This window comes from Leguminivora glycinivorella, chromosome 1, assembly GCF_023078275.1.
Source record: "Leguminivora glycinivorella isolate SPB_JAAS2020 chromosome 1, LegGlyc_1.1, whole genome shotgun sequence".
In the NCBI taxonomy this organism is placed as follows: Eukaryota; Metazoa; Arthropoda; class Insecta; order Lepidoptera; family Tortricidae; genus Leguminivora; species Leguminivora glycinivorella.
Window position 1 is genome coordinate 27469672 of NC_062971.1, and position 72089 is coordinate 27541760.

The 72089-nt window shown below is 35.3% G+C and overlaps 1 protein-coding gene across 1 annotated transcript; it reads left to right on the top strand.

The window, feature by feature from the left end:
- Positions 1-31289: 31289 nt before the first annotated feature.
- On the top strand, positions 31290-53135 carry LOC125225070. The gene is made up of 4 exons (XM_048128593.1): positions 31290-31294; positions 47165-47303; positions 51760-51887; positions 52970-53135. The coding sequence occupies exons 1-4, from the start codon at positions 31290-31292 to the stop codon at positions 53133-53135; spliced, it is 438 nt and encodes a 145-aa protein (XP_047984550.1).
- Positions 53136-72089: the final 18954 nt, after the last annotated feature.

Genomic DNA, 72089 nt, shown 5'->3' on the forward strand with positions numbered 1-72089 from the left:
CATACTTTACTTTGACAGTAACTCTCTATAATACTTGATCCTCTTTGGTATGAAGAAGCAACATAATAGCGCATAGTCATATATTTATGGCTACATTCTAAAACGTCTTATAGGTACTTAATAATAATTACTTATTTTTTAAAGCAACAAATACATACATATTTATTTAATTTCTTATTTCGTTGCTGCATAAACAAAGTTTAATAGAAAATTAAATATACAAACTCACATATTAAACAGAAATAAAGTTGAAAGTTATTCGATGGTCAGAACATGTCTTACTAAAAGTACCCATTTTACGACATGTCTCCTAAATTCAACCTAACATTTGATCGCTTTAGTATCTTACTTTAAATGTAAAATGAAGTTACCTAGGTGGCTAGCCGAATGGCACAATCGCTCACGAAACGCTCACGAAACGAAGCGCTATACTGGGGACGCTATTGCTATGTCTTGTATGGGAACCCTGCATTTTATGATTAAGCACTGAGACTTGGCACAGTTGTTCATTGGGTGGCCCTGAGTAGATAAAGATCGGGAGGCATCGAGAGCCCCCCTTAATTTAGGAGGGAGGAGGGGGGGAAGGCTGGCGCCTCCGCGCTTCCTTTGAAACCTTATTTCTCTAAAACTATACAAAATAGGGCATGCGATATATCATTTTCGGATAAATGAAGGACGAGAAATTAATTTTTGGAACAAAAAAAATGTATTTTAGAACAAAAATACAAAATAAAATGGGAAAATATGAAAACTAGATTTTTTTTTATACATATTATTGCACATTTTATGAAAACTGTAATGGTTTTTTTCTAAATAAAAAATATTATTTAATAGCTACATTTATCTAGTTTTAGAAAATGTATAATTTGTTATAGAAATATATTATACGACGAGTGATAAAAAATAATTTACATCGCCCGATAGGGTGATTTGAATGCTCATTTCAATAAGTTTTGTCAATGATTTCAGGTATAATCACTATTTTTAACACACGAAAGCCGTAATAATTGTAGTTTATGGCTACTTTAGTGATTAATGTACTTAGAATAAAAAAAATACAAAAATTAAAAAAAAATTAAATGTGATAACTTTTTTTCTAACATTATCCTGTTTTGTTGTTTCTATACAATATATATCTAAAAGAAATAAATATAATTGAAAAGCCACATTTATCTAGTTTATAAAAATATATAGTTTGTTGTATAAATATATTACGAAACGCGAGATAAAAAATAATGAAAGTGACGTGGCAGGGCGATCTTGATGTACGGTACGGGTCAGCTTCTATGAGTCGATGAGGTGAGGTAAAGGTAGGTACTCAAAGCTCTCAAAAAGTGTAGTTATTTAGAGTTCTTCAAATTAAACAACATACTCCTATATAGTCTGAATTTAACTATTTATATTACATGAAATGATCGATTGATATGATAGGTCACATATATACATCTGATCCTAATACATCTTGTGAAATAGTAGTTATCTATATGATTTGCATAATTTATGGATAATTCTTACTTGACATATTTATATTCCAGATCTGCGTCCTGTACTTTGGTTAACGAGTGCCGAAAATAGTTATTAACCAAAAAAGACCGCCAAATTAACAGCATTTCACCGACAAAAGCTGCCTTGCACCATTTTTGTAAGGGTTATAGGTATATCAAGGTGTCCATGTATGGGGTCAACTAAACCCAATTCAAAATTTGCCATTATTTGCTACTTGTGGCTGGACGAAAGTCTGTAGGTAACAATTGGGATTTGGGAGCCTACTTGCCCGCAACGTTGCCTGTTGCTGCAGAAACATGCCTCGAAATTGTCGGATGCAGGTGTAAAAAACAGTGCCGCGTAAGGAGCAACCGTAAAAAAGACTTTTTAAATTAAATGTTCGGAGCTGATGTGCTTATGCAGTGGATGTTGTGATGTATAAATAATTAAATTCAGACTATTCATGTTGTTTTATTTGAATAACTCAAAATAGCAACACTTTTTGGGAGCCTTGAGTACTAGCCCCGATACACATGTTTTCGTCTAGTCAGACCATTTTTTGAGGTTCTCCTTTGTACAAAAGCAATGCCTTAGTTCAAAAATCATTAATGTTTAATGCTAATACGAATCTAGTTAATTTTTTATGGCACTATTGCGCAATAACTAACTATCATTGATGGGCATTTCTCAGGAGGCGCGTTTTTACGTGTCCGAGGCAAAAAACGTCAGAACGGACTGTTCTAAAAATCTGAATTAAATCAGGCATAATCTTTAACCTCTGTTCTAGTTGGTACACCTTAACATTATTTATTTATTATTTGTATGATATGAGTAATAAAATATTAAATGCGAAAAATGACCGTCGGTGGGCGTGTCCCGCACTCAGAATTTGCAAAACAAAAAATCATAACTCAAAATGGAGTTGTTGATTGCAGTTGTTATAGATATTCACGTATAAGATATTAGTTAACCTATCATATTTTCTGTATAAAAATAATATGTTAGCTAAACTCACCCAGTAAAGACAAATTTACCATGTGTCCCGGGCTAGTGACTGATTTCGGTGTAATTTTATAAACATGACATTACTCTTACAAATTAGTAGATGGGACGTAGTAGCACAAATATAGTTAGTTTTAGCTATATTTTAACCATTCAGTGTAGAGGAGATGCAGTACCGTTTTATAAAGGGGACTTTTTGAAGGTTTCTCAGTCGTTCGCAGGGTTTGGTCCCATGTTTTTTAAGATTCGGTGGATCAATTTACTCCCACAGTTTAGGTCCATTTGTCGTTATGTAAGGTACTAACAAATCCTTGAAAGTATGTTATTACGTCATTATAACATCTCCTCTGTATCATGCATGCTATTGCAGTTATCTCCAAAAAAGCTATAAAATTTGATATCAGTGGAGTTGATTTCCGTGGTTTCGGTGGATTTTTTGACCACTGATATCAAAAAAAGTGACCACCGACTTCGATTGCCACGTTGTAAACTGATTAAATGTACATTATTTTCTAATATTTCATACTTAAATAGTAGGATATACCTTGTAAAAACATAGAACTATGTTTCTAAGCAAATTAAGCCCCTCTATGGGTACAAAATTCTCTACTCGATAATGACTAGCATATTACCATGTTAAATTTAGTAAAATTGCGCGATAATGAGCCTTTTTACATGACCTGTCATCGAATTAAAATGAAAAATATCATTAAATTGAATAATAAGTTATATATTAAGTTGAAATGTGGAATAATGTGTAAAAAATTGAATTCGGTGGGGCAAATTGATTACAGTGCCCATACATAATTTCGGTGATTTTAAAATGTCAGATTTCTTAGAAACTATAAGGTTCTAATGGAGGCCTCCACCACCAATATTTTTTATATTTAGGCTAGATTTTAATAACTTGACTGACATATCAATAAAGTAGTAAATAAAAATCAGCACCGAAATCAGGCACCGAACGTCATCCCTGAGAACCGCCCTGATACTATTTGATACTGAAAGGAAGAATATGACGATTTTTATTTTATCTTTTATGGATTGGGTAAAACCGATTTAAGGGGGCCCAAAGGAAGTAACTAAATTCTGCTAGTAAACTAAAAAATCTTCAAGCCTATGCATGCAGAACTGCTTTAGGAGAGGAGAACGTGATTAAGACATTTTTTTTTGCAATATAAGTCACATTCAATTTTATTTTACAATCAAAATAAACTATATTATAGGACTTTTACATTTTTCTGTACTGGGTCGTGATATACCTACATGTATAAACGTTATTAGAATAAGTATATTTCTGTATTACAAGACGAACTCCACTGCATAGCGGTAGTACCTTTACCTCACCTCATCGAATAATGCAAGCCGACCCGTACATTAAAATTTTCATTTTCATTATTTTTTATTTCGCGTTTCGTAATATATTTATATCACAAACTATATATTTTTCTAAACTGCATGAATGTGGCTTTTTATTGATATTTATTGCTTTTAAATATATATTGTGTAGAAAGAACAAAATAGGATAATGTTAAAAAAAATTATCACATTTTAAATATTTTTTATAATTTTTGTATTTTTTTTTTATTTTAAGTACATTAATCACTAAAATAGCCATAAACTACAATGATTACGGCTTTCGTGTGTTAAAAATAGTGATTATACCTGAAATCATTGACAAAACTTATTGAAATGAGCATTCGAATCACCCTATCGGGCGATGTAAATTATTTTTTATCACTCGTCGTATAATATATTTCTATAACAAATTATACATTTTCTAAAACAAGATAAATGTAGCTATTAAATAATATTTTTTATTTTAAAATAACTATTACGGTTTTTATAAAATGTGCAATAATATGTATAAAAAAAAATCTCGTTTTAAGATTTTCCCATTTTTTTTGTATTTTTGTTCTAAAGTACATTTTTTTTGTTCCAAAAATAAATTCCTCGTCCTTCATTTATCCGGAAAAGATATATCGCATGCCCTATTTTGTATAGTTTTAGAGAAATATGGTTTCAAAGGAAGCGCGGCGGCGCCAGCCTTCCCCCCCTCTTCCCTCCTAAATTAAGGGGGGCTCTCAATGCCTCCCGATCTTTATCTACTCAGGGCCACCCAAGGAACAACCTGTGCCAAGTCTCAGTGCTTAATCATAAAATGCAGGGTGTTGTGCAATAGCGTCCCCAGTACTAGTAGATATCTATCTCTATCGCGCTTGCGTATTGGCGCGACAGAGCCAGCGGCGTATCGCTTTCGTTTGGCGTCGGAGAAATGCAATTCGGCTACGGGGCCTGATATCTGAACAACATACATGAACTCCAGCCCATGATATATAAAGTTATTCTTTGCCTTAGTAAAGAACATTTTCATGTCTTTACATGAAGTTGTTTTTTGTGTATTCCGAAAATATTACACTTTAGATTAAAGTGCAATTTCATGGACTTTCCTAAATATACCATGCACTTTATTGTTTTTTCATTCACACTCCCACTCAGCACATTCACTTTATTGTCGGATTATTGGATACTTTCTGCGAACCACACCCACCTTTCATTCCTCCTTTTTTCTTTTGAAGTAATAAAATTACCTATGTATTTTTATCAGAGATGCAAACTGTAAAATAACAATGGTAATAATATTTAAGTCGTTACATGATAATTAAGGTACTAGGTGATTTAGTATTGTATTAAATAAGAACAGAAAACAATATTTTCCAACTATTCTCGACTATCGAGTTTCCCTTTGAAATTAAAATCTAGATATTCAATCCGAATTTCAAAGGAATCAATAAGTTTCACAAATTAAAATGTAGAGTATGTAAATTACGTGATCTGGATGATTAGAACACCTACATTGCTTTGTCATCATTTTCCGTGACGTACTCGCTGTCGAGTAACGTATTCTGAATTCATGGTAGCTACACAGGCTACGCTGTATGAAAAAAAAATCTTGATACAAACTGACTTGATTTTCCAATGTATACCTTTTGCGACAATTCTAACAAACCCAAAAACAATTAATTGCTTCATAGGCACCTGTTTCCTGCATCAAATCAGCTTCCAAAATGTTGTTATTATTGTCAGAAAATCGGTTACCTCGATTATCTATTTTGCCAGTTAAATAAAAGATTGTACCTACTAATAAGATTCATAATCTTGTGGGGACGAGTCACCCTCGTCTGCCGGAAATAAAATTGTATAGGTACCATTTTATTAGGCAGGCGTCCGGTTTTTTATCCCATAGCCCAGTATTTAGTCCATCACTTTCATCAAATAGCCCAGTTCATTTTAGATTCAATTAACTGTCAAATAGTCCTTACACCCTGGCGGGTGCTGCCTCTGTGTGTGTTCCACGACGGGTAAGGGCAACATCCGCTCGGTGTACCCCTTACATTTCATTAAAGTGTCAAAAGGCCTCTACGCGTTGGCTTCGGCCCCGCGCACGCCTCCCACAGATCCGGAACACCATTGTTCCGTGATGGGAAAGATTCATGACTAAAATATACCTACAAGAACCTTCATAAAAACGGCAGACTCTTTTAAATAGGTCCCGGTTTTTTTCTGATCATCAGAAGGAATTACCCAGCTGTGTCAAATTTCTCTGTTTTCACAAAACCGCTGCCTCAGTGCCCAAAATAATCCCCGAGTTAAAGATTCATGATCCTAACTGCCATCAAGATTCGAAGTCTTGTAACTGTTGTACAATTGAACGATCGTCGTCAATAAAGTACTTAGGCGTCACTCTAGACGAAAAGCTTAATTTTTCTTACCATATTGAATCCGTGTCGACTAGAGTAAGAAAACTCATTTATGTGATGAAGAGGCTAAGGGATGTCACTGACAAGAAACTACTGAAAATCATATACATTGCACTTTGTCAGCCAATCTTAACTTACTGTATCACCGTTTGGGGAGGTGCAACTAGCTCAGCAATGATCACCTTGGAAAGGGCACAGAGATTTTTACTTAAGACAGCCCTTAAAAAACCCAGGCTGTATCGTACAGTTGACGTATATAAGGACATGGATGTGCTCAGTATCCGTAAACTTGCGATCCTTAGGTTAACAATGGTAATGCACCGTGAATTAATAAAGTCAGATTATCGCACCTCTAATAATAAGCGTGTTTTTAAATTACCCATCCCTAGGACAAGAACTGCTTTCGCAAAAAGGTTTCAAAACTTTCTCTTGCCACACTTATATAATAAAGTAAACATAAAATGTGACATCAAAAACTGTACTGCTAACAAAGCTAAACACATAGTCACTTCTTGGATTAAAGATCTTAGTTATAATGACACAGAACAACTTATGAAAACTAATGGTTGGTAAAGGGTACATTGTATCAATAGGCTTTGATATTATATTTTTATAATTAACTTGTGTTTTCCTATTTGGCCCACAGACACTTACACACACACACACACACACACACACACACACACACACACACACACACACACACACACACTGCTGACTACAAATATACAATAAATGTTATTTAATTAAATGTGTTAACACTAGTAAAATCGAAAATTCGTTACTGAACTATACTGTGATTAACCGTGTTACCCTTGTTAAGTCTGGTTAGCTTTAGTCTTAAATAATTTTTAGTCATTAGAATTGTTTCTTCAGCGTAGGAAAAGTAAATGTAATATGTAAATGGTAATGTTTGGACTGACTCCACGAGACAGGCCTAGCCTAGTGTGGTGGTCAAAGGTAAAATCTTTTGTAACACTTTTTGGCAAATAAACTATTTTTATTTATTTATTTTTATTTATTTATGTCATCGAATGTCGAACCTCGTGGGACAAGTCTTTATGCTAAACAGAGACTTCGACATCGCAACGACTTCATGCGATATCAGCCAATCTAGACGAAGTGACCATCGTTGACACTACTTGGCGATCAAAACACAGTTCTGGCTCTGTCGTGCCACTAGAAGAGTGATAGGGAGAGTTACTACGATACGTTAACGCAGAGTAAGCGATTGTAACGTTAGCTAGGCACCCAGGATCCCGACTGAGTACAATTACTTAGTTAGACCCTAGTTACGTAATATCAGAGACAAATACAGAATACAATTAGTACTAGATACCTAAGTACTTACTAAAGCTGTCCATCATTAATTGTATGTCATCAGAATCATATTAGTTACGATTAAACTCTATTAAATGTGAGCCTAGGGAAGAAAGATACAAGTCTCGTGCATCTCACTCATCATGTGTGCCCTTTTACACCAGTGACACCACCATGAGACGTTTTAAAATCTAAAGTTTGCGCCACGAACATAAGTCCTTCGCAGCGTCCGCTCTAGTACATTATACCTCAATGCAGATTCTAGCCATTTTACGTAAATAAGCGCTTTAAAATATACCAATTATGCCAACATTATTAAATAATATATTCTAAATCCCTTACATGATGGCCGCTGATGGATTTTGTAAGGTACAGCGGCGGGGCAATTTCGACTGGGGCGCCAATGCAACTGATCCATTTTTTTCCTGTTATACAATATTTGCATCATTAATTAGAGTGTAATACTGGTTATACGTGGCACGCGTGTCCAGTGGATACATATGGAACTCAACTTAATAGTGTAATAATGGAAAAAACCGGCCAAGAGCGTGTCGGGCCACGCTCTGTGTAGGGTTCCGTAGTTTTCCATATTTTTCTCAGAAACTACTGAACCTATCAAGTTCAAAACAATTTTCCTAGAAAGTCTTTATAATGTTCTACTTTTGTGATTTTTTTCATATTTTTTAAACTTATGGTTCAAAAGTTAGAGGGGGGACGCACTTTTTTTTTCTTTACGAGCGATTATTTCCGAAAATATTAATAATTTCAAAAAACGATCTTAGTAAACACTTATTAATTTTTAAATACCTATCCAACAATATATCACACGTTGGGGTTGGAATGAAAAAAAATATCAGCCCCCACTTTACATGTAGGGGGGGTACCCTAATAAAACATTTTTTTCCATTTTTTTATTTTTGCACTTTGTTGGCGTGATTGATATACATATTGTTACCAAATTTCAGCTTTCTAGTGCTAACGGTTACTTATAGATTATCCGCGGACGGACGGACGGACGGACGGACGGACGGACGGACGGACGGACGGACGGACGGACGGACAGACAGACAGACATGGCGAAACTATAAGGGTTCCTAGTTGACTACGGAACCCTAAAAATGGATAAGTTATAATTATCCCCCAGTTGAGATTTGCCCCTGTGTACCTTATATATAACTCGTTCGTGTTTTCATTCTATGGCATCATATTCAACAATCTCGAGGGAGAGAGGAAATACGTAGATTATCTAACTTTAACCTTATCTTATCGCTGTACTCAGTATATACTTAGTTACATACTTGCCTTAGGCGAGGTGAAGGAATTTTGATATCAAAGGTACAAACTACATTAATGGTATTACCGTAATCAATTCAAATTCATGCTAAGGATCTCACCCTCTCCTCTCACACAAAGGGTAACAATGTACCAAATAATTTTCGGTACAGATTTATCTTGTGTGTGAGTAGTGATGTGAGTTATTGTTTCGCCATGCAGGTAAGGTTAGATTTATGGTAATTTTGCATTAGCCTGAGTGCTCTGTAAATAATGGTACTTATATTTACCTACCAACATACATGTACCTATAGTCCTTATTATATTGTTCCCATACATAATAATTATCTTAATAGGCTACTTGATCCTTTTTTAAAGTCTGCCTTATATGATTAAGTACTGTCCAATTAACCGTGAGCGTCAGAATGGCGGGTGTACATCAAGCAATCCTGGTGTGGTATACGTCAGGAGTTAGTGCTAGCAATGTGCCAAATGTGCGCTAAAATTCGAGCAATGTGCTCTTTGAACTCCAGAGATATTTAAGAAATTAATGACACCCGCCATTCTGACGTCAGGTTGGCGGGTGTACTTCCAGTTCTAGCTAATGGCTCCTTACTCGAGGGTGAAAGTACTGCCTAAGGTTAGTGCTCGCAATGTGCTTCCACATGTATGAAACACACACTAATTCATAGAGCCGTTGAAGAGTAATATGGGATTGAATAAATATATCTATAACGCCTGCTGAAATAAAATAGCAATGTTCATTGCCTGCAATGCAGCATTAACATGCAGGCGCTTTTCACAAAAAAGTGATACTCATAGATATATTTATTCAATCCCATATTACTCTTCAACGGTTCTCTGAATTAGTTTGTGTTTCATACATGTGGAAGCACATTGCGAGCACTAACCTCAGGCAGTACTTTCACTCTTGAGTAGGCAGCTATTAGCTAGAACTGAAAGTACACCCGCCAACCTGACGTCAGAATGGCGGGTGTCATTAGTTTCTTAAATATCTCTGGAGTTCAAAGAGCACATTGCTCGAATTTTGGCGCACATTTGGCACATTGCTAGCACTAACTCCTGACGTATACCACACCAGGATTGCTTGATGTACACCCGCCATTCTGACGCTCACAATTAACCGAAATAAAATATTACCATATTTTATTATGACCTAAAAACAGCAAAACATATTTTTAAAGAATACTTTTACGTAATCAGGCGAACACAACACAGTCATATTAATCTATAGACTATCTGTGCATTAGGTCATTCTACTCGAAAACAACATTTTTTTTTAAGTACGAGGCATAAGGTTCATTATGTCAGTGATTGTTTTGACATTAAGTAAGTTCGAATTCGATGACGTCACTACATCGCTGACAGCGTTTTCGGTACCCAAAATAAAATAAAAATTATCCAAAATCTATAAATATTGGTTTTTTATGTCAAATATTACAGAAGACAATCATTTATTGTGCATAATTCGATATAAAGCTAGTAGGCTATTGGTTTCATCCTATTTCGCATGTCTTTCACTATCCAATCGGTTTTCGACGAATATGAATAAAATGTAAAATAATACAAATTACTTTATCCGAAAATAAGTATGCATATACTTATATTGTTACCACCGATTGGTTTTATGAATAATTGTGACTTATGAATAATTTATTCGGCGTATTATTGAAAATCGTTTTATTGCATCCGTCATCCGTCCGTTGTTTATATTGTATAGAATAATCCTTACTGACATCTGACATTGACAGACACGTGAACGCAGAGCCGAAATTACGGAAGCTAGAAAATTTGAAAATCAGCTTCGAAAAGGGATCCACCGAGCGGATGATGCAATTAAATAGCCTATCAGTAGGTATCATTTTTAAATTAATTAATTTATACGCAACTATGGGAACAAATCAAATTATTTTTAACAAATATTCTGATTTGTGTTTTTTATGTAGTCACACTACTATATATAAATTAAAAATCGAATCGATGGTGGTGCTCGTCATTTTTTTTCTTTAATATATGACATCTTATTTCGATTTTTAATTAATTTATCTTTCGAAAACACGCATAATGCTGAAAGTATTTTCAAATATACCACAAAATTGTAAATACTTATTTATTTATTATATGCATTTATTTTACTCATTTACGGAGAGGAAATACGTCATTAGGTCAGTCTACATGAGTATTTTGTTTCACCTACCCGTTGTAATCGATCTAAAAGAAGAACCTTTCCTTAACATACATACATACTCGTACATATAATAACGCCTGTATCCGTAAAGTCTATATCTGTATGTATAAAGGGGTAGACAGAGCACATGAACTACTAAGTTTCAGTGCCACTCTTGGCACAAAGGGGTTTAAAGAAATCCAAATTTTGACATTGCAGTGCCAGGTTGCCAGCCTCTCGCCTACGCCACAATTTAACCCATATCCCACAGTCGACTTCTACGACGCCCGCGGGAAAAAGGGGGTGGTGAAATTCTTAACCCGTCACCTTTCCTTAAAGTTTACTGAAATCAATTAAAACTGGTTGTATATATGAATGAATATACATCATGAATTCACGGTAACAACTTTGCAACAAAAATAAATTAATCCAAAAAAAGCAAACGCGTTTCATGGATTCTACAATCTATCTCCTACATCGTTTTCGTCGCTGGATTGCTCATCGACATAACTATTCATATATGAGCGTTTCGCCGACATAACTTTTCTACTGCGAATGATAGACCTACACATTGGTTCGCCGACACGTCTGTTTGACGACTGACTTTTTCATCGGAGTAACTACTCTCCGAAAAAACCTTTGACCGGCGCACGATTCTCCGACAGAACCTTTCAACGGCAGTCGTTTGTCCGACAATAGTACAGTCAGCTGCAGAGACAAGGAGACGCCCTGCCATACAAATTTGTATGCAGCTGACTGTACATTACGATACAAGTGTTTTAAATCGACACGAGTTACAAATTTCCTTTTCTCAAACATGCAATGAAATATTGTCTTTACGTTCCTTAAAATGGGCTGGGAAGTATCGCTTTTTGGGCGCAACAACTCGAGAGGACTGTAAAGGGATTTCATATTATTTTTTAGGCCTAGGCCTGCAAAGTAACTTTTTTTTATAAAATATTGTCCTTTAGAGCATTTTTTTTATTTCATTGTATGTTTGAGAAAAGCACTATACATGCCATGGCGTGAAAACGGATGTATGCCTTTCAGATTTGAGGAGTTCCCTCGATTTCTCCAGGATCCCACCACCAGAACTGGGTTCTGAGAAAAATGGGACCAATCTGTATGCATATACATTCAATAAAAAAAAAATTAAAATCGGTCCAGTAACGACGGAGATATCGAGGAACAAACATTAAAAAAAAACATACAGACGAATTGAGAACCCCTTCCCTTGAGATTTGGAAGGCGGTTAAAAAAATAAAGGTTCCTTTGATTTGAATCATTTAGGAACTTAATTGAAGGCATTGAAGCTCAGGAATGCACCCTTGAAATTAAAACAATCCTTAAACATACACTTTGTACATTTGAAAATCACTTTCCTTTACAGTGTAATTACTGATTGAAGACTGTTAATTCTTAATGTGATCTTAGTGAGAAAGTTTTTGAATGTTTTTTTCATTAGTTACTGTTTACTTGTGCGTAAAGCGTATACTGACTATCGAAAAGTGCGTTTCCTTTAATTTACATACATAAAAACATATTATATGAATAAAATTTCGATCCGTCGACAGTCAACAGTAAACAAATAGGTAGGTAACAAAACAAAGTAATATCTTATTTACGCGTTTCACTTGCTCGTTTTTCAATTCCACACTCGGCGTTAAAATACAACTTTGCCCCCTTGTATAACAAATAACTATTTCTCAAACATGCAATGAAATATTGTCTTTACGTTCCTTAAAATGGGCTGGGAAGTATCGCTTTTTGGGCGCAACAACTCGAGAGGACTGTAAATGGATTTCATATTATTTTTTAGGCCTAGGCCTGCAAAGTAACTTTTTTTTATAAAATATTATTGTCCTTTAGAGCATTTTTTTTTATTTCATTGTATGTTTGAGAAAAGCACTATACATGCCTCGGCGTGAAAACGGATTCCCGGCCTATATACCCACTGGGCCGGAAATCCTCATTTTCCCGGCCTCTGATGTAATGTACTATTTCGCACGAATATCGTATGACGTTTTTAAGTACAGATAGCCCTCTGCAGTTTCCACCTGACCAAAAAATGAACCATTTTGCGCACTAGCGCGGCCAAAACGCACCATCTGTACCGCGGGAATCCGTTTTCACGCCGAGGCATGTATAGTGCTTTTCTCAAACATACAATGAAATAAAAAAAAAATGCTCTAAAGGACAATCACTACATAGTATAAAACAAAGTCACTTTTTCTGTCCCTATGTCCCTATGTCCCTTTGTATGCTTAAATCTTTGAAACTACGCAACGGATTTTGATGCGGTTTTTTTTAATAGATAGAGTGATTCAAGAGGAAGGTTTATATGTATAATAACATCCATTAAATAGTGGAGAAGTACTGTTATTTTTGAGGTTTCTAATGTGATGTCGTAAATAATTACATGCGGGTAGATTATATTTATTTGTCTACCCCGAACATTTATATAAATTAATATCGGGTAGTTTTGTGTTGTTTACATCTCCGGTGACATTTTGCTGGGACGTCAGTCTTCCGCGACCACGGCCAGTGCAACCTGGCCGAAACGTTGGGAAAAAAGGTAAAAATAATGTTAATTAATCGCATTCGACCTGTATGTGACTTTAAATATGTGTACAAAGCGCGAGAACTTAGTGTTATCTTGATAAGGGATAGGGATAGCGATAGGGATAGCGATAATCGTAAATTCGTAAATAAACTTAAAAATAAACTTATGCTTGAAGCGTATTACACTGTTGACGAATTTTTCAACGACGTGCACTCTTGAACTGGTTCACTATACCAACCATTTTGAATTATAAAATTGAAATGTATCTTCGACAGCATGTTTGCATTAACTATGTAACTTATAAGTGCCGACTGTAGACACTTAATAACAAAAAATAACAAAGAAGAATAATTGTATTTATATGTAATTTTGTTGACATGTAAAACTATGTTTGATAAAGGAATAAATGAATGAATGAATGAATGAATGATAGGGATAGCGATAGGGATAGCGATGTCACTACATAGTATAAAACAAAGTCGCTTTCTCTGTCCCTATGTCCCTTTGTATGCTTAAATCTTTGAAACTACGCAACGGATTTTGATGCGGTTTTTTTTAATAGATAGAGTGATTCAAGAGGAAGGTTTATATGTATAATAACATCCATTAAATAGTGGAGAAGTACTGTTATTTTTGAGGTTTCTAATGTGATGTCGTAAATAATTACATGCGGGTAGATTATATTTATTTGTCTACCCCGAACATTTATATAAATTAATATCGGGTAGTTTTGTGTTGTTTACATCTCCGGTGACATTTTGCTGGGACGTCAGTCTTCCGCGACCACGGCCAGTGCAACCTGGCCGAAACGTTGGGAAAAAAGGTAAAAATAATGTTAATTAATCGCATTCGACCTGTATGTGACTTTAAATATGTGTACAAAGCGCGAGAACTTAGTGTTATCTTGATAAGGGATAGGGATAGCGATAGGGATAGCGATAATCGTAAATTCGTAAATAAACTTAAAAATAAACTTATGCTTGAAGCGTATTACACTGTTGACGAATTTTTCAACGACGTGCACTCTTGAACTGGTTCACTATACCAACCATTTTGAATTATAAAATTGAAATGTATCTTCGACAGCATGTTTGCATTAACTATGTAACTTATAAGTGCCGACTGTAGACACTTAATAACAAAAAATAACAAAGAAGAATAATTGTATTTATATGTAATTTTGTTGACATGTAAAACTATGTTTGATAAAGGAATAAATGAATGAATGAATGAATGAATGATAGGGATAGCGATAGGGATAGCGATGTCACTACATAGTATAAAACAAAGTCGCTTTCTCTGTCCCTATGTCCCTTTGTATGCTTAAATCTTTGAAACTACGCAACGGATTTTGATGCGGTTTTTCTTAATAGATAGAGTGATTCAAGAGGAAGGTTTATATGTATAATAACATCCATTAAATAGTGGAGAAGTACTGTTATTTTTGAGGTTTCTAATGTGATGTCGTAAATAATTACATGCGGGTAGATTATATTTATTTGTCTACCCCGAACATTTATATAAATTAATATCGGGTAGTTTTGTGTTGTTTACATCTCCGGTGACATTTTGCTGGGACGTCAGTCTTCCGCGACCACGGCCAGTGCAACCTGGCCGAAACGTTGGGAAAAAAGGTAAAAATAATGTTAATTAATCGCTTTCGACCTGTATGTGACTTTAAATATGTGTACAAAGCGCGAGAACTTAGTGTTATCTTGATAAGGGATAGGGATAGCGATAGGGATAGCGATAGGGATAGCGATAGGGATAGCGATAGCCATAGCGTTAGCGATAGCGATAGCGATAGGGATAGAGATAGGGATACGGATACGGATACGGATAATATGGGTATCGTTAGAGGGATACGGATAATCGGTCGGCGGTCTCTTACAATCAAAGTGCTCTAAGACGATCGTTGTTTGCTTGCTTGAAGATTACGTTTGCGATAAGTATAAGCAAAATGTAAAAAATTGTAAGGGATAATAGAAAAAAGTACTTTTTACCCACCGATCATATAGTGTCGAAATACGGGCTATGTGGTATGTTTATAAAGGTTTCCCCAGCGTATATAGAATTACCTACGCTGTGGTCGATGTGTAATATTTCTACAATCATTGCAAGCAAAAGTATTATGTGCAATCGAAATAATCGCAGATAAATATACCAGAGAAACCTAAGGATCCAAATGAAAATCTTAATGAATACTTTTATTACGCGGGCGAAGCCGCGGGTAAAAGCTAGTATTTTATAAAAAAAAGTTACTTTGCAGGCCTAGGCCTAAAAAATTATATGAAATCCCTTTACAGTCCTCTCGAGTTGTTGCGCCCAAAAAGCGATACTTCCCAGCCCATTTTAAGGAACGTAAAGACAATATTTCATTGCATGTTTGAGAAAAGGAAATTTGTAACTCGTGTCGATTTAAAACACTTGTATCGTAATGTACAGTCAGCTGCATACAAATTTGTATGGCAGGGCGTCTCCTTGTCTCTGCAGCTGACTGTACTATTGTCGGACAAACGACTGCCGTTGAAAGGTTCTGTCGGAGAATCGTGCGCCGGTCAAAAGTTTTTTCGGAGAGTAGTTACTCCGATGAAAAAGTCAGTCGTCAAACAGACGTGTCGGCGGACCAATGTGTAGGTCTATCATTCGCAGTAGAAAAGTTATGTCGGCGAAACGCTCATATATGAATAGTTATGTTGATGAGTAATCCAGCGACGAAATCGCTGTAGGAGATAGATTGTAGAATCTTATTCAGTGCGGCGCATCCCTATATGAGGGTAGGTATAATTTGTTTGTCCCGGACGTACTGCTTATCTAGCTTAGTGTTCTCTGCGGACACTCACGTTTGTTGAGGTCACTTCTACAGATGCGGATGGTGAACGGCTTTATTTATTTTCACTGTGGGACAAGAAAGGTTGACTACGACACAAACACAGAGGCTTCTACGTCATGAGACAAATAACTACAGTGTGCGTAGCCGAATGCCCAAACGCTTCACGAAACGCTCACGATTCGCACACTGTAGGCATAGTACAGTCGTTCATAAATATCTGTAAATTTCTTCACCTTAACTCGTAGTAATGGAAACTGGGGACACTTGATCTCCCACTTTGATTTTATGATCTCACGTGTACATTTTCTAACAAATATAGCACGTGTATAGACCAAACGGTGCACAATTTAACCAAGTACCTGTTTATCGGTAATTAGGATTATACCATGTTATTTATAAAAGTTAGTGAAGTAAAACTGGTATAACAGGTTTGCATCAAGTATCCCGTATGTAAGGGAGGAATGATCCGCCTGGTTGGATGACTTGATCCGAGGCGGATCATGTCTCCCATAGTAAGGGAGACATGGTTTAGTTACATAAATAGGTGAGGATCATGTATCCCATAGTCAGCGACACGTGGGTTATTAGATAGAAGTAAATGGCTGTTTATCAAGTGTGAGTTTTATTTTCCCTCCCAATAATAATCTGATAATTTAGTAGTGAACTTAAGGTAATTAATTACGGCTCATAATCAGTAATAAGACGATAATTTTTTTGAACTTTTACCTCAGTAGGATCGTGTCTCCCGTAGAAAGAAATGCAATAGTGATAAGGTGGAATTAAGTTAAAATTTATTTGAAGCTGGTCCATTCACGTAAATATAGCCTAAATATTTACGTAAATAAATCAATCAGTCTTGATTACAAGTTACTAACTAATATTGTATTCAGCTGTACCATCTGTCCCACATTGTAAGGGATACACGATCCACCTAATTGGACGGTGGATCAAGTCTTAGACTAAACGATGCATAATTTAACCAAGTACCGGTTTATAGGTAAAAGGATTATACAATATTATTTGTAACAGTTGTTGAAGAAAAACTAGTAAAACAGGTTTGCACCAAGTGTCCCGTATGCAAGGGAGGGATGTTGGACGTCCTAATCCGAGGCGGATCATGCCTCCCATAGTAAGGGAGACATGGTTTAGTTATATAAAATATGGGAGGATCTTGTGCACCATAGTCAGGGACACATGGGGTGATCTAATGAAACTAAATTGTTGATATAAAGATATCTAACCAAAATCGAAAATAGCATAAAATAACGTTTACAAAATTATGTTTTAGTATTAAAAGAAAAGGAATATCTTAAATAAATCAAATATAGTATACATAATTTTGTTTGATATTCTATGGTATTCTATGACGGGAGACTTGATCCTTGGTGATCATGTCTCCCGCAAAAAAATGTACCAAGTCTCCTTTATAGTATTAGGTTAGAAATTATTTCGTAAGCAAAGTTATACTTTAGATAAACGCTATTTTTCAATCAAAACGCATGGCTAATCAAATATCTTACAAAATGAAACAGTTTCTTCTGCAAATCTATACTTTTTTGTAATAAATAAAAAAAAGCCTGCAAATACTCATCAAAATGCTCTTGCGCCGCCATAGAACATGTGAAGACCTGTCACTTTGAAACGTCATATAGTTGACACACCCGACTGTGAAAAAAAGTTTGCCCGTACCATAGACGAAAAGTGTTGCTAGCAGTAATAAACGTAGCTTTGGTAGAATTTCCGTAAATTGAATGTACCATATGTCCCACAGGGATCTAGTGTCCCCAGTTTCCCCTAAGGTGAAAAAATGTACACATATTTATTAACTCTACTGTACATAACAAGTGTCGATTTCTTATACATGTAGTCTGTACCTTTGGGTATTTAAATACATGTAAAAAAATAGCTCATTATAAATTGAAATAGATATCATACACGAAAGAAAAAACGTCAAGGCCCACTGGTGGCCGAGCCGGGAATCGAACCCGGGTCTTCAGCTTACGCGTATGATGCGTTCTTTCGTGTATGATATCTATTTCAATTTTAATTTATATATAGTAGTGTGACTACTTGAAAAAAAGAACAAATCAAAAATATTCAATAAAATAATTTGATTTGTTCCCTAGTTGTAAAATGATAATGATATCATTACCTACATACTTAGGGTAAATATAATTTATTTGAAATACGAGTTTGTACCTACAACAGTTTATTTAATTAAGGTAATAAAACTTAAATAACTAGTAAATAATAAGCTAATTGAAAAATAATATAATAAAATTAAAAACTAATCCAAATTAAAATATGTACATCCAAACGGGCCCCCGTGGCATTGTGCCAAAGATGCTGGCAACATTCCCTCGTTTAATAGCAATGCTTATGTGTTGCGAGAGAAAGGTAAGGGCAAATTAAAACATTACAGAGCAAATAAGTAGGTTAAAGACAGGCCGCACAGTAACAGATCCGCTTGGTTTTGTATTTGTTTGGTTAACCGAAAAATGTAGCTACCCGAAAATGTACAAATTATTTGTTTATGAATTTTCAAGCACCTCAAATTACAGAGTATACATAAATACAAATCATGTAGATACGTAAGTAGTTATTTTCCATTACGTTTCGTGCTTCGTGAAAATGTTTATCATTAGTAAATGGGATTTTGATTTTCTTGTCTGTTTTACTTATTCTTCCAAATGTGAGATTTTTTGTACTTTTTCTACTCAGAATCATGAGCTCTTTCGATTCCGCAGGAGAAAAAAATGTCTAACAATATTTTTCCCATTGAGTTACAATTTTTCATACAACTTGTTTGACCGTAACTCACAGGAAGACAAAAAATGTATGGAAATTTTGGGACAATGTTTTGTCTCCTAGTAGAATCGAAAGAGTTCATGATTCTGAGAAGAAAAAGTGAAAATATTTATAAAAAAAGTTAAATCGACTACAAAATAAAAATAAGCTTCCAATATAGTAGGACATAATGCGTGTGCAATCATTATAGTGTTTTCATTAGCCGTGTTTTTGTTCGTTACCTTTTGTGTCCCAGCGCAGTAATAGGAACGCTACAGGTCGTTGTCCTTTACCAGTTCTAGAAAGCTAGGCTTACCTTAACAACAAATACTAAAATGTTGGATATTAAATTGTTATTTCTATTCAAGCCCTATTCGAGCGGCTTAGGAAATATTCCCATCGTTTACGCTCCAAAGTGAGCGAAACGCTAATGTGACTGTCGTACTCAGATTCAGAAGTTTATTTGCTGAAACATGGTATTTTACAATGTCTTAAATCTAGGTATAAAATTTACACATGTTTGGTCAAAGAGACATGCAAATATTTTGTACCTAACTAATATGGAAGAGTATTTTATTTTATTATATATGTATTGTTTGTATATGTATAACATAATTATTAGGTAAATATGTGTACATAATTAATTTTCATTTTACTGTAACTGTTTTATGACTCTGCACCAAACCAACACGTTCAGTTTAGCCCATGGTTGACTGGTAGAGGGGGGCTCCCTTTTTTGGAATGTGCAATAAAGCATAAATAAATAAGAGTGACAGAGAGACAAGAAACGTTTCGTTGCCGCGTGCCGTAGCGCAAGCTGCGCAACCCACTGTCACTGGCTAGGAAGTTTGACTCACCAAATCCATCAACTTTGTGCAAGTAAAATGAATTAGCGTGGATGGAGACTTTGGTCTGTAACGAACTAGTTGTGACTTCATTCTTATTACAGAATCGACTTCAATGAAATTTAAAGTAAGGTACGAGTATCTTGTTAAAGTTTTTAATGACATAGTCAAGTTACGCATAACTAACTAGTCATAGGAAAACTTTTCTCATTCCGTCTTGTCTAAGCGCTTACGTCAGAACGGAGTTGTTCGTGCTTACGATCTACAACGCTTTATCCAAAGATTTCAAAAGTAAAGATAGGCCCATCATAATTATTTCAATTGAATATTCTCGTTTGTTGTGACTTGGTTGAATGATACTAGTATAAAAAAGTTTGAGTGACGAGTTCAATAGCTCTTAAGCTGCAAAATACCATAAGTTTTACGTTTTAGAATATGTACTCGATATTGAAACTGTAATTAATTTTTGTTCTAAGGTGCTGTTAACTTTATCCGTATAGTGAATGTCACTTTTAGTGACTATCATTTATAATAAAGTATTAAAAAGACGTGGTAACCACAATGTTAAATACTACATGCGCGCGATTGGTAGCCACTAGTTGCGTTCGACTGCACGGCTCGTATGAAAATGTATCTGAATAAGATAAAAACGTTTTAGAAAAGCGTACCTTCGGACATGAAAAAAAAAAAGACGAATTTATGCTCATGTTGATGAATCATTCATTGTAACATATTTTACCACTTAATAGTTATTTGTTATACAAGGGGGCAAAGTTGTATTTTAACGCCGAGTGTGGAATTGAAAAACGAGCAAGTGAAAGGATTCTATAGTTGAACCACGAGCGAAGCGAGTGGTTCGAGAATAGAATCCTGAACTTGCGAGTTTTTTAACACACGAGAAGTAAAATACATTTGCACCCGAGTGTAACACAAAACTTTTCCCCTCCTATATCGAGGAAACTACAATGCAAAAAATGCGTTTATCACTGCTTCCAGTAGTTCTAACAGGTTGTAAATCATCTTTATTACTAGATTCACCTACTTTTATCAATTTTAAAGCAGTTAATTTGACTTTATTCAAGATCAAATTACTTTACCCACTAGTGGATAAAATGCGTTTTTACCCGCTGGTATTAAAGGACAAAACACGTGTTTCCGAGCTAGTGAGGGGAAAAGTATAATAAAGGTCAATTTATCATAAATAAATAAGGTACTTTATTATAGTTTGAATCCTGTGTCAAGAGGAGACTACTGATGGCACGGTGAATTCAAAATTTACTTTCACATGTGGCACTGACAATTTTGGTGCCTGTAAGACCCGTTTTTAGGAAATAATACGTAAATCAATGGTTTTATCTCAATTCCTGATTTCCTTCAAAAACTTTGTACTTTCCCACAGTGTCAAAAAGTTCATGAACTTGATACATGTTCGTGTTAAGATAGCTTGGGTGGATCTTTGTTATTATTGCGCCAGTTTGGGCATAATTATCATAAAGCACGATTTTAGCAACATAGGTAACATTTACATTAAATATACACACAGCTTCGAATTAAACATATGTTAAGTACTTACATATTTTAGGAGCAACTATTTAAGATAAATTAAGGAAGTTTGTGGAATAATCTAATATTCAGGTATAACGCAATTTGTAGTCGTATCTAAAATATAATTATTAAACTAAACTACTATTTAGTCTGTAGTGCTTAGTTTCTGTATGAATATTTTACTCATGTAAATAGTACTACGGACAAAATGTACATAATACAACAGCGAAACAAATAATCGTTAATACAAATTGTAAATATGTAGGTACGAGTATTAAGACGATACAGGAGCGAAAATGCTAGCATGGAAAACTAAACAACCTAATTCGTAACATATTTTCAAATATTAAGAAAAATTGTATTATTGACTAGGTAACTATCTAACTATCCAACCCAATAATGCTAACAACAAAAGTTTAAATAGGGTTCAAACGAGGTTTGCTTTTCACCTACCTTTCAGTTACCTGAGAAAACAATGAGTGAACAGATAAAAGGGTTTATTTAGTCGTGATACTTTACGGGTAAGGGATAATATTATTAGGTCAGCTTCATTAATAATTATGTGACCAAAACGAAATTGATATAATGAACCGCGGGCAGGAAGGGAGGAGGTACTTTGCCGTAATGTTATTATTCACTTATATAATACTGAGGGTAGCTTGCTTTCGCTATACCTTGCACGTCCACATTCATAGAGGTAAAGATATTGATTGATTGATATGGAAAAAAAAATCTTAATATCTGAAAAACTTTACTCGTATAAAGCGAACTAATACAGTGTGTTACCAACAAGTGGACTTTTTTAAGGAGCGCAACCTAACACGGTCGTTTAATTTAGCAATGCCATAACTTAATTTTAATGAATGAAAATTTTGACTTCATAAACATTTAAAACAAATAAATATTACCAGCAATGTTCGGCACACACACATATCAAGTAAGAGCAATGACAGCGCATAAGAATTAGCGATGTGAGACTAGTTTCCTATACTTAAAATAAAATATTTTATGCAGTGCATAAAATAAAGCACCACATAATTAGAAGAAAAATATGGACAGTAGTTATGATTAAACATAATAAGTCAAAGAGAAAGATATAAAGTAAATGAATTCACCGTGACGTCACTCCACGAGTGCACCTACGTACTTCCTTGAGGTCGCAGGGCAACCAACCAAGCAAGTAAATACGTAATATATAATATTCTAGATGCTATTTGCTTGAGATCTCCTCACAACGTTCATATGCAGCAAACCTCTTTATCTTATTGTGCAATATTTGAGTTACATCCTCAGGCTAGGACGCGATTATTTCCACTTCCAGCATCCGTCCCTTTCAGACTACATAAGCTTGAAAAGGATGCAAGACTTTATAGCCGCCGTTTCATTCCGAGGCTGGTTATATGACATAATGTAATGATTATTAAGAGATCCTTATGATAAACTTGAGGTTACCGTATATCAAATGTCACCTCTGTTGTGTAATACTCATGCAGTAAACAGGTAATGAACATGTAGAATATAAAATAAGTACCAGGATTCGCATCAAATAATAAAATAATCAAAATAAGCAGAAATTCAGACGACTAACTTTTATTATTCTTATTTTACTATTACCCATACCTACATGGAACTCATTAAAGTACTTACCTATTACTTAGTATATTATTTTTCTCTACGCTATCTCTGGAATAACAAGAAATAACGAATTCCAGAAAAAAATCGTTTACTTTTTAGGGTTCCGTAGTCAACTAGGAACCCTTATAGTTTCGCCATGTCTGTCTGTCCGTCCGTCCGTCCGTCCGTCCGTCCGCGGATAATCTCAGTAACCGTTAGCACTAGAAAGCTGAAATTTGGTACCAATATGTATATCAATCACGCCAACAAAGTGCAAAAATAAAAAATGGAAAGAAATGTTTTATTAGGGTACCCCCTACATGTAAAAAGTCGGAGTTAGTGGGGCCATACACAGATCTGTCTGATATTTTTTTCATTCCAACCCCAACGTGTGATATATTGTTGGATAGGTATTGAAAAATGAATAAGGGTTTGCTAAGATTGTTTTTTGATAATATTAATATTTTCGGAAATAATCGCTCCTAAAGGAAAAAAACTGTCTAAACCCCCTCTAACTTTTGAGCCATATATGTTTAAAAAATATGAAAAAAAAAACAAAAGTAGAACTTTATAAATACTTTCTAGGAAAATTGTTTTGAACTTGATAGGTTCAGTAGTTTTTGAGAAAAATACGGAAAACTACGGAACCCTACACTGAGCGTGGCCCGACACGCTCTTGGCCGGTTTTTTTTAATTCAACTAATATAGTGAAATAATAATACTACTGTATATGGCACGAACAATAAGATATTTAAATCTTTTAGGGTAGGTACTCGTACTTAATATACACGGTGAAATAAAAAGGACCGTCCAAACCTTGTATAGTGACTTTTGAGATCTTAATGATCAAGACTTATTATGGGACCAATGCTGAAAGCGCTAAAAATAATTTGGCTGTGTCATACATTTGACTGTCATGATGCCGCTTCAAATTTCACCCTGCCCTATTTGTTTCGAAATTTCCAGCGAAATGGCAATACCTACTAGTCCATGTTTTATAATGTTTGCATTATTAAATAAAGTGTCCACCGGTTATACATGGTAGGCGTGTTCAGTGGCTACATGTACAACTCAACATTATAGTGTAATATGTGAAATAATTTTTAAGAAAAAAAACCGCCACCTTTGAGGTTCTGATGCAAGATACTTGCGAATGTTGGATTATATTTATTTATTTATTATAAATGGGCTTACTCTTGGCCACAGACTAGCCCAAGGCAAAGACGTGGCCTACGATGGAGTGAGCTCGCCCAGAAGATGCCTTATTATGTAGAAATGTGTAGGTATTTTTTAAAACTGCTTTTAATACTTTAATTATTTGATGGCAACACAAATGAATATACGTATACCGTTAAGGTTTGAGGAGTTTCCTCAATTCCTCATGAATCCGATTATAAGAAATCGAAGCTTGACAAAATTTGACTTGAAAACTCAATATTCCTTAACAAACATAACTAAATAAATGTCACTGTTCTGAACTTAAATGCATGCTATTCTTATAAAAATACCAAAGTCACTATAATTGTGCCGTTCAGATTTAAGGAGTTCCGTTCTGATCTTCATAAGCAGTTCCACTGCACCAAATGTCACTGTTCTGGACGTAAGTGCATGCTGTTCATATAAAAATACCAAAGTCACTGAAATCTGAACGGCACACTTATGTGTGCCGTTCAGATTTCAGGAGTTCGGTTCTGACCATCATCAGCAGTTCCACTGCACCAAATGTCACTGTTCTGGACGTAAGTGCATGCTGTTCTTATAAAAATACCAAGGTCACTATAAGTGTGCCATTCAGATTTGAGGAGTTCCATTCTGACCATCATCAGCAGTTCCACTGCACCAAATGTCACTGTTCTGGACGTAAGTGCATGCTATTCTTATAAAAATACCAAAGTCACTATAAGCGTGCCGTTCAGATTTGAGGAGTTCCATTCTGACCATCATCAGCAGTTTCACTGCATCAAATGTCACTGTTCCATACGTAAATGCAAGCTGTTCCTTTAAAAACACAAAAATCACCATATGTATGCCTTTCAGATTTGAGGAGTTCCCTCGATTTCTGCAGGATCCCATCATCAGAACTGGGTTCTGAGAAAAATGGGACCAATCTGTATGCATATACATTCAATCAAAAAAAAATTCAAAATCGGTTCTGTAACGACGGAGATATCGTGGAACAAACATTTAAAAAATTAAAAAAAAAAACATACAGACGAATTGAGAACCACCTTCCTTGAGAGATTTGAAGCGGCGGTTAAAAATGGATTAGTTACATTGGCCCCCAGTCGAGATTTGCCACGCTGTACCTTACGTCAAAAACTCACGCTGAAGGCTATCTTATTGTAACGGAATAAATCGTACTGAAGGATTCGTCCCCATGGTAACGTGATGAATACCCACAAACAAATATAATAAGTTGGCGGTTGACTTGGTAACGAAATAGTTTCTCATGTTTCGTAGCCAGCCAGACCAACATATCCACATCCAGCATCCAGTGACGCTTTACTATTCCGAATAACATAATATCTCTAAAGGTATGTCACAATTACTCTGCTTATAGAAACATAATGTCTTTGTGTCAAGGGCGGATCCAGCTTCGTGTCCGGGGCGGGGGGTGGGGGTGTCACGTGGTCAGTGCCTAGGTCCCAGGGGGGTCACGTGGTCTATTTGTATGGCCAACCTAGGCTCCGCCCCCCTGTATTAAATATATTTACTTCAATATCTAAAACAATTAGCTTATAACCTTGACACTGGCAAAATAGTCCCACCAATGGGACTGAGGCCATTTAATTAAAAAAAAAAAACTTTGTGTATTGCAATTGATACAGTTGATGACTAAAATAAATATAAAATATATATATTTTTAAATGAAAGGAAAAATATGTAATATCGCTCGCAGACGTTTCTGCACGATAAAAATCAAATTTATATATGTAGTAGTTTTTTTGTGCTCCCCTTTAATGAAAGAAAATGTTAGACTCGGACCTAACTCGGTACTAACAGCAACACTCTTAACTAACCATCGGTAGACTTTATGCCCTTGTATATCTTGTAATAAGGATTACATATGTACAGCTAACAATTGCCGATGGTAATACTAAAATCAATATTTGTTCTGAATAGCATTCCTTAATTTATAATTCAATGCCAATATCGAGAGGCTCAAATTGATTGGGCGTACCTAAGTCCTAAATAACACTCGAGAACCTTTAGACCTTCTGAGTACCTTTTGACCAGCATCCTTATTATCCAGGTTTAGGTTCGCTCGTTAATTATTAACGCCACCTTTGTGTTTGTCTGCGTAATGGGTGCTACAATGAACTTGATCAATATTAATTGTGTGAAATCTGAAATTCACATTGCCGAGACAAGATTAACGAGATGACTATTCTCCTCCGTCCCTGAGTACAAAACTTTGTAGATATTCCAATATAGAACTTTCATTTTTAGAATTTTTAGCTTAAGAACATTTTACTCGTCAATCGTCATGGAAAATGGATGTATTGTATTTTTTTTTGGGGCTGTTTCACTTTGGTGTGCGTGTGGATTAAGTGAGCACCTTCCGAAAATAAAAAAAATATGCTGATCATTTAGTAAAAGTTCTAAAACAATTGTAAAACTATTGTTGAACGACGAGATTTGTAGCACCACAGACACTCGAAAGTACTTCAACATTTAGTAAAAATTTTTACTAAATATCCACCATCTAATATTTTATATTCGTTGTCTGGTTCTAAAGATATTCAGACATAACTTTTCTCATACAAATGTATCATGTCGGCTGTCCAAAATCAAAACCTAGCAAGGGACATTTTTTGTCAAAATACGTTTTTTTAATCAATCAGCCTCAAATTTTGAGCTGCGTCTAATGCAAAAACACCTGTATTTCTATCTCAATTAGAATCAAAGTTACGGAACCCTCTAAACCTAGCAAGTGCATATCTTACATGCAAATATCAAAATCAAAATCCTAGTAAGTAACATTTTCAAGTCCAAAAACCTAGTAAGTGCATGCTATACTAGGTTTCTGAGTTTGTAAACGGAACATACTAGGTTTTTGAATATGGAATTGTCCCATACTAGGTTTTAAATTTAAAAAATTGCCGAAAGGTTGAACAAGGAATTCAAATATAACAATAAATAAAACATAGCAAGTCAGTAATGAGTGAAGTTTGAATTCAAACGGTCGCCGTTCCCGCGCCCCCGCCCGCGTTTGTTCCGTTCGGGATCCGAATTTAGGGAACGAGTTTCAACCTGAAGTTTCTAGTTTGTCGTACTTTGCGCTGCTGCGCGGACGCATGATGAATAAAAGTGATCGATGGAGACGAATTTTAGCAGCTGCTTTTAGATAGTCATTCTCATTATGTTCGTTGTTTTAGCCCGTGATATTATACTTATTTAATATTGTGTGTGGCGATCGCAAAAGTGTTTGTGGTGCTGAATTGTGGTTTTTTATTTGTGATGTTTTAATGGGGCTTGGATCGAGGTATTAACATTCGGAATGCTTTTTAACATTATTTTTGCGATCTATTTTACGTAGGTACCTACTTAACCTACTTATATAATATATTTGACGATGGGAGCAACTTAAAATAGTTCTAACAATTATGCCTTTCCAATCTACCTATAGGAATAACTGCCAGTAGTACCTAGTGCTTGTAACAGGTTGTTGATGTGCAGTATATGGCGTGTGTTACATATGAAACTATCGTGTTAAAAAAAGGACACTCTAGTTGCAAAATTAGTGCCTTTAATGCCAGAAACAAGGCGTGATTTTTGGAGTCGATTGCCAATTAATGACCTTTCGGATGATCTTTAAACTGGAGGCGAATAGGCTACTAGACTCATATCTAATTTGGCGCAATAAATAATTGTCTTCTGTAATATTTTGGGTACCTATTAAATGTGTACGATGTCTACGTATTTTTAATTCAAAAATGTGAATAAATTTTTTTTGGCCACCGAAAATTCTGTCGGCCTCAGAGGAAAAAGTGCTGTCGGCCGTGTAGTGACCTCATAGAATTCATGTCAAATCAATCGCTGACATTACATAATACCTTTATGCCTCGTACTTAAATTGTCAGAAAGTGTTGTTTTCGCACTGAATTAATTACTTCATTCACAGAAAATTTATAGATGACATGGCTGATGTTGTTTTTGCCTGAAATATTACGTAAACGTATTCTTTAAAAATATTTTTTTGCGGTTTATAAGCCATAATAAAATATAGTGATATTTTTTTCCGTTAATTGGATAGTAAGTAATGCTATAAGACAAACTATAAAAAGGGTCAAGTAGTCTATTGTTTACCCGATGACTGATTTTTGTTTTAGGCATAAAATTTAATTAATTGTCTAATAATGTTGCCTTTTGTTATTATGATCCCATCAAACAAATATTGTAATGTGATCAGACACGAAACGACATTTTGATATTTGCTAGTCCCTTTTCGGTGAAGGAAAAAACGTGAGGAAACCGGACTAAGTCCAATAAGGCCTACTTACCCTTCGGGTTGGAAGGTAAGATGGCAGCCGCATTTGTAAAAACTAGTTCCTACGCCAAATCTTGCGATTAGTTGTCAAAGTGGACTTCAGGCTCTTATGAGCCGTCGCAAATACCGTGGCAAATGCCGGGATAATGCGAAAATTAACCATTTAAAATACTTAATAAGACCACTTGCTAGCTTTTTGTTTTGTAATTGACGAAACAATACTATTATTTTTTTGTAATTAATTGTTAGTAAGGCACATAAAAGTTCTAAATAGACACATACATTTAGTTTCAACAGTTTGTCTTGTAAAACAAGTTATACTTCTTTATATAAAACCAAGTCTTGTGAGAAAAAGGTCTTTGGTACTAATTTTTTTTAACAAAATCTTTGTTTGCCTCTCCTGTAAAATTTCGGTAAATGCACTTGCTAGGCTTTGATTTTGGACAGCCGATGTAGGGTGACCACACTATGTCGGCTCCTGATTTCTGGTCTCTTACTAGTGAAGTATTATATTCTTTGTTTCTTACCAATTATCATTCATGTCCTTTTTAATGCATGAATGTCGATATGGTTATTATCCTGACGTCGATAAAAATTACACAATACACATCATCACTAGGCCAAGAACATAACCTAAAAACAGTTTGCAGATGGAGAATTAATATGGTATTAGTTTAATATAAACTATTATCAAAATTGAACGAAACTCCCCAATCTCAATATGACAATGGGAAGGCGGGGAAAATCAGGAGCCGACATAGTGTAGTCACCCTACATGATACATTTGTATGAGAAAAGTTATGTCTGAATATCTTTAAAACCAGACAACGAATATAAAATATTAGATGGTGGATATTTAGTAAAAAATTTTACTAAATGTTGAAGTACTTTCGAGTGTGTGGTGCTACAAATCTTAAGATATTTACATTTTTAACTTTCTCAAAACGTATGGACTGAGTGAGCACTTACAAAAATTTATTATAAAAAAACCTGACACGTTAGTGGTTCGTTTTGTATTTTACAAATTCCCATTTCACTTTTACTAAACTATACACATATAATAGCGGTCTAAATCTTATGTTTTTCATCAAAATTCGGCTTTTCAAAAGTGTGAGGATTGAGTGAGCATAAGAAACAATTTGTAAAAAATTAAATACGTGACTAGGTGATCTAAAATTTATAGAGGTAAGTTGGCATATTTTTACTAAATGTTAGTATATAAATATTATATGTTAAATTAATACATTCACTGTTTTCGTTGGTAGTTGTGAGAACTGAGTGAGCACATGTTAATGACTGTATCTTTTGATTTATCTTTTTACAAATTCAGAGATTCGTTTTACAATTGTTTTAGAACTTTTACTAAATGATCAGCATATTTTTTTTTTCGGAAGGTGCTCACTCAATCCACACGCACACGCACTTTGTCCATACAATATATAATATCTGGGCGACCGAGCTTCGCTCGGTTCTATTTTAATATATCACGTCTTTAGATAAAAAAAAAAAACTTATAAATACAAAAAAAAAAAAAAAGACAAAAAAAACAAAAACTTAATTTCTGGCCGGGATTCGAAACCCTGACACCTACGATCTATCTGCGTACATTAGACCGACCTCGTACGACTGAGCTAAGCGAAATCGATGCGCGCGCGGCGAAATTAACGACCATATTTTACGTTTACTAACGCGAAAGAAAAACTCATGAAAACTCGAAAATTCGCGTTTTCCGGGATCTAAGGCTACGCTAGATCGATTTTTCACCCCCGAAAACCCCCACATAACAAATTTCAGCGAAATCTTTAGAGCGGTTTCCGAGATCGTCAGTATTAAATAAATAAATAAATAAATAAATATACAAGAATTGCTCGTTTAAAAGTATAAGATAATTTTCCGTGACGTTTGGTAGGTACGCTGTAGAGTAACCATATTTATATTATTCTGAAACGTCAAAAACTCATCGTATCTCTACCATCACTGCATCACAGGTCTGTTGTTAGTGTTATCATTTTATTTCTTGGCGAGCTACCTAATGTATAAAAAACACGTAGCTCAACTTGAAATAAAGCAAAAAAGATGAAAGTACCTACTGCTCTTCATTAAATTCCTCGGAAAAAGGAAATTTAATTACGTTCAACATTTGCACCAAATAGGAAATTTAATTATAAATTCTTACTTGATCATAACACATAAAATCTAAGTATACTATATCGGCAAGTAAACATCAAGTCGTATGTAGTTATTATGATAATAACAACTTGTAAATTAGACCGGCCCGGCCGTGTTTACCTGCCATGTCCGACAAGTGTAACTGGAGCACAAAAAAACTAGTAATTACACGTAACGTCTTACGTCTCGTTCGTGTAACAATGCGTGGGTCTCCAACTAGATCATAATAAACAAACTGGCGAGCTTACACGTACTTTCTGCTCGCAATAATCTTTAGCGGAAACGTAAGTGAGCTGGTCGGTTACCACTTTCCCCCCTCTTAAGCACATTACACGGACCGATTGAGAATTCCAGTAACTCCTCGCTTTGAGGGCCATTGAACAGTGTATTGTGTTCGGACGTGTCATCTCAGATATGCGGTAAGTCTATCGGATGCCAGATGACGGTTTTTTTTACATTTCCCGTACAATTAATGCGGATGTGCTTGAGTTCAAACGTGCTCAGTGTTATGTTTTAATTTGTCCCGAGATGGGTATAAAGTAAGTTGTTTACGTGCAGTAAGTATTTTTATTATTAACTATTATTATATAATAAACAGTTGATGCAAGTGTATGTATCGTAAATTCTTAAAAAAAGTTAATCTAGTTAGTCTCTGATAGTTTTTTTTGCAATCAAATGCAATAAATATTTCATTTACGTTTTAAAACGATATCTCAAAGTTGATTTCATGAACAATTTGTATGCTCGTCGTTACAAATACTTATGATTTAATTATTTTGTCTTTACTACTTGTGCTAAGGTAACGGACCCAATCATGGACAGTTTAAGAAAAATTTTCGCCTCTTTTTGATATTTCACTCAAAAATGTAAAAATTCTCCCGCTAAGCGTGTTAAATCTTGAATGTCCAATCCTTCTTTTACATTTCAAGCGTATTGCAGTATGGATACTCCCATTGGTTTCTTCATAGTTAACAAATCAAAAATAGGTGTTTTTTCTCCAATTATGGACGGCAGTTCTCCAGTAATGGATCCCCCATTATGGACAGTGAAATAAGTTTAAAATTTTACTTTTAAAGCCAACTGATACTCAATGAGTCAATATTATATACCATAAATGCAATTAGTTTGAGTTATTTTAACATAGGATTGTTTCTTGTAAATTTTGGTTTTGTAAATTGTTCCTTGTCCATCATAGGAGGTAGGCAGTTTTTCGGTTCCAGTAATGGACAGTCGCAAAATAATATTTTTAAGGATTTGTGTTTTTTTGTCCATAATGGCATCACCGTCCATTATGGGGTATTTCACCTTAGTTGGGTACTTTCTGGAAAGACGTTAATAAAGAATGTAATAAAATGTAGTTTTTATAAAATGGTTCTATCTCCTGTTAATATTGCGCTCACATCTTTTTCCTGGTAAGTGAAACATGTATTGTAGCATAAGCCATTGTTAAAAGCTAGAGAAACAAAGGCTAAACGTGACCTTTATTTACATTTGTACCAGCTTTTGTTTTATTTACAATGTTTATTTATAGTACGTGAATGTGTTTAGCGTTAATAAAACTGAGCTACAAAAAATAATAACACCGATCCTCGTCGAATTTTAATAAAATAAAATATCGCTTTTACGAGGTTTGTGCTGGGAAAATTAATTTTTAGGTTCCATGTTAAAATAGTATCCTTTCTAAAAGTTTTTTATTTGTGTAGACAATACCAGACCTACAATAAGCACTTTTTAAGAGGCAGACAAGCTAATATACAATTTTTCACCACACCAACTGGTAAAGGCTGTCTTTGCTATTCGAAAACAGATAATTTAGCTGGTAGATTTTACCTATAAATGATGATTTTGAATCATAAATATTGAATAAATTGATGGATTTGATTTATTTTGATGTTTTATAGTCAGTTTTTTGTTCGTGTTGGTGTGGTGAAAATTTTGTGTTTCATAATTCCACTTTTTGAACCACTCGCTACGCTCGCGGTTCAATATTGGAATCTTTCGCTTAATATTAATATTGGCACGTGTGGTTAAACAGCAACTTTGCCCCCTTGTATAGCTATTTAGGTCAAAATATCTCAAAAATTACATTAACTATCGATTTAAAATTTGAAAGAGTTGTTAGTTTTTAGGGTTCCATACCAAAAAGGTACAAAAGTAACCCTTATGGCGCTAGTCTGTCCGTCTGTCACATTACTAAGTATCTCGAGAACTACTTATGCTATCGATCTGAAATTTGGAATAGTTATGGACATTGTTAATCTAAAAAAGAAAAGACAGAGTAAAGAAAGAGCTCAAACTTGTTTGTATGTACATACAAAAACAATTATATATTTTTTTTGCTGCAGAAAAAAAAATTTTTTTGAAGGAAAATGTAAAAAAATACCGTCCCCCGTAATCCCGTATACGACTTATAATCCCACCAAAGCTCTTGAGTCAACCATCGTTAGCTTTTATAGTTGTTACACGACATACCTATACGGAATCCTCAATACGCGAGTAAAACTCGCACCGAACGGGTTTTTTTTTCTATTGGGCACAATACATATTAGTCCTGGAAAAACGGTTAAATGTTTTGCGTGCAATAGACCACCTTAACTACTAGACGATACAAGCCAACTCAAAGTTACCACATATCCGATTTCCCATCGTGTAATTAATGAATAGGTATATTTATAATAAAATAGTTTTAGGGTTGAACCTGGGTTGTTATACTATGTAATGGTGTAAGTTGCTACTTAATCAATAAAATTGTGCTGCAAATCGTTGTATTTTACCAGTAAAATTCGTCATGTGTCCGGCGACCACGCGTTCTTTCTAAAAGGCGGTATCTGGTGTATAGTCTGTGATTGCGTGATATCGATTCCAACAATAAAACTTTATGGTTGAATATACTTACCCCAAATTATTTATACATAAGGTACGATTTGTACGTCCATACCTACGACTTAGTACTTATTTATTTGAGACAATGTGCTACAAAAGTGTTCGGAAAGTCTATGTAGAATAATAGTTATTTGTTTTACAAGGGGGCAAAGTTGTTGTTTAACCGCACGTGCCAATATTCGAGAAGTGGAATCTTGAGCGTTGCGAGGGTTTCAAGGCACGGAGGTTAAACAAAATTTGCCGCCGAGTGAAACACAAATTTTTTCAAAACCGTAATAAATTACACATACGAAAGAAAAAGTGAGCAAGGCCTCTAGTGCCTGAGGCTGGAATCGAACCAGCGTTGCGTACTCTGCAATCGCGGCAGATGCCTATTTCCGCTCGACCACCCAGGTCACAGCTGCTGAGGTCGAAATTATCTCCCATATGAGTAATCTATACAAGGACTCGTAGCGCCCTCTGACCACCTCAAGACATATAGCTACAGTCCTACACTACTTGATTTTGAATCAGTACCGTTGTACAAATTCTTTTTGTCTCCAATTATATGTATGAAAATTATAAATTTTTTTGTTGAGCAACTGACTGCCAAGATGACGTCACATACCCGTCATCTAAGGGTTTCTACAATGTAAGGTTCGGAAAGAAGCACGTCTGAGTTTTGTTGGCTTTCCAGTTTGTTGTTGCAATGCAGTAAAAAGGAACAAAGTTAAGCGGCCTATGAGTTTAGTTTAGTCACTTTGTCGTGAAAGTTACAGCCAACAACGAATAGATAGAAGGAGTTGCTTAAATTTAACAGTCAGTTAAGTAATTTGTCATTAAATATTGTAAATACAGGTTATTAAATAAAAAAAAAGATATAATCACGAATTACATCGTACAGCAACCGTCCGTTAATAAAAACAACCGAGTTTTGAATTCTTATTGACATAAAAAAAGTTTCAAATTCAAAATCGACAAAATCGGTCTGGATCTTACGAGTCTATGTTTCGTTTTGATACGACCTCGACCATCGTATCGGCGAATGTCGTGCACCAACGTTGCGTGAGGCGTGAGCGATCTTTACCGTGGCAAAGTATGATCAAAGGCATAACAAGTTGTTATATCGGAATGTGCTACTTTAACTATGTAAGAGATATAGATAATTATAGTTTCATTCAAATTAAGAATTTAACTGCAGTCGGTCTGTTGTGTGCGGCCACGAAAATCGATATTTGAAACCAGATATATCTTTATATAATTAACCTTTGTTAGCTGAACAGTGTGCGGCCACGAAAATCGATATTTGAAGATTTCGAGAACTGTCGCTATAATTAACATTTAATATAATTTCATTCGAATTACGAATTTGGCTGAAGTCAGTCTATAATGTGCGGCCACGTAAATCGACATTTGAAAGTTTTCAAGAAATATATATCTCTGTCACTAAATTAAGCTTTAATATAATTTCATTAGAATTACTAATTTAGCAGCAGTCAATCCACGACCTCGAAAATAGTACTTAATTTGTAAATTTCGAGGAACTAGATAATATATTTCTCTAACTATTAGTAACATTTGATTTGAGTAAAACAGGAAGATTCCTAAAATTGCAAAGTGCGGTTTTTGCAGTAGGCCCTCTTTTCGTTTTCTCTCCGTACCGGTCCTAGGCACTGAGTGCTATAACAGTTACCTACATACTACCTGTTTTTATCGATTTCCGTTAACATTAAAGGAAGGTTCTTTAGATCAATTACTGAATAATCTTCGCTGGCCTCAGGTCTTCGTAGTGGTGGTAATTTTTTTATGCAATACAGGCTTCAGTCCCATGTAATGAGCATATAATTATTAAAAATATTAGGCTTCTTCAGGGTTTTTGAAAATAAATACCGGTTCTGAGCCAAGGTACCAGGTGATTTATTTAATAAGCATAACGACCTGTCGAATTTAACGGAAAATAAAAAAAACACGATGTATAGCAATACTCAGGACACCAATTACGTATATACCTACAACTTGGCTATAAAGAGAGTTACTACTGTAGAGATTATAAATTGGGCAAAATTGTAGAGTCGTAACGTTTTTTCACATTGGTTTGAAAAGGACGACAATACAGTTTTTCACTTTTTCATTGCTACTCTTATTTGCCAAATTGTACCTCAGTGTTACACATTTTTTTCATTTATAAAACATATAATTAACACTAAAAGAATTTTATTTACGTACATATTTCCATTTTCAAGATGTCTGTGATTTATTTTTACTGCGAATCCCTCGAAATTTACATCCCCCTCGTGTGCTTCTATGAATTTTATTTTACGTTATTTTTGCGTTCATTGCATGAAATATTACTGCGGGTTACTTTACTATATAAAGGCTAATTGCAAGAAGTTTTATTTATACTATAACTACCGTACTGATCAGTGCCCAGTGTGCGTAGCCGAATGGAACAAACGCTCACGAAACGAAACACTCGTAGATATCTATCTCTATCGCTCTTGCCTATTGGTGCGACAGAGCCAGACTACCTTTCGCGGCGTTTCGTTTTCATTTCGCGTCGGAGACATGCCATTCGGCTACGGCATCTATTCATCGCGTCTGATGTGTGTGACGGCCCACTACAAATACAGCCTGCCAAAAAAGGGTGCGTATCGATCGATATAACTTTTTTTGATATATCTTTAGTCGTTATAACGATCATTTGATATAATTATTGAATCATATAACAATAAATAATATACTAATAAATTGTATAATTCTTATTCAATATAATGATCATTTTTTAGAATATCATTTATTATAACACACTTTTAGTATAATGCTTATTTCTGATAATAAATAAATTGTATAACACAAATTCTTTCTAAAGCATAATTAGAATAAAAAACAATTGTACAGTAAATTAGATTAATCATTTACCAGAAAAGTAGATTAGGTTAGAACTGTAACCCCTACACACAACGCGCTGCTACCAGAAAAATTGGTTAGGTTAGGTTAGAATTGTGACCCTTAAACACACGTACTGCTATCAGAAAAGTAGGTTAGGTTAGGTTAGAACTGTGATTCCTTCAAAAAAGAATAAAATTAATTCATGAAATGTTTTATACTGTTTTCTAGTTATATTATACTAATCGTATATCAATAGATAGTTATACCATATAACGGTTATTATAAATAAGTGTTATACGAAATAATGATTATACAAAATAAAAGTAGATATTTTGTGGTTATACCAAATGTTAATTATGTCAAATGAGTAATTATATCCTTTAAATATATACGAAATGTTGTTATATCAAATGTAATTATACCAAAAAAAGTTATACTAATCATTACACACCCGCCAAAAAAGAGTAGAAAATAATAGGGCCCAGTTTGTCAGATTTTGACACTTTTGTAAGAGAACAGTTAAGTGTTGCTGTAATCAAAGACATAATATATGTAACTCCGTATAGAGAGCTACAGTATAAGAAATAACGTACCTCTGAACAATATAGAAAAAGGTACGGTGGCCTAGATGGCGTTACACTTTTGGGGGACGCTCGGCTAGATGGCGCTAATATTAATTATCGACTTTAAAACATATCTATATATTCTCTTTGAGTTGCAGGCATCCATAGGTTACGGTGATCGCTTTCCATCAGGCGGGCCGTACGCTTGTTTGCCACCGACGTAGAATAAAAAAAAAATAAGCTAAGAATAAGGGCTAAATTGTCAAAGCTGAGGTTTCAAAGTTATAAGCTTGTGTCGAGAGATGGCAGTCTATGCACTGTGATTACACATTGTGCTTAGACAGTAACTCTCTATAATACTTGATCGTCTTTGCTATAATATAAACATTTCTTTCCATTTCTACACTTTTTTGACAAGCTGTAATGAAAGCACTTTCTTTTATCGTTCTAGAAAAGTAGCGTCTATTGCTTTTGCCCATAAGAAAAGTCACCCACAAAGTTTTCAAGAGAAGTATATTTATTTTGTATTGTACCTCAGTACAATATACAGTAAACTGTCATTGCCTCATAAGACCCAGACCAATTTTTTAGATTTTTAATTTGGAACTTTCTTTTAATTTTATGAAAGTAACTAGAATTTTATTTATACTTGTACGTCGTGGTTAAAATGACAATATAATATTATATCTTCTTTTCGTAGTGGGAAACAAAATAACTTGATTATAAAATTAAATTACCTGAAAAATATTAACAAACCAGAAACAAAGACAATGAATACTGAGGACTTTTGGAATTTGTAGTCAATTACATTGACTGCCAATTCTCGACACTGAGTTAAAACATTTACAACCACAGTTTGGACATATACCTTTCCAAATATGTGTTTTTCTTAGACTTTATTTACCTTCTATTCTAAGGAGTTATATTTTTTGTCAGAACCTAAAAATTGGCCCAAATTAAGTAGGTAAAAAATAAAAACAGAGCCAATCAATAATTTGACGTCATAATTATAACTGACATTAATTAATCGTGCAATGACAATGCAATGATTAGTTCTAAAATTTGGCATATCTATGGTTTGCGTTCTGAAGATATTATTAATTTTCTAAATTCTGTAGGTACCTAGTGGATGCATTTATAGGCATGCATTGATTGAATTCTGCGAACTCCAGAAATGGCTGCACTAATTATTGAGAATGCAACCGATTTGCGCCTATACTAGGATCGTATTTTATTCTGTTAGGAGTAAAAGCATGTATTCAAATATTGATGGATGAAGCTCAGTAAATCAATGTTTGCGGGCAAGAGTAAGTAATATATTAGACCCATAGGTCTGCTTCAATGTACCCTTGCTAAAGCCTTTCATAGAAAATATGATGAATTGTAACTTTGGCGCCCACTAATTCAAGACCTTTATCACATTGTAAGTAACCATAAATATAGGGTCAAATTAACATGGCCAAGCGTTATAATACTATAATCGTTGGTATGAAATTAATGTACCTATCCAAAAAGGAAGGATCCACGTCAAACGGAGAGCTGATGCTATTTTGCCAGTTCCATAACGTGTCAGATCGTCAGTATCATATACGAACTATACTAATGGATGGAATCAGGCGTTACTTTGCGAAAATTCATGTTAATCTAAATCTAGGTGTGCTACTCTGCAGCGGCGCCACCTCAATAAAATTCAACTAATTATATGTTAAAATGATGTTCGTAAGACGTACAGTATGTACGTGTAATGTTATGACTGTACCTATAGCGGGAAATGAAATAATGGGCTTTTATTGTGGCGCCGCTGCAGAGCATGCTCTGCAGCGGCGCCACTCAGTTCTCATAGATAGAAATTACATCATCTACTTTTTAGGGTTCCGTAGTCAACTAGGAACCCTTATAGTTTCTTGGCCGGTTCTTATGGAAATTGATGTACCAATGCTGTTTATTATGTACGTATGGAAAAAATCACTATAACTTAGTAAATTTATGTACTTTCAGTAATTCCGCATTCCGCCTGAACGGTATGAGATAGTATGTAAGGAGGTGTACCTACGGGTAAGCGAGAGGGATTTATATTCCTTCCCGCGCTTCCGCGCTCGGCGCGATTTGCTCTGGGTTTCAATAATTATTATTAAATTAATGCCCCTGTTTGTTGCACACTCTGCTTTTCACTTCGATTGCGAGGAATTATTATATTTTTCTCGGCAATTTACACCGCGAAATTGTCGTAAACCGAAAGAACATAATACATAACCAACTCCCGCCAACTTTTTTTTTCAACATGTAATTAGAGTTTCAGACGCTTGGTTTTTTGCCAAGTCAAACATTTTTTTAACGATAAGTAATCGAATCCTATTTTATTTGATTTACTGAATTTAATGACAGAAAATACGGAATTCTAATAAATTGTAGCAAAAATAAAATTGTGCAATATGTTTTAACTGTTTGTCTCTTGAGACCGATTTCCTTAGTCTTAAAATAGTCTTAACAGACAGTCTTAAAATTCATAACTTGATAAAACTATAATCAGTACAGAAATCAGATCGAGTGCACGGATTTCCATACAATTTCGCGACTGTCCACACACACTCTTGTTTTTTATGATTATGAATTTTAAGACTGTCTGTTGCCGGCCTTAGAAGAAAATTTAACACGCTTCAATATCAGTTTAATATGTAACTATTTACACAACAAAACAAATTAGAACAATACACTACAATAAACTTTTTTTTTATATTTTTATTAAACTGTAGGGACCAAAGTAATATGAAGAACAGCCAAGTAAACGCAACGTATTTAACCAGTCACTTTTAATTGTTAGATGAAAAAGTTGTATTTTAATTTTTTTAAACGAAGTATTATTTATGTATAACAAATAAATTTCTTTTTCACTTCTCATGCTTGAAAAGTGCACCTTTATGTAGTTTAGTTATAAAAAGGACTTGTAGTCTCATGTAAACGTTTTGGTGTTAAACTGTAAGTTTATATTGAAATTAAATAAATGAAATGAAATGTAGTGCGAAGACAACATAAAATCTCATTTTATGTTCTAGAGCATAAAGTACAATTTTCTTCTAAGGCCGGCAACAGACAGTCTTAAAATTCATAATCTTAAAAAAAAAGAGTGTGTGTGTGGACAGTCGCGAAATTGTATGGAACTCCGTGCACTCGATCTGATTTTTGTACTGATTATGATTTTATCAAATTATGAATTTTTAGACTGTCTGTTGCCGGCTTAAGACTAAGGAAATCGGTCTCAAGAGACAAACAGTTAAAAAATATTGCACAATTTTACTTTTGCTACAATTTATTAGAATTCCGTATTTTCTTTCATTAAATTTAGTAAATCAAATAAAATAGGATTCGATTACTTATCGTTAAAAAAATGTTTGACTTGGCAAAAAAGCCAAGCGTCTGAAACTCTTGATCACATGTAAAAAAAAAAAGTTGGCGGGAGTTGGTTATAAGTATTATGTTCTTTCGCTTTACGACAATTTCGTGGTGTAAATTGCCGAGAAAAATATAATTAATTCCTCGCAATCGAAGTGAAAAGCAGAGTATACAACAGGGGCATAAATTTAATAATAATTATTGAAACCCAGAGCAAATTGCGCCGAACGCGGAAGCGCGGGAAGGAATATATCTCCCTCTCGCTTACCCGTAGGTACACCTCCTTACATACTATTTCATACCGTTCAGGCGGAATGCAGAATTACTGAAAGTACATAAATTTACTAAGTTATAGTGATTTTATCTATACGTACATAATAAACAGCATTGGTACATCAATTTCTATAAGAAAAAAGTAGATGATGTAATTTCTATCTATGAGAACTGAGTGGCGCCGCTGCAGAGCATGCTCTGCAGCGGCGCCACAATAAAAGCCCGTTATTTCATTTCCCGCTATAGGTACAGTCATAACATTACACGTACATACTGTACGTCTTACGAACATCATTATAACATATAATTAGTTGAATTTCATTAAGGTGGCGCCGCTGCAGAGTAGCACACAAATCTAGGAATGTAGGTAATTACTTTGCTAATCCGCAAATAAGTAGATAACGTGCTAGTAAATCAGGGCTATTTTGATCTAACGAAACGAAATCCTCAAATCGTAAACCGTCATTGCTTCGGAACGAACCTCGCGCTTCGATTTGTCGGTTTTAAAGTACGATATTCCTGTGCACATAGAGAGACACGAATAGACGCCACAATCACAGATATCGAACAGAAACCTTATTTCACTTCAAAATGTATTAAAACTAGACACATGCTTTATGGAACTCAATTTTGGTATATGACAACTACTTAGGAACAAAAAACAAATATTTGGAGTTTGTTTTGGGAACCATTACCAAAGAAACAAAATAAAATTTAAGTGTTATTTTATTAAAGGGCGTATTTAAGGGTTAGATACTACATTTGCGATAGCAATAATAGGATACTTTGTTCACTTGGAGGTTCTCAATTCTCAAGTCACTGTGTTCCCTGCCTGTGCCAGTCGTATCTGTTACACGATCTAATACTGATGACAGGAGGTGGGACATGAGACAGGCTTGTAGGAGTCATTGAATTACTATGTACATGGTAGGAGTGCAAGTATTCGCTCACCATTATCCAATCATGCGCCGCTTGAGGGTAATTTAATGTACATCGAACCAAAAGTGAACCAATTCCCAATTATTTGTTTCACATGACTGTGAAGTAAACAAGTCTTACTACGCAAGCGCCCTTAAATTGTTGTTATTATTTAATTATACGAAATATATACCTCAAAAGCACTTTATTGGTTTTATTCAATTCATCAGAAGAAGCCTTTAAAGATATGGACTTTCGAGTCGAAAGAAAGTCATTAAAACTTGACAAGGTTATACGCCGGGAAGACAAGGGTTTCAATAGGGAACTTGCCTGTTCTTAAAATAATACAGGGTGTTTCAATAAACGTAATACGAAACATGTTTTTCAGTAAAGATGTTGTTTTTTTACGCACTGACGCACTGACGCACGAGAAGTGGTTCATTATATGCCAGCCCCTCTAGCACAACTTGTCTTGTCGCGCGCGAGTCCATACAACCTGTCTTGTCGCGCGCGAGTTCCGGCGATACCTATGAAGTTAATAGTCGCTATTATATTCAAGTCGTCGCGCTTGATGTATAGACTCGCGCGCGACTAGGCAAGTTGTGCTAAAGGGTCTGGTCGAAACTTCGGAGACTCATCTGTACTGAAAAACGTCGTACGATACACGTGCGAAAAGGAAATTCGTAACTCTTGTCGATTTAAAACACTCCCTTCGGTCGTGTTTTAATTTATCGCCACTCGTTTCGAACTTCCTTTTTTACGCACTTGTATCGTAATGTACTATTTCAAACTCGTCTTCCTATTGCTAAAACACCATGTTAGGTAGCGTGTTGTTAAACTAGTTAATAATCATTAATATTATTGTTTTCCTAAATCGTATTATTTTGGTCACAACATGGTTACCCTACCTAAACTGTTAAGAGAAAATGGGTGTGTAATGATTGGTATAACTTTTTTTGGTATAGTAACATTTGATATAACAACATTTGGTATATATCTAGAGGGTATAATCACTCATTTGACATAATTAACATTTGGTATAACTACAAAATATCTAATTTTATTTTGTATAATCATTATTTCGTATAACACTTATTTGTAATAACCATGGTATGGTATAACTATCTATTTATATACGACTGGTATAATATAACTAGCAAAGAGTATAAAACATTTCATGAATTAATTTTATTCTTTTTTGAAGGGATCACAGTTATAACCTAACCTAACCTACTTTTCTGATAGCAGTACGTATGTTTAAGGGTCACAGTTCTAACCTAACCTAACCTGTTTGTCTGGTAGCAGCGCGTTGTGTGTAAGGGTCACAGTTCTAACCTAATCTACTTTTCTGGTAAATAATGGATCTAATTTATTGTGCAATTCTAACTGGGCTTTAGAAAGAATTTATGTGTTATACAATTTATTTATTATAGGAAATAAGCATTATATACAAAGTATGTTATAATAAATGTTATTCGAAAAAATTATCATTATATTAAATAAGAATTATACAATTTGTCAGTATATAATTTGTTGTTATATGATTCAATAATTATATCAAATGATCATTATAATGACTAAAAATATATCAAAAAAAGTTATACCGATCGATACGCACCCAGAGAAAATAGTTCGAACCTAGTTTTGTAGTGTAAACTTCATCTTTTTGTTTATCTAGACTGACAGTTTATGAATAAAATGCATTCTGACATGTTACCTGTCAAAATAATCAACACTATGGAGATTAGAGGTAAGGAGCGAAAGCTTTAAGTATCAGAAGTGCACATATAAAAATAAGATAGGTGGCGCTGCAATTGCAGGTACATAAGGGTTTGACAATATTTTAGCCTTCTCGGTAGTGACCCCGCCTACGGAGCAAGAGGTTCCGGGTTCAAATCCTGATGAGAGATTTTTATTTTTTTCTACTAATATTTTTTCCTGATTTTTTTTTAATATCCAAAAATTACAACTTTACCTAAGAATCATAAGATGGGGCAAACAATGTAAAAGGGCTTAAGTTGACATATTTGTATCAATAAAACAATAACTAAACACAATTAAAATACACAAAAAAAAATTAAAATAAAAAAAGAGACAAAAAACAAAAAGATCGCTGTCAGGATCGAACCTGCGAACATCTGCATACGAAGCCGGCGCACTACCACGGGACTACGTCTTGACTTGCTCTGTTAGACGAAATCAGCCTAGAGAAAAGAACGTCTAATGTCATGTCACGTCGCTGATCATTGAGCGAGACATGCGCTCCAAGCGGAGAGATTTGTAACTGCAATTAAAGGGCCTCAGCCGGTCATTTTTGCTACTTTTCTACTTCGACAGATTTTCCTCCTTACCTCTATTCTCCCTGATCAACACCTTGATAACTGATAAAACACGTACAACTGACGTCATGCCATGACGTCACAATGAGTGACCACACTTCAAGAATTTTATTTATTTATTTTGTTAGAAAACAAGCAAAATTTAGTTAGGTAGAATTTTAAGACCTGCGGGAGCTTATTAATATAAATAGGTGTAGTATTCGAAAAGTTAATAACCTAACCACAAAATTAATTAATAAAAGTGTTAAATTTTCTGTTAAGTGTTCGAAACGTCGGGATGAATTGTAAATTCATTATCCGAGATTTAATCCGTTTCCATAGTTTTATTTCATCATAAAATTTAAAAAAAAAACCCCCGACCGCGACATAGTAAACCGATTTTCATGAAACATGGCTAAGAACACTCCCGACTAACTCAGCTTTCAGACAAAAAAACTAAATCTAAATCGGTTCATCCGTTCGGGAGCTACGATGCCACAGACAGACACACACAGAGACAGACAGACAGACAAACATACAGACAGACAGACAGACAGACAGACACGTCAAACTTATAACACCCCGTCGTTTTTGCGTCGGGGGATAAAAAGATATTTAAGAAGTTAACATATTTAAGAAGATACGTCGAGGAGAATAGGGACAAGAACCGGAAATGACAGTTTAGATAATACTTCATTCAATAGAAAACATCAAAACAAATGAAATCCTGCGATTTCAAATAGTAATAGTTTATATTCTTTTGGCACCAAAACCACTGGAAATGTATGAAAGTTTTGATTTAAGTCAAAAATATAATACATATCGTCACTACTTTAAAAAAACTCGTATCTTCGTCTGTCAATGAAAAGAAAATTGTAGTAAGTATGTATGGAATGCATATAGACTTACTGCGTTTTAACTTTGAGGAACAGCGTGAGATACGAGATTTTTTAAAAGTAGTGACGATATATGTAATTCTAAGCGTAGAGAGTGATTCAAGTATTAACGCCCAAATGGAAATTGTTTATGTTGGAAATTAATTGACACACTGCTTTTCACCTATCCTATAGGGAATTAATTATGTTCCAAAATATGAATACTGTATTAGTAAAATGTAATAAGTAACTGATTATATTATGTGCATACCCTTTATCGTTGCGTTATAATTTTGTTCATCACACTCGCACACTAAATGTGCTATTGCACGCAGGCGGAGCGTGAGTTATAGAAAAAACGTTTTCCTAGGGAGTTAAGAAATTTCTAGTACTGTATTGAACTCTTTTTTACCTTTTTGCATATTTTTTATAATGCAAGTGTGATGAAAAAGTGTGTAACTCGGGAAGTATGAATATTACTAACTCGAGTCTTTCAATCGCTCCGGCCAGCCGCCGCGATTTAACTTACTCTCGTTAGTAATATTCAACTTCCTCCCCTTGTTGCACAATGTACTAATACTGATTCCTTGAACAGAAAAGTGCCCCTCTTATCAAAGAAGAATAGTTATTTGTTTTACAAGGGGGCAAAGTAGTTGTTTAACCGCACGTGCCAATATTGATACCCGAGCAAGCGAAAGATTCCATTATTGAACAGCGAGCGTAGCGAGTGGTTCAAAAAATGGAATCTTGATGAGGGTTTCAAGGCACGAAGGTTAAACAAACTTTGCCACCGAGTGAAACACAAAAATTTTCACCACACCGAACACGAACAAAATACTACCTATAAAACATCAAATTAAATCAAATCCATCAATTTATTCAATATTTATGATTCAAAATCATCATTTATAGGTCAATTGTACCAGCCAGCTTAAGACATCAAGTTAAAATTTGTTTGAAATTACTTTGCACTCTTGTGGATAAAATGCAATTTTGCTATCTGTTTTCGAATAGCAAAGTAAGCCTTTAACAGTTGGTGTGGTGAAAACTTCATTGTAGGCGACGGAACTATCGACCTCCGTGCTGCACGCGGGCTGGAAGCCTGGCCGATACGGATGCCGCGTGGATGCCGCTGCCAGCGTGCGTCTTTTGTTTTTTGTACATAGTTTTCACTGAAATAAGTCAATGAAAGTTTTTCGGTCTCGAACGGTCAATGAGGCACAAATGTTTCGTTTGCACCATGAACCTACAATTCTATGGACGGATAACTCCGAAGAAAAACCTGTGATTCCATCATCCACATTGATAGCTTTGTCTATGACCTCATCCACTAATCTCCCGTCAGTCGGATCGAGGCGCCCGTGGCGAAAACATCTCCAGAAAAATAAGAAAATATGCCTACATGCGTTATCAAACTGTGTAAAAATTACAACAATCGAAAAAAAAAATACGGAGTAACTTTTCATGCGTAAATTAATACATTATTATACGTAAAAACACGATATTCATTAATGTTCATAATCATAAACCAACAAACTGCAAAACAAGAGTGTGACCAGTATTTTTTCCCCTCACTAGCTCGGAAATACGTGTTTTGTCCTTTAATACCAGCGGGTAAAAACGCATTTCATCCACTAGTGGGTAAAGTAATTTGACCTTGAATAAAGTCAAATTAACTGCTTTAAAATTGATAAGAGTAGGTGAATCTAGTAATTAAGATGATTTACCACCTGTGGAACTACTGGAAGCAGTGATAAACGCATTTTTTGCGTTGTAGTTTCCTCGCTATAGTGAGGGGAAAAGTTTTGTGTTACACTCGGGTGCAAATCTATTTTACTTCTCGTGTGTTAAAAAACAACTTTGCCCCCTTGTATAACAAATAACTATTGTTAAATAGTGTTTGCACACGGTGCAGTGAGTCATTATTTTATAGTTAAAAACAATATATTTCTAAATTTCATGTAAAATAATTAATTTTTGAAAAATAAACGAAGAATTCATTTTCTCTTGACCTGAATTATCATTATTTTGATTTTAAATCGTGTTTGCACATCGCAAACCGTGTGCCATTACTGGCTTGAGTGTTCCGCCACCAAGCCATAAAAAAAGTTTAAAAAAAATGTCCGCCATTGTTGGGTCACAGCCGGTCTTCAGTTAGGCTCTCTCTGTTTCTATTACTCTATGGTTTGCACTGCTTTCAGGCTGATCGTACTATTGGGCCTGCTACTGGGAGTGCTGTACTGTATCCACCTGCTGGTCCAGGATTACCAGGCCCTGTCGGCGCCGAGGATGCTGTTCAGATTCCTCTTTAAAAGGGACGTCAACGCCCAGAACTATACGGTAGTGTACAACCAACCAATTTTTTAAATTGTTTTCAGTTGGCTTAAGTACTTAACCCTTAAATGCATGATTTTTTCTTTTAACGAGATATGAATATATGTGATAGACAATGGTTTTCTGACTCTGAGAAAAATAATGAAAAAAATATTTAAGATCGATTTTTATACTAAATCAGTGTTAGAAGTTAAATAGGCCAAATCTTATTTATATAATATATCTTTATTGGTAAGTTTTATTTAAAAAAAATACTACTATTAAAGGTACACTATTTGTGAAACCCCTATGATAAAATGTTTAAACATAAACTAATTACCTACTAACTTCGAAAAAATCTGCCTAAATCTCATACTAAAAATCGCCATCATCCTGTTTTTTTACACTTTTCCGCCATTTCATCTTAATCCTTAAATAACAAATAGTAAATCATTTTATTGACCGCAGCGATAGCAAGGTCTACGTTTTAACACGAGCAATTTGCTTTTGTATTTCCGGATGTCTCGCTCTACAGCTCGCAATTTTGAACTGATTTGTGTGAAATTTTGTGACCAGATTCTATGACTCTATAAAAATTTTTTGTCGTCCCAGATTTTGGAAATTGCTCAAAATGACAAAGTCATGCTGCCTCGCGCTTTAACTAATAGCCCAATTGATATCAAAAAAGGTTTTGTCTTTTAGATACATGTAGATAGAGTCCTTTTTCCAAAATTGAGACCTTTTGGAACACGAGTTTAGACGGTATATAAATATGTAAAATTTTGTGTTCTAAATAAATTAAATTAAAAAAATATATATATGAATGTGAATTAAAAAAATTCAATATGTTGGGTTAGGGTTTTTTGTGACCTTTAACAGCAAATAAAGAGGGGCTCGGGGGCGAAGGCCCGTAAAAAAACAGATCAAAGTAGTATTTGAAATAAGTCGGGTTAGGGTTTTTTTGTAACCGTTAAGAGCAAATACAGGGGGGACTCCAAAAATAATTGATTTGTTTATAATTTGGATGTTTAGATAATTGCAATCCGATAAGAAATCTGAATTCGAAGGTTTATTATTTTTGGCTTTTTAGTTTCTCCGTGTTTTGTAACACGCTTTTTTTTTTAAGGCGGTTTTATTTTTTGTTAAAAAGTTAATTTATTTGTTGATTTTTAGTGGTTCCTAGTGATATTAATGTATCAGTCCGAATATATGTACAGTAGTGAAAGAATTGTCCTTTAACTCCTAACCATTGAGGAGTTAACCTTCCATCATCAGCTCAGCCACATAAAATTATTACCATCAGGCGCAAATACTGGTGCACCTTTGAAAAATACACAAAAAACATTACATGTGCCTATAACATTTGAAGAGTTCCCTCGATTTCTCCAAGATCCCATCATCAGACCACGACTTGGTGCCAATGGGACCATCTCGGGGTTATACCCGTTCGATCAAAAAAAAAATTTTGAAAATCGGTCTACGATTCTCGGAGATATCGAGTAACATACATACAAAAAAAAAAAAAAAACATTCAGTCGAATTGAGAACCTCCTCCTTTTTTGAAGTCGGTTAAAAATGGTTGCGATGACAATAACATTAATTACTAGGGTGGAGCGAAAAAACACTTTTCTGGAATTAGCAAACCTAATAGTTATCAATCAATGCCCCTTAGTCTAAGAAGCCTTTGTGCAAATTTTCAGCTTTTTAAATCAACATCTTCTGCCTCCGCATTAGGTTTGAAATTTTGAAAATCTCATACAAACCTGAAAATTCAACTTTCAGATAAAAAATGTTTTTCGGCAGTATTATGTTCAGTATACATTATTGATACATATTATTACAAGAAACTACCAAAAATTGCGAAAATAGCGTTAAAAATCGCCAATTTTCAGTATTTTAGCGGCTATTTTGGCGAATGTACTGAAACTAGACAAACTTTGGCGATTCTTGACGCTATTTTCGCAACTTTTTGTAGTTTCTCATAATGATATGTATCAATAACATATACTAAACATAATACTGCCGAATTTTTTTTTATCTGAAAGTTGAATTTTTAGGTTTGTATGAGATTTTCAAAATTTCAACCCTAATGCGGAGGCAGAAGATGTTGATTTAAAAAGCTGAAAATTTGCACAAAGGCTTCATATACTAAGGGGCATTGATTGATAACTATTAGGTTTGCTAATTCCAGAAAAGTGTTTTTTCGCTCCACCCTATTAATTACATACACGATATGAGCTTTTAAAGTGTAACAGACAACGAACATTAAGCGCGAGTGTGTTTGCATTCCATTGCGGACCGAATCAATTTGTATGGATAAGATTTTAATTTCAATTCTAAGTAAAACGTACTTAGGTACCTCTTAGGTATTTCTTATGCTCTATACTAACAACCGTCAAGAGATTCGCCCGTATTAGGTTTATACTCTGTATAACGGTTAGACGGTGGTTCCGGTTGGATATTGACCGGGATAAAGACCGTGATTACCTTTTTATTTTTGTAGAGCTCCCGATATTTTGACGCAGAAGACCTGAAGAAGGCGGGTGCATGTCAAAGTTGTGTAGACAGCGCGCGATCTACCCTCCTTCGCGCGCGCTATATCTCGGTCGATACATATAAGTCAAACGAAAATAACCGTGAAACACGCCCACGCAAGACACACAGATAGAAAATATCTCTTCAACCAAAGAAACCTATTTGAACCAAGAGATATCCAGTTTCCCATATCAGGAAGATTTTAATTACTTGATATAAAACATAAAATGTCTCGATGTTTATTACTTGCACTAACCATTTTATATCTTAACATGATTAGCAAAACAATCTTTTTTTAAAAACTTAATCATTTATTCCAAGAGCGTAAACGTTTTGTTCAGTGATAATTATTACTCAGAAGCAAATCAGCAAGTTCTTAAAAACAAGTATAATATTTCTTGGTTCTAAGTAATAAAATTGTTGTATTAAGAGTTATGACGGTTTTCGGTTAAGAGTTATGCATAATTAAAGTAAAAGTTAATGTTTCTTGGGGTGAAACAATTAGTTACTTATACCAAATATATACATTTTTCATTTTAAAAGTTCTGACGGTATTAGATGAAGATTTACATGTTTGAAGTTAGATTTTAATGTTTCTTGGGGTGAAACAGTAAGTATCTTAAACCAAATATTAATATACTTACTTCTTGGATGTAATTTATCTTATTTCATTTAAGATATATAATTTCGAGTTCCCCAGCCAGTTAGAGAGAGAGAGAGAACTGGAGCGGAAGCACGTTTAGGATAGTCCTCAATAATAGCGCGTAGTTGCCAGAGGGAAGCAGGGGGCTATTATGTCGGAATTTGTATTCCTATGATTCGATACATATCAAGTTCCAACCGGCGAGCCTAACCAAATCGGGAAAAATCTTAACACCGCGATGTACGAATTCTATGGGCTGGGGTCAGCGCCATCTAGCGGGTTTTTTGGTAACTAAACCGGTGTCGCCGCTCGGCGCACGAACTAAATCTTGAAGCAAAACTTTATTATTTTTCGATCTAAACGTGTTGATTCTCAAATGGAACTTGTAGGCATTAAATCAAGAATTTGTGATATGAAGCCAAGAATGTAATAAATCTTGACCTAAGTCCGTGTTGATTTTTTATTTAAAACCTGCTCGAATTATGAATGAAGTCTATAAGCATCAAACCAAGAATTATTATAATCAAGCCAAGATTGTTCTAAATCTTGAAGTAAAACCTTGATATTTTTTGATTTGAACTTGTTGATTCTCAAATGGAGCTTGTAGACATTAAATCAAGAATTTGTGACACAAAGCCAAGAACTTAATAAATCTTGACATAAATCTGTGTTTATTTTTGTTTTAAGTTATTCTGGAACTTTGAATGGAGTTGCAAAGCATCAAATCAAGAACTATTAAAATCAAGCCAAGATTGAACTAAATCTTGACGTAAAACCGTGTATTTTTTTATTTAAACTTTTATGTCTTGACTGTAGAACGTAAAAGTTAAATTAAGAAATTATGATTTCCTATTAAAAACGCAGAATTCTTGTAGTTAAATTGTGGTGAATCTTCTTTTAACAGGTTTTTATTTTTGCTTTGATAAAGGTTACTTGAACCAAAGACGTTTTTTAAGAACTAGCATATTCATACTAAAACGGTGTAATATTTTGTTGCAAATAAATACTTCTTTGATTCAAATCTGTCCTATTTGTACCAAATGTATATAAAGTTACGACTGAACAATTTTGATTCTTCTTTGAAAAAGGAATATCCCTTTAGGTTAAGACCATGTTATTAGATGAAGAATTATATTATTCCTTTTAAATAACAGTGTTTGAGAGAGTTTTCCGTCTTAAATTAAAATATCTTTTCTATCTGTGCACGGCGTTATTGTATAGCGGTGGTTTTGCTGACTACATAATTATATGTATATATTTAGTTCATAAAATCACATAAATTATGAATTGATGTAAATCTTTCAGAAGCCACACGTCCGCTGGAGACGGATCCTGTTCCACGACCCAATCCAGTGCGCCCGGTACTTGTACTGCGATCTGGGCGCGCGGCCGGCAGACACCGAGCCGAGGAAAGGATTCGTGGTCATGCTGACGTAAGTTTACATACATAACCTCCGCCTAAATGGGTAGGCAGAGCACATGGAAATGCCACTTTTAGCAGTTAAAGGGTTAGAAGAGAATTACAGTGACAAGTTGCCAGTATATCGCCCGCAGCACAATTAACCCTTAAATGCATGACCTTGACAAATATTTATTTAAATTTGAATTTTGACATGCTGTCAATAGAGTCAAAAATGCAAGATGCATATACATCCTTTTTTTATTGAACTCCGTTAATATTAAGGGAAGATTCATTACATCAAATACAAATAATTTATCTAAGAAACTAGCGTCTTAATTCTTGCGGTTATCGAGGTATTAAAAAAATAAACATAATTGCTGAACACTTTATGAATGATATTAGTTTTGACATGTGCCGTCAATCACTTGACACTAACTTGAATGTTATTCTTAAGGGTCTCTCACACTAATAAATTCATTTATTATGTATGAAACTGATGATTTTTTTTTTACCTAATTTAACTAAAAGTGATATACAGGCTGGTTCCTGATAATGTCAACGACGACGTGTCGAATTTAACGGAAAACAAAAAACACGGTGTATACATCACTATGCATTTAAGGGTCAAAACCCATATCCCGAAATCGACTTCTACGAAACCCACGGGGTGAAAGGGCATGTTAATATTCTTAATCCTCATCCGGTCACCACACGGGGAACATATATACATATTATACAATTATACATGTATATCAATAAAATTCATTTCTGACAATTTGCTTGTACCTGTATACCTCAACTTTATTTGCTGAATAAAATAATTTAAACACAGTTCAAAAAAGTCCAAAAACCCCAAATCGCCTTACTACCTACTTTAGAGATTACTTAAGTGCGTTTTCACATTATCCGATCCGATATCGGATGTCGGAAGGATTTCAAAGGCAAAAATCAAAAATGGCGGCTTCTATGTATGGGATATCAGTCCTACATCCGATATCGTGTCGGATATTGTGAAAGCGCGCTAATAATTATAAAAATCTTATTAGACGGGACTTGTCGTTAAATAGACTAGGTAGTTCCAGAATTTCATCTTGTTTCTCATTCAATTTTCAGATTAGAACCTCATGCGGAAGATAAGCTTTCTCACGAAGTGTTCGCGAAAGCTTACGAAGCAGGCAAGTTAAACAGCGACGCGGAATATTGCAAAAAGAAGTACTACATGTGCCCTTTCGACGCTCACTTCCTCTTCGAGATTATACAATACCTGCTTAAAACTTAAGCAAAGTTTATTGACGAAGATATTTTGCTAAAACTCCTCAGTATCCTCAGTTCTGGAAGAATGCTTTTGATAATGTACAATGCATGTAGATTTCAATCGAATTTAATTGCGTAGTACGGGCAAAAACATAAAGTTAATGCTCTTATGCGAAAATGATTTTCCGATTTCGATTTCGACTACATGAAACATGATAATAACGAGCTTTCAAGAAACATTAATATGTGTCTGTATTGTAAAATGAAGACAATGGAATAAGTAGAAGTTTTAAAAACTGCTTTTGATATGCCGTTTTGAAAGGAGCTAGTATATTTATTTGTAGAAGGCTGGCTTTTTAGAAACAATAATTTTTAAGAAAAAAAAACCTTCGCCTTTCGGGTTCTGGTGAAAGTTACTTGCGAATGTTGGATTATGTAGAAATGTGTAGGTATTTTTTAAAACTGCTTTTAATGCTTTAATTATTAGATGGCAACACAAATGAATATACGTATAACGTTAAGGTTTGGGGAGTTTCCTCAATTCCTCATGAATCCGATATATTATATTATAAGAAATCGAAGCTTGACAAACTTTGACTTGAAAACTCAATATGCTTAACAAACATAACTAAATAAATAAATGTCACTGTTCTGAACTTAAATGCATGCTTTTCTTACAAAAATACCAAAGTCACTTATGAAATTTTTCAGATTTGAGGTTCTGACTATCATCAGCAGTTCCACTGCAAAATGTCACTGTTCTGGACGTAAAAAAATGCTGTTCTTATAAAAATACCAAAGTCACTATAAGCGTGCCGTTCAGATTTGAGGAGTTCGGTTCTGACCATCATCAGCAGTTCCACTGTACCAAATGTCACTGTTCTAGACGTAAGCGCATGCTGTTCTTATAAAAATGGCAAAGTCACTATAAGCGTGCTGTTCAGATTTGAGGAGTTTGGTTCTGGCCATCATCAGCAGTTCCACTGCACCAAATGTCACTGTTCTGGACGAAAGTGCATGCTGTTCTTATAAAAATACCAAAGTCACTATAAGCGTGCCGTTCAGATTTGAGGAGTTCGGTTCTGACCATCATCAGCAATTCCACTGCACCAAATGTCACTGTTCTGGACGAAAGTGCATGCTGTTCTTATAAAAATACCAAAGTCACTATAATCGTGCCGTTCAGATTTGAAGAGTTCCGTTCTGGCCATCATCAGCAGTTCCACTGCACCAAATGTCACTGTTTCGTACCTAAATTCATGCTGTTCCTTTAAAAACACAAAAATCACCATATGTATGCCTTTCAGATTCGAGGAGTTCCCTCGATTTCTCCAGGATCCCATCATCAGAACTGAGTTTTGAGAAAAATGGGACCAATCTGTATGCATATACATTCAATCAAAAAAAAATTTTCAAAATTGGTCCAGTAACGACGGAGATATCGAGGAACAAACATTAAAAAAAAAAAAAAAAAAACATACAGACGACTTGATAACAGTCCTTCTTGAGATATGAGGCGACGGTTAAAAAAAAGTATTAAAAACCGGCCAAGAGCGTGTCGGGCCACGCTCAGTGTAGGGTTCCGTAGTTTTCCGTATTTTTCTCAAAAACTACTGAACCTATCAAGTTCAAAACAATTTTCCTAGAAAGTATTTATAAAGTTCTACTTTTGTGATTTTTTTCATATTTTTTAAATATATGGTTCAAAAGTTAGAGGGGGGGACGCACTTTTTTTTTCCTTTAGGAGCGATTATTTCCGAAAATATTAATATTATCAAAAAACGATCTTAGTAAACCCTTATTCATTTTTTAATACGGTTGTCTATTGTTTGCCCGACAGTCATTCAACATAATATTCATATGCCCGAATCTAACTTGCCTGAATTTCATTTGCCCGAATGATTTGTTTACCATAAAAATTGTATAACATACTGGTTGTTTATCCGAACATTACCTTCCATAATCATACAATGCCATACTATTTGCTAGCCATATTATTAAGTGCAATAATATGGTTTAATATAATATTCAAACGCCATAAGCAATTATTGCCATATTAATTGTTGCCCATATTATTACCTAACCTACTTTCTGATAGCAGTTTCATTTTCCAGGGGGTCACAGTTCTAACCTAACCTAACCTACTTTTCAAGCAGTTTCATTTTCCAGGGGGTCACAGTTCTAACCTAACCTAACCTACTTTCTGATAGCAGTTTCATTTTCCAGGGGGTCACAGTTCTAACCTAACCTACTTTTCAAGCAGTTTCATTTTCCAGGGGGTCACAGTTCTAACCTAACCTAGCCTAATTTCTGATAGCAGTTTCATTTTCCAGGGGTCACAGTTCTAACCTAACCTAACCTACTTTCTGATAGCAGTTTTATTTTCCAGCGGGTCACAGTTCTAACCTAACCTAACCTACTTTCTGATAGCAGTTTCATTTTCCAGGGGGTCACAGTTCTAACCTAACCTAACCTACTTTTCAAGCAGTTTCATTTTCCAGGGGGTCACAGTTCTAACCTAACCTACTTTCTGATAGCAGTTTTATTTTCCAAGGGGTCACAGTTCTAATCTAACCTAACCTACTTTCTGATAGCAGTTTCATTCTCTAGTGCTTCTAGTAGTGTCGTCTCTGTGATAATTACGAATTTATGATTCATATTGATGATTCTGCCAAATCACATTATGGAAATTGACTTTTCTGGTCGCTAATTTGGATGACAAATGATGGTATGGAATGTGGTAATTACTGATTTCGATGATTCTGACAAATGACATTATGGAAACTGACTTTATGGGAAACAAAGTTTCTGGCACTTGATTAATATAGTAAACAATGATTATGGCATAAGATGTTATGAGAAACAATATTATGATTGTTGAATATGGTGGCAAATAAAATTATGGCAAATGAAATTCTGGCAAATGGGGGTATCCCGGGGTACCCTAATAAAACATTTTTTTCCATTTTTTATTTTTGCACTTTGTTGGCGTGATTGATATACATATTGGTACCAAATTTCAGCTTTCTAGTGCTAACAGTTACTGAGATTATCCGCGGACGGACGGACGGACGGACGGACAGACAGACATGGCGAAACTATAAGGGTTCCTAGTTGACTACGGAACCCTAAAAATGATCACTTAATCAGTCTTACACCCATTACCCATTACGTCAGTTTCATAAATCAAAAGTAGGTTATACCAATGTGCCAATTTTGTACACTCCGTAGATAGCATACGGTCGACCAATTGAATCTTCGGCCACTCTCAAACCGTCATTAACACCGTGCAATAACTTGCCATAGAATTCACTTTGACGTTTTTAGTGAAAAGGTTCAACAAGAGCCTAGGATTCAAGTTGGTTAACTGTACATAGCTCAGGCATCTCGCGGATCTTGCCCTTTCACTATTCTATATTATTCCGACGAAATATTATTGTTTCGTTAGGTACGTTTAGTGGCACGTCTGTGTCTATAAATATTAATAAAAAACAGACCTGTAAAAATAAAAATGAAAAGGACTGAACTCACAAGAATAGACCAGGTACCTAAGCCCATTATGACAGTCCATTGAATGATGAGAAAAATCTCAGGCTACATATAAATTGTAGACCGAAGCGAAGCCGAAGTCAACAAATGATTTATCTGAGGCTTTCACCCGACAAATACCAAATTATATTACTGAGTCTCACAATCTTATTTTAAACATAAAATATATATTTACAAATATACTAACTATTAAACCCCGCTGCTTATCATTTCTGGTGCAAAAGTGTACCCATAATACTTATGGCGTTACCCCCTTGGATATGGTTATGGATAACTAGCAGCAGCGGCTGATGGTCCATGGTATTGGAAGCCCTATTCGGGTATTAATATTGGCACGTGTAGATAATAATCAAATGACTTTGCCCCCTTATAAAACAAATAAACTATGTGATTACTCATAAAAAAAAATTGAATTATTAATATACCTACATATTAAGTCTACAAGCGAAATACTCCGTTATTGAACCGCGAGCGTAACGAATGGTTCGAAAAGTAAAATCTTCAGCGTTTCGAGGGTTTCAGGGCAGAAAGGTTTCACTTTAATTTTGCCCCCGAGTGAAATACAAGATGACACCAACGCCAGGGAAACCATACCTGTAAAGTTAAAACTGAACCATAGCCATCAATTTATTATTCAAGTTAAAATTTGTGTCCCACTTACTTTGGCATATGGCTGTTTGTTTCGCTAAATAAATAAAAATCCCGGTCCTGAAAGTCAATTTACTCATTTTTGAAAAGCGTCAAAAGGTCTTTTCTCAAACATGCCGTCGAGGCTTTCCGCGACCTTTACGTTCGATTTGGTAGGACCCAATGGTTGTCGCTTTTTGCCCGCATGTCATCCGGCATACGACAAACGGATTTCATATTATTTTTCAGGCCTAGTCCTGCAAAGCTTTTTTTTATAAAATATTGTCCTTTCAGTTTCCGTTTTTTCATTGTATGTGTTTCTGAGGCGATCGGTCAACTTCACGCCGAGTATACCACGCTCCATGGCACCATAGCCATCAATTTATTATTCAAGTTAAAATTTGTGTGAAATTACATTACTTTGTGCATAAAAGTCAATTTACTTCCGTTTTTGAAAATTAAAAGTCTTTACCACTTGGTGTGTAAAGTGAAAAATATTTTTATAAGTAAAAAAAGCTGTAGAACGAGTTTCACCGTAAAACTAAATCGAACCGGGCAACTACTCCATGTTAATTTAAAAACTTCACGGAGATCAGAACCGGGTTCATTATGGAAACTGTTACTGCTTCCTTAAGAAGTTAAACATTATATTATTATTCTTATACTTTGGACTTTTCCACTGCCATTTAAAAATAATGAGCACACATAATTTGTTTTCAAAATTAGAACACATTAGGAAATTGGGTAAAGCAAATATTGTTTTCCAAGTTATTTCACTGGTATTTCTATTTCGTGAAAAGTTTTCCCATGTTAATCATGTCATATAGGTATACCATATATTTAATATTTCAGAAAATGTATGTATTAGGTTATTCTTAAAAGTTATTTGAATACTTACTTAAAAAAGCCAACGCAAAAGAAAATGGCGGCGGTTGGTATTATTTTTTGCTGGTCCTCAAATATTGCTAGTGTAGTGGTAGTTCTTGTAGAGTATGCTATACGATACCACCACCACTGTATATAAACACAAGTCGATTTCAAGTAAATTAGTGTACGAACTGTAATCTAACTGCAACATTTATGGAAGCTGCCATACCAACGTTGCCGTTAGGTTTCAGTTCCCATACAAGTTGCAGTCGGTTTGCAGTCCGTCTGAATCGGCTCTTACCTACACACCGGTCCAGCAGCACACAGCCTTAATAAATTAATCTTCGTTTATCTGCCGCTGCCCTAAATACTAAACGGCCTTCACGGATAAGTCCCAATTGCACTCTTTTGTAGGAAACTTATTAATGTTATCAGTGGTTTTTCGAACCAAAAGGATGCTTTTGTTTTAAGTGTAATAAAGTCCTTTTCTCAAACATGCAATGAAATATTGTTTTTACGTTCCTTAAAATGGGCTGGGAAGTATCGCTTTTTGGGCGCAACAACTCGAGAGGACTGTAAAGGGATTTCATATTATTTTTCAGACCTAGGCCTGCAAAGTAACTTTTTTTTATAAAATATTGTCCTTTAGAGCATTTTTTTTTATTTCATTGTATGTTTGAGAAAAGCACTATACATGCCTCGGCGTGAAAACGGATTCCCGGCCTCGTATCCCTATCCGGTATATACCCACTTGGCCGGAAATCCTCATTTTCCCGGCCTCTGATGTAATGTACTATTCCATCCAAAATTCTAACATTACGGGTGTGGTTCCGCGTCGCTTGGGGCGCGTCTAACGTCTTTCCTATACAAAATGTACCGAGGAGACGTTTTTTAAATCACACTCAGGCGGCGCGGCGCTGGCGTCCGCGTCTTTCGACGTGCGTCGCCTGTGCGTAGACGCAGTAAATAGAAATCCTCAGATCACATGTGATCCGAGACATTTGTTACTTTACTGGCGTATGTAATCTACAATTACTGCACTCGAAGTATAAGGATACCAAGGGTATGAAAGGCCACATATTACCTAAATGTTAAGTAAGCAGTTTCATTAAATAATTCCACGATACCTTAGTTTTTACTTGCTTTGAATTCTTGTTTGCTTAAGAATTATTTACGTAAATAATTCTGCACATTTTCTATAAAATGGCAACTTGGAATCAAGTTGTAACAATAAGCCACTGTCACAAATCCTAATCCTAATTATACGATTTAGACTTAAGGAAATAATATTGTAATTAATATAATAGTTTTAATATTGTTATCTGTTTGTAACTACCTTAGACTGTTTAACCTTTTCATGTAAATTCTAGTCCATTAGAATTATACCATTTGTTCTACGCCTCGTTGTCTCATTCATTTCCATAAATGTATAATTATACAGTGTGTTACCACCACCCGGGCATTTATTAAATCCAATAATAATACACTCAATTAGCAATTGTTTGCGCATATCAGCAAATCATAGTTATTTAAATTAACTGAAAAAATAATTTTCCGAAATCCCAACATTCAATGTAACGCGTGCACTTCTTAATTGTCATTACTCACATCGCTCATACTTATGTTATGTAGTCCATGGGCCAGCTGGTCCAATTTTGCCAAACGGTATAATTTGGGGGTACTAAGTTTCCTTTTTACAGCAGTTAGGTAGGCTTATAAGGATGTTAAAAAACCATGATTGCCATCTCAAAATGGTAGCTAAACAAAATGGCCGCCAATCCAAGATGGCGGATATTGAGTTTTAAAAAATCGACCATAACTCCAGAAGTATTGGCCCGATTTCATTTTTATTTTTTTTAAACGAAAGCTCTTTTTGTGTACCTAAATACTTGTCATATTAATTGTTTCGCTAAATTCAACCATTGGTCAGTAATTAACGAAAAATGTAAAAAAATCTCTTTTTTCTAAGACATTTTGTCAAAAATCATGTTTCTACAAAATACCTTGCATATTCTAATAAATATTTAAATGCAGAAAAATAGTGCCATTAATCACCTTTAATTTGATGTATAAAAGATACAGATTTAATTTACGAAAACACATAGAGGCTTAAATTTAAAGCTGCCTTCGTTGAAATTCACCGTTGTGCATACAGTACTAAAAGCTTCAGGTTGGAGTGCATACAGTACTAAAAGATGTGTGCAGCTGGGGTGCATACAGTACTAAAAGATGTTATAGGTACAAATATACTGTTTTTACTTTATTTTAGCAATTGTACAATTAGAATAATAGTTTTGAACATGATAGTATGTAGATATTCGAGAGAGTAGAATAGAATAAAAGAAGAGTAGAATAAAATTTGTTTAGATACCATATTGTGCAACACACCTCAATGATAAAAATTAAGTATTTAAGTGTACTAGGTATATGACTATGACTAACATGTGTCGAGACTGTCAAGATAGAACCATTAACCTTTTGACCGCCACGGACGGCCACGGTGGTCACCGGAAATTCTTGCCAAGGACGCCAACGATACGGACATACGGACGGATAATTACGCTCATATATTCGCGAATTCGCAATGCAATTCTGTTGCGATTGTGCCTGGGAGACGGAATACTCCGTCATCATCTTGCGTTTAAGGGTTAAGATCGTATTCCGGATTGAAAATCGTTCTGCATTCAAGGACTCTCAGATATGAAAAAAAAAACCTACGCACGAGCGGGTTAGTGAAGAGCACCCCCAGAATTCGGGCAAACTTTGGAAATGTTCTTTAGTACAGCATTCCTCACCTATATTTCATTCAGCAGCATTCATTCCTTACCTATATTTTACCGATTACTAAACAACGAAGCCGTGAAATACCGGATGGACAAACTTTGAGACATTTATCACCGCTTAAAGTAGAGCCAAATATTATTAACATGACTGTATTGTTGGTCATTACCGAACGAAAAACGTTAGAAGACGTTAATAACAGACGTTTTAATTACCCACGTGAGTTGAATTTTCATAAAAGGTGTACCAAAATGCGAATGTTTCTATGCAACCTGCTATTGAATCAGAAGAAAAGTTAGCACCCGTATCGACGAATCTTAATTAGCAGAGAGGAACTCCGGGGTTATGCAATCTGGCCAAGTTTTTAAACAGTAAGGCATTTATTAAAAGCCTCAATAGGGATGATAGATGTATGAATGTATGCCTCAATTATCTTCGATATGCGGATAACATCGTCATCTTCAAAGAAGCACATGTTTCCCGTCAGATGCTGGAGGAACTGTATGCCGTCGGTGAGTGTTGGGTTAAAGTAGTTAAACATATATGTACAAATTGAAAGTTACGGCAAGGACAGGCTTATCCAAAGCTCCATATTTCAGCCTTTATAATAAGTAACAGAGGACAAGTTATCCGGAACAACAAATAAAGCTTGGGTTAAGGAATGCCATAAACGACTAACGGAGGTAAGTCATAATAACAAAATCATCCAATGGACCAAAGGACACAGTGGATCTCGAGATGATGATGCGGCCTACGAGCTGGCCAGGCAGCTGGGGTCGACTGCCGATTCTCCCGATGCCCTTCAGCAAGGTATGCTCAATAGGAAACTATACACAACACACTGGCAAAACCAGATCAAATGCTGCAGTCAAACAAGCCGAGCCTAGCATCAATGGAAAACTCACAAAGACGCTCCTTCAACTAGGGAAAGTTATTTAACAAACATATTTTCATAACAGATGCTATGAACATTCCCCTGTGACGAGGGTGCCTCTCACCTGGTGATGGAGTGAGCAGAGTGGCTCCATACAGGAAAAAAACATCTCGGATCCCCGAGAGACCTCTCCAAAGTTCTCCTACTCAGCATTAAAGGTCTAATAGGATTTCTCGAGGAGATAAACTGGCAGGACTAGCTAAATCCCCCACATCACGCAAAATAGGCACAAAACGTCGGGTTGTGGCGAACCATAACACAATACAGAGACTTGGGTCGGCCTCGCTGCCGGCGGAGATCACACGGAGGACTTGGATGCTTTTTGTAGGCTAAAGGACGTATTAAGGGCAAGGATACCAGTCACTGAAGACCAACATGTTTGATCAGTGTGTAACTGGGTACTTCCCACCGTGACATAAGCTTGCGAGACGTGGACACTAACAATGTACTAAATGAAGAGGATAAAAGTTGCATACCTATAGAGCACAACACGTTCGGTATGTCTTTCTACGATGGAAGCGAAATGAGATGATGCTGATGCGGCGACGGGCCAGAGTTATAGAGATCGCATTGCTTCTCTAAAATGGGCTTGGGCCGGGCCAGGGCACGTAAGTCGTTATTGAAGGTGGAATATGCGTGTATTGTTTTGGAAACATCGCTCAGAAACAAGACCTGTTATAAAAGTTAGGAAAATTAGGAGAAAATTAATCTGTTACCTGTGATTGTCTTGAAGGCTTGATATTGGTGGTATTGGCTCTACAGTCTACATTAGCGGTAATAAGTAATATATTTATATGCTTAAATTAAGGTTTATTCGGTAGGTACCTATATCACGTTGTTTAGTAGTCGGATACTTCATAGATATGCCTTATTAATGCATTATAGTGCATTTCTCAAGACTATTTTTCTTTTGGGGTGTGTTCTTCACCTTTTGTATGCAAGGATTATTTTAACTAAATATAAGTTTTCTCGAATACGGATCAGAGTTTCTGCATTCGAGGCTTAACTTTTAAACGCCAAATAGTGAAAAAGAATATGTCGTGCCCCGGACACCAGACAGACGTGGATCGCGATTATTTGAGCAAAATTAGGCGTTAAGAAGGCCCGCACGGGTCCCCAATGTAATTGGCAAAACTGATGGCCGTGGTTGGCGTCCTTAGGAAGCATTTCCAGCGACGGCCATATCCGCCCATGGTGGTCAAAAGGTTAATGTGATGAGATAGGACCTCAACTATGTCTAGTTTATTTATTTTGTATTATCTCGGTTGGTTGGCGCTGCATCACTAAAGAAATTTTATACAAATAATCAAATATCTAAAACTGTACTTTACCTATGACATATTTTATTATATTCTTAAAGCTAATGGATTTCGGATACTATAATGTTCAGTTCTTTTCTTAATTTGTAAGTACAATTGCAGAAATATACTAAAAACAGCATATTAGTAATCTACAACTTCGACCTGAAAGCTTTTAGTACTGTGACAACGGTGAATTTCAACGAAGACAGAATTAAAATTAAGCCTCTATGTGTTTGTGTAAATTAAGTCTGTATCTTTTATACATCAAATTAAAGGTGATTAATGGCACTATTTTTCTGCATTTAAATAATAATTAGAATATGCAAGGTATTTTGTAGAAATATGATTTTTGACAAAAAGTCTTAGAAAAAAAGATATTATTTTTATATTTTTCGTTAATTACTAACTAATGGTTGAATTTATCGAAACAATGAATATGACAAGTATTTGAGTACACAAAAAGACCCTTCGTTTAAAAAAAACAAAAATGAAATCGGACCAATGCTTCTGGAGTTATGGTCGATTTTTTAAAACTCAATATCCGCCATCTTGGATTGGCGGCCATTTTGTTTAGCTACCATTTTGAGATGGCAATCATGGTTTTTTAACATCCTTATAAGCCTACCTAACTGCTGTAAAAAGGAAACTTAGTACCCCCAAATTATACCGACTTCTTCACTGGCCCATGGACTAATGATATGAGCTGTCATTGCCCTCACTTGACAAGTGTGTGTGTACATTTCTGGCAATAAATTTTTTGCTAGAAAGTTTATAAAGTCAAAAATTTTCATTATTAATTAAATTAAGGGCATGGTTAAGTTAAATAACTACCTATGTTAGATTACGTTCCTTAAAAAAAAAGCCTACTTGTTGGTAACAGTAACACACTGTATACGAGTAATTTAAGGAGCTAAACCACATATTATAGGACTTTTAAATATTATTATAGGACGTTCTTACACAGATTGACCGAGTCCCACGGTAAGCTCAAGAAGGCTTGTGTTGTGGGTACTCAGACAACGATATATATAACATACAAATACTTATATACATAGAAAACACCCATGACTCAGGAACAAATATCTGTGCTCATCACACAAATAAATGCCCTTACCGGAATTCGAACCTGGGACCGCGGCTTAGCAGGCAGGGTCACTACACGCTAGGCAAGACCGGTCGTAAACACACAACATGTAAGTATTAGCGGTTTATCTTTCTAAGATACAAAAACCGAGCATGGTATATTCGAAGGCTCATGTAATCACACATTTTTCTTATTTTATGTTCGACTCCTGTTTAATCTTTTCGGTCTTGAGTTTATCCAAAAATAAATTTTGAGTTTTTTGGCGCAGCAGTTTCCGAAATAATTAATAATGTAGTTTCTTCAGACATTAAAATAATCTGAAAGGTGCACCGGGCCATTTTGGTAGGCAGATAATTTCAAGTAAGTACTAAACAATTTTAACATTAATTGTATCCACTGCTTACTAAAGGCACCCAAGTTCAGTGGTCTTATATGGAACTCAAGTTAATAGTATAAACATGGAAAATATTTTTATAAGTTCAAATTAACCGTCAGTTGAAATATGCCCCAGTAAAACAGTCCACTCCAGCAGGCGTAGCACACTAGCACAGTATAATAAAGAGTACTATCGTACAGTATGGCCACTCCCGCTCCCCGCTGAAAGTGCCTCCCACCCCCTATCGGTTACCTCACAGTTACCGCCTGTCAAAAACGCGAACAGTCGACCTGTCATATGTCACTCATACAAGCATAGTACGCGTTCACCTACATGAGCTTAGACTGTGTGCTAGGAAAGCGCCTCTTTCATATATTTGATCGCCAGTGTCCGAGGTGTGACACTAGTATGATAAATCATATTGCGTCGGTGCGTCCCTATATCACTTCCAAGAACTGCGAAAAGGACGGCTGACGTGATAGGCTTTAACACGCGACCGTGCCTGCCCGCCTGGAGTTTTGCAGCGTGGCATTACTGCCGCAATTGTCAAAACCAATAGGGAACTTGCCTGAACTTCAAATAAAATATTCTTCACCACACCAACTGGTAAAGGCTTACTTTGCTATTCGGAAGCAGATAGCAAAATTGCATTTTATCCACATGAGTGCAAAGTAATTGCATACAAATTTCAACTTGATAGAGCTGGCTAAAAAAACTAAACTACTTACTAAGGCTGGCTGGTAAAATTTACCTACAAATAAAGATTTTGAATCACAAATATTGAATAAATTGATAGATTTGATTTTAGTTTGTTGTTATATAGTCAGTATTTTGTTCGTGTTAAATTGGTGTGGTGAAAAATTTTGTGTTTCACTCGGGGGTAAAGTTTGTTTAACCTTCGTGCCTTGAAACCCTCGCAACACTCAAGATTCCACTTGTTGAACCACTTGCTACGGTCGCGGTTCAATATTGGAATCTTTCACTTGCTCAGGTAACAATATTGGCACGTGCGGTTAAACAACTACTTTGCCCCCTTGTAAAATAAATAACTATTATTATATGCACGAAAGAAAGCATCAGATAATAACAAGGAAAACATAGATAGTAGTTAAAAGGGGTGGGCAGAGCACATGAACTACTAAGTTTCAGTGCCACTCTTAGCAAAAAGGGGTTGAAAGAAATAAAAATTGTGACATTGCAGTGACAGGTTGCCACTCTCTCGCCTACGCCACAATTTAACCCATATCCCACAGTCGACTTCTACGACACCCACGGGAAGAAAGGGGTGGTGAAATTCTTAACCCGTCACATATTATCGGCATATTAGCGTCGTTTTTATATTAATTCCGTGTTGGCATCGTTAATATTCGGGTTACTAATGTATTACCGAAAATTATTTGCCAGATTTTCACATCCCAAACAATCTATCCCAAAAATTTAAAAGGCAACTCATCATTTCCCAACTTATCATGTGCCATATACATATTTGCCAAAATAATGATATCCATATAAATATTTAGACGTTTCCTTACTTTGGCAATGTTCATTTTAAGTACCAAACTTTAATTACTCAAAATAATTAATTGCCAACGAATATTATCCCAAAAGAAAAAAAGCCAAATCTAACATTTAGTAAAACATTTCTTGGGCATTTTTTATTTTAACAAATCTCGTTTACTCTACTAGTGACAAGTCGGACAAGTCGGACTCCGCGTCTGCTCCGGCGCTGCGGGTAAAGCAGCCCCTTCGCCCTTGCGTATCAAAGCGCAGGAAATAATGGGAGCATTCACAGCTTCGGCTTGCTTACTTTTTTAGTAACAGTTGCTTACTTTTTTAGCAACAGTTTTGTGTGGGGGGTGGCAGTTCTAACCTAACCTAACCCACTTACTTAGCAACAGTTTTGTGTGGGGGGGGGTGTCACAGTTCTAACCTCACCTAAACCTACTTTCTTATCAACAGTTTTGTGTGGGGGTCGCAGTTCTAACCTCACCTAAACCTACTTTCTTAGCAACAGTTTTGAGTGGGGGTCGCAGTTCTAACCTCACCTAAACCTACTTTCTTAGCAACAGTTTTGTGTGGGGGTCGCAGTTCTAACCTAACCTAAACCTACTTTCTTAGCAACAGTTTTGTGTGGGGGCCGCAGTTCTAACCTAACCTAAACCTACTTTCTTAGCAACAGTTTTGTGTGGGGGTCGCAGTTCTAACCTAACCTAAACCTACTTTCTTAGCAACAGTTTTGTGTGAAGGCCGCAGTTCTAACTTAAGCTAAACCTACTTTTTTAGCAACATTTTGTGTGGGGGTCGTAGTTCTAACCTAACCTAAACCTACTTTCTTAGCAACAGTTTTGTGTGGGGGTCGCAGTTCCAACCTAACCTAAACCTACTTTCTTAGCAAAGTTTTGTGTGGGGGTCGCAGTTCTAACCTAACCTAAACCTACTTTCTTAGCAAAGTTTTGTGTGGGGGTCGCAGTACTGACCTAACCTAAACCTACTTTCTTGGCAACAGTTTTGAGTGGGGGTTGCAGTTCTAACCTAACCTAAACCTACTTTCTTCGCAACAGTTTTGTGTGGGGGTCGCAGTTCTAACATAACCTTAACCTACTTTCTTATCAACAGTATTGTCTGGAGGTCGCAGTTCTAACCTAACCTAAACCAAATTTCTTAGCAACAGTTTTGTGTGGGGGTCGCAGTTCTAACCTAACCTAAACCTACTTTCTTAGCAACAGTTTTTTGTGAGGGTCGCAGTTCTAACCTAACCTAAACCTACTTTCTTAGCAACAGTTTTTTGTGGGGGTCGCAGTTCTAACCTAACCTAAACCTACTTTCTTAGCAACAGTTTTGTGTGGGGGTCGCAGTTCCAACCCAAGCTAAACCTACTTTCTTAGCAACAGTTTTGTGTGGGGGTCGCAGTTCTAACCTAACCTAAACCTATTTTATTAGCAACAGTTTTGTGTGGGGGTCGCAGTTCCAACCTAACCTAAACCTATTTTTTTTGCAACAGTTTTTGTGGGGGTCGCAGTTCTAACCCAACCCAAACTTACTTTCTTAGCAACATTTTGTGTGGGGGTCGCAGTTCTAACCTAACCTAAACCTACTTTCTTAGCAACAGTTTTTTGTAGGGGTCGCAGTTCTAACCTAACCTAAACCTACTTTCTTAGCAACATTTTGTGTGGGGTCACAGTTCTAACCTAACCTAAACCTACTTTCTTAGCAACAGTTTTGTGTGGGGTTGCAGTTCCAACCTGACCTAAACCTACTTTTAGGTTTTTAGGCTATGTTTAGGTTTTTAAAGATTATTTGACTCGTCATAATTATGGTATTTTCGTCAAAAGTGTTTGTGGGAAGCAAACGTGTAAGTAGTTAAAATCTGTTTGGGAAATGAAATTCGGTAAATGAAAACAATCATGTTAAAACACTTGTCAAAAAGTGGTTTTGCATGGTGTGTTTTTAGAGAAGCATTTTTTTACTAAGTAAACAAATTATTTGACAAAATAACTTTGTCCAGTAATTAATTTGACTAAAGTAAAGTTGAGCAAACTTTTCTAGTCTAAGTGAAATATTTGCGAAATTAACAGTTGGGGTTATAAAAGTTGCAGTACAACAGTTTGGGAAATTGTCAGTTGACGGATTAAAACGTTGTCAAATGTTATTATGGGAAAGATTGAGTTGACAAACGTGTAGTTGGCAATATTCGTTTGGGAAATGAAATTCGACAAAAAAATCTTCGGTAAATTAAAAGGATCCCTTAATATTCGTTTTGACAGTTCTTAAAAAGAAGCTGATTTTACTAGAGAAAAGTAGCCTATTATTCTAGCTGACGTTGAGATTCGTGTATTTGTAGCAGCAACGCAAACAGAAGGAATATCCTTTTACTGGAAGCCTTGGAAAATAAAAGTTTTCGAAATTTTCGGAGAACTCGTTTGAATTACGTGTTCATTAATGTAGTACGGGAGACTAGATTTTATAACTATCAAAGACGAGACGCTGTTTCACTGAAAAGGGGGTCTTAACGGTCACATAATATGTGCAGATTTTATTGAACAGGTACAATATTGCGGGTGTGTAATGATTGGTATACATTTTTTTGGTATAGTACCATTTGATATAACAACATTTGGTATATTTTTAAAGGATATAATCACTCATTTGACATAATTAACATTTGGTATAACCACAAAATACCTACTTTTATTTTGTATAATCATTATTTCGTATAACACTTATTTATAATAACCGTTATAAGGTATAAATATCTATTGATATACGACTACTATAATATAACTAGCAAACAGTATAAAACATTTCATGAATTAATTTTATTCTTTTTTGAAGGGATCACAGTAAATAGTTCTAACCTAACCTAACCTACTTTTCTGACAGTACATATGTTTAAGGGTCACAGTTCTAACCTAACCTAACCTATTTTTTTCTGGTAGCAGCGCGTTGTGTGTAGGGGTCACAGTTCTAAAGCTAATCTACTTTTCTGGTAAATGATGGATCTAATTTATAGTATTTTTTTATTTATTCTAACTGTGCTTTAGAAAGAATTTGTGTTATACAATTTATTTATTATCGGAAATAAGCATTATACTCAAAGTATGTTATAATAAATGTTTTTCGAAAAAATGATCACTATATTAAATAAGAATTATACAATTTGTTAGTATATTATTTGTTGTTATATGATTCAATAATTATATCAAATGATCGTTATAACGACTAAAAATATATCAAAAAAAGTTATATCGATCGATACGCACCCCAATATTGCCACTATAAGTATGTTTAAACAAGAAATTCCTGTAAGGACACAGAGTATATAATAGTACAAGTATAGAAGGCCCACTGCTTTGATGTTCACAAAATAGATAGATAGATAAGATAGATCAATCATTTATTTGGCAAATTGCAAACACTCACAATATATAGATAAAAGAAAACACACAAATTAATCGGAACATAATAAAAAAGAGACAGAAATAAAATGAATAAGAGACAGTAAAAAAGAAAGAAACAATAATAAAAAAGTACAGAATACAAACTGTGTGCGTTGCAGCAGGACAAAAGGGTCTCGGCTCAGTTATAGTTCGCTCTTTCGACCAAAGCACTGATTCTCTGCCGGAGAATTTCGAGAATTTTTTTAAAAACGAACGAAAAAATCTGAAACAACCGGTAAAAGCAATCATCCTATGAGTATGTGTTTCTAAAATGCAACGTCGAGTGGATCTAGTGCCATGTCGATGATGAAAAGAAGATTTATTTATTTTAGAATACAGATACTCAGGTGACTTGCAATTGATAAACCTGAAGAGAAGACAAGCAAGGTGTACTCGTAAATGTCTTCGTGATGCCTGTAAAACTCATATGATAAAATTGGAAAGAGCTCAGAGATCCCTGTTGAAGGTGATGACATGTAGACCTTATAGATATCCAACCAGTCTATTATACAAACAATGTCAGTTGCTTTCTGTGAGGCAACTATATATACTACTGCTAATGATAAAGCAACATAAACATACCCCTTATGATCAAAATAAAATTACAGGTAAACGTGTAACTCCAAATATTTGTGCACCATATAAATGTAGATTAGCTACCGCTAAACGACAACAAAGATATATGGGCATATTTTTGTACAACAATATTAACAAAACTCTAAATATTTACCCCCTATGCACATATGAGTGCAAGAAAAAACTTAAGTCCTGGTTGTTGTCATTAGATTATGAACAAACCGAGAGTATCTTACCTTAATAGATGCACACGTATATACACACACACACACACACACACACACACACACACACACATTCATTTAAAAATTTTTGCTCTGTATTAATCTTAAATATTGGCACTGTTTTTACAATTTTAAAACAAGCCTAAAAAAATTAAAAATTAAAATTAATTTAGGGAACAAAGAATAAATGTAAAATGTAAACTATATCACTAATACAAAGTAAATTGTATATATTGCAAAAAAATTGTTAGCTGTTAAGGAAAATTAGTGTAAGATTAGATTTATATGAAAACCACAGAGAACCTCCTATAGAGTGGCAGTCTTGTATATTTGGTTCGCGATACGAGTCACCAGTGTTTGGGGTGCGAGGAGCGGGCGGGGAATGTGTTAAGCGCGCTGTGATTGGCCGTTTCAAGGACGGCGGGCAGTCGCGCCAGATGAAAAGGGACAGAAGTATGACTGTCCCTCTACTGACGCGTAAGTGGCCAATGTAAGTTGACCTATGCCGGCTCTGAATAAATTATAAATATGACTTATTTGTGGAATGTAATGCCGTCTGTTTTTAAATTTGAGCTTCTTGTTACCTTTCCACACCATTTCACACTACAGGTGGACGGATCTTTAAGGCATCAAAATACCCTTTTCCAATTTTTTAGTGCGAAAAACACGCGCTGCTTTCGGGTCTGTTACTTGGTCGATACTGATCGGGCACGGCGAGTGCCCGCGCTTATATCAGTGCAAATACTAGGAAGGCTGGCCACCGCGAGTCGTCTTGTAATAGATGTCTATAGGGGTTGGTCTGTGATGAAAACTAAATCTGGGAGAGGACACTGACTTCTGTAACACAGGTTCTACCTAGCTCAGAAGTCAGGGACCTACACATCTGGCTGTACTGTACATTTGCTCAATAAAATATTTTTTTTTTTTTTATTATGTTACATGTATATGCCACTCGGTCCTCTTTGGATATACATAAATACCTACTAAAGTCTAGGCGGCATATTTGCCTTTATATCAGGTGTACGAGTACAAAAGATTCGTCTGTCAGAGAAGAACCATATTCTCGTCATATTTTATTTGCGAGATGGGTACAGTCGAGCATAAAATTTATATGACTTGTAAAATAGATATGTGTCTGAATATTTTTTTTGTTCACATTTACCTCATAATGCTTATAATGCAACCAGATTTATGCTAAAGTTATCGGAATCAAATGGCAATGGAATCTTAGTATGAGCAAGGGTAATTTATATAGGATTTACAATCTCCATCTCCATACTAAGAGTCGTACCTCATTTTTTAGCACCACCTATCAATTACTATCATAACTACACTGTGAGGCCCACATTTTTTTTAAATGTGTATTGACGTGATATCATGAATTAAAATAAAGAAGCATGTCGTTTTGTTCTTATAAAAAATGAAAACACGCAAAAATATTTCGGGAAAATATGATTTTGGCCACTGCGAAACAGCGCCATCTAGTTTTCAGCTTAAAATGCCCAAACACTTCAGGGATACGCTTTTTTAACCCCCGACGCAAAAACGAAGGGGTGTTATAAGTTTGACGTGTCTGTCTGTGTGTATGTCTGTCTGTCTGTCTGTCTGTCTGTCTGTTTGTCTGTTTGTCTGTCTGTCTGTCTGTGTGTGTGTCTGTCTGTGGCATCGTAGCTCTCGAACGGATGAACCGATTTTGATTTAGTTTTTTTTGACTGAAAGCTGA

Excerpts from the sequence above, each read along its gene's own strand:
- LOC125225070 (XM_048128593.1), top strand. Across the intron at positions 47,304-51,759 it reads TCAACGCCCAGAACTATACG|AAGCCACACGTCCGCTGGAG; the intron begins GTAGTGTACAAC and ends TAAATCTTTCAG. Across the intron at positions 51,888-52,969 it reads GGATTCGTGGTCATGCTGAC|ATTAGAACCTCATGCGGAAG; the intron begins GTAAGTTTACAT and ends TTCAATTTTCAG.